Source organism: Marmota monax, unplaced genomic scaffold (assembly GCF_021218885.2).
Source record: "Marmota monax isolate L192 unplaced genomic scaffold, Marmota_monax_Labrador192_F-V1.1 WCK01_AAM20220418_F8-fsc00696, whole genome shotgun sequence".
Classification (NCBI taxonomy): domain Eukaryota; kingdom Metazoa; phylum Chordata; class Mammalia; order Rodentia; family Sciuridae; genus Marmota; species Marmota monax.
This window is the reverse complement of record NW_026692050.1, coordinates 42,115-114,203: the sequence shown is the minus strand read 5'-3', so window position 1 is coordinate 114,203 and position 72,089 is coordinate 42,115. Positions and strand designations below refer to the sequence as shown.

Below are 72,089 nucleotides of genomic sequence, written 5' to 3'. Positions count from 1 at the left end.
TTATCCATTCGTCTATTGAAGGGCATCTAGGTTGGTTCCACAGTCTTGCTATTGTGAACTGTGCTGCTATGAACATCGATGTAGCAGTGTCCCTGTAGCATGCTCTTTTTAGGTCTTTAGGGAATAGACCGAGAAGGGGAATAGCTGGGTCAAATGGTGGCTCCATTCCCAGCTTTCCAAGAAATCTCCATACTGCTTTCCAAATTGGCTGCACCAATCTGCAGTCCCACCAGCAATGTACAAGTGTACCCTTTTCCCCACATCCTCGCCAGTACTTGTTGTTGTTTGACTTCCTAATGGCTGCCAATCTTACTGGAGTGAGATGGTATCTTAGGGTGGTTTTGATTTGAATTTCTCTGACAGCTAGAGATGGTGAGCATTTTTTCATGTACTTGTTGATTGACTGTATGTCCTCCTCTGAGAAGTGTCTGTTCAGGTCCTTGGCCCATTTGTTGATTGGGTTGTTTGTTCTCTTATTGTCTAACTTTTTGAGTTCTTTGTATACTCTGGATATTAGGGCTCTATCTGAAGTGTGAGGAGTAAAGATTTGTTCCCAGGGTGTAGGCTCCCTATTTACCTCTCTTATTGTTTCTTTTGCTGAGAAAAAACTTTTAGTTTGAGTAAGTCCCATTTGTTGATTCTAGTTATTAACTTTTGTGCTATGGGTGTCCTATTGAGGAATTTGGAGCCCAACCCCACCGACTGTAGATCGTAGCCAACTTTTTCTTCTATCAGACGGCGCGTCTCTGATTTGATATCAAGCTCCTTGATCCATTTTGAATTCACTTTTGTGCATGGCGAGAGAAAGGGATTCAGTTTCATTTTGTTGCATATGGATTTCCAGTTTTCCCAGCACCATTTGTTGAAGATGCTATCCTTCCTCCATTGCATGCTTTTAGCCCCTTTATCAAATATAAGATAGTTGTAGTTTTGTGGATTGGTTTCTGTGTCCTCTATTCTGTACCATTGGTCCACCCGCCTGTTTTGGTACCAGTACCATGCTGTTTTTGTTACTATTGCTCTGTAGTATAGTTTGAAGTCTGGTATCGCTATACCGCCTGATTCACACTTCTTGCTTAGCATTGTTTTTGCTATTCTGGGTCTTTTATTTTTCCATATGAATTTCATGATTGCTTTCTCTATTTCTACAAGAAATGCCGTTGGGATTTTGATTGGCATTGCATTAAACCTATAGAGAACTTTGGGTAATATCGCCATTTTGATGATGTTACTTCTGCCTATCCATGAACAGGGTATATTTTTCCATCTTCTAAGATCTTTTTCTATTTCTCTCTTTAGGGTTCTGTAGTTTTCATTGTATAAGTCTTTCACCTCTTTTGTTAGGTTGATTCCCAAGTATTTTATTTTTTTTGAAGATATTGTGAATGGAGTGGTTGTCCTCATTTCCATTTCAGAGGATTTGTCACTGATATACAGGAATGCCTTTGATTTATGCGTGTTGATTTTAAATCCTGCCACTTTGCTGAATTCATTTATTAGCTCTAATAGTTTCTTTGTAGAGCCTTTTGGGTCTGCTAGGTATAGAATCATATCATCTGCAAATAGTGATAATTTAAGTTCTTCTTTTCCTATTTTTATGCCTTTAATTTCTTTCATCTGTCTAATTGCTCTGGCCAGTGTTTCGAGAACTATGTTGAAGAGAAGTGGAGAGAGAGGGCATCCCTGTCTTGTTCCAGATTTTAGAGGGAATGCCTTCAGTTTTTTTCCATTCAGAATTATGCTAGCCTGAGGCTTAGCATAGATTGCTTTTACAATATTGAGGTATGTTCCAGTTATCCCTCGTTTTTCTAGAGTTTTGAACATAAAGGGATGCTGTACTTTGTCGAATGCTTTTTCTGCATCTATCGAGATGATCATATGGTTCTTATTTTTAAGTCTATTGATGTGGTGAATAACATTTATTGATTTCCGTATATTGAACCAGCCTTGCATCCCAGGGATGAATCCTACTTGATCATGGTGTACAATTTTTTTGATATGTTTTTGTATCCGATTCGCCAGAATTTTATTGAGGATTTTTGCATCTAGGTTCATTAGAGATATTGGTCTGTAGTTTTCTTTCTTTGAAGTGTCTTTGTCTGGTTTAGGTATCAGGGTGATGTTGGCCTCATAGAATGAATTTGGAAGTTCTCTTTCCTTTTCTATTTCCTGAAGTAGCTTGAAAAGTATTGGTATTAGTTCTTCTTTAAAGGTTTTGTAAAATTCTGCTGTATACCCACCCAGACCTGGGCTTTTCTTAGTTGGTAGTCTTTTTATGGTTTCTTCTATTTCCTCAATTGATATTGGTCTGTTTAGGTTTTCTATATCCTCCTGACTCAATCTGGGCAGATCATATGACTTAAGAAATTTATCTATGCCTTCACTATCTTCTAATTTATTGGAGTATAAGGATTCAAAATAGTTTTTGATTATCTTCTGTATTTCTGAAGTGTCTGATGTGATATTGCCTTTTTCATCCCGTATGCTAGTAATTTGAGTTCTCTCTCTTCTTCTCTTCGCTAGCATCGCTAAGGGTCTGTCGATTTTGTTTATTTTTTCAAAGAACCAACTTTTAGTTTTGTCAATTTTTTCAATTGTTTCTTTTGTTTCGATTTCATTAATTTCAGCTCTGATTTTAATTATTTCTTGCCTTCTACTTCTTTTGCTGTTGTTTTGCTCTTCTTTTTCAAGGATTTTGAGATGAAGTATGAGATCATTTATTTGTTTGTTTTTTTCTTTTTTTAAGGAATGAACTCCAAGCAATGAATTTTCCTCTTAGAACTGCTTTCAATGTGTCCCATAGATTCCGATATGTTGTGTCTGTGTTTTCCTTTATCTCTAAGAATTTTTTTAATTTCCTCCTTGATGTCTTCTATAACCCATTGATCATTCAGTAACCTATTGTTCATTCTCCAAGTGATGTATGCTTTTTCCTTCCTTCTTTTATCGTTGATTTTCAGTTTCATTCCATTATGATCAGATAAGACGCATGGTATTATCTCTACTCCTTTATATTGTCTAAGAGTTGCCCTGTGACATAATATATGATCTATTTTTGAGAAGGATCCATGTGCTGCTGAGAAAAAAGTGTAACTGCTTGATGTTGGGTGGTATACTCTATATATGTCAATTAGGTCTAGGTTATTAATAGTGTTATTGAGTTCTATAGTTTCCTTATTCAACTTTTGTTTGGAAGATCTGTCCAGTGGCGAGAGAGGTGTGTTGAAGTCTCCCATGATTATGGTGTGGTGGTCTATTAGACTCTTGAACTTGAGAAGCATTTGTTTGACGAACATAGCTGCACCATTGTTTGGGGCATAAATATTTATGATTGTTATGTCTTGTTTGTGTATTGTTCCCTTAAGCAGTATGTAGTGTCCCTCTTTATCTCTTTTGATTAACTTTGGCTTGAAATCTATTTTATTTGATATGAGTATGGACACGCCTGCTTGTTTCCGAAGTCCATATGAGTGATATGATTTTTCCCAACCTTTCACCTTCAGCCTATGTATGTCTTTTCCTATCAAATGCGTCTCCTGTAGGCAGCATATTGTTGGGTCTTGTTTTGTGATCCATTCTACTAGCCTGTGTCTCTTAATTGGTGAGTTTAAGCCATTAACATTTAGGGTTATTATTGAGATATGGGTTGTTCTTCCAGTCATATTTGTTTATTTCTGTTACTAAACATTGTTTGTTTTCCTCTTTGATTATTTCCCCCCCCCCATTTACTGTCCTACCTCCCACTGTTGGTTTTCATTGTTATTTTCCATTTCCTCTTCCTGTAATGCTTTGGCGAGGATGTTTTGAAGAGATGGTTTTCTAGCTGCGAATTCTTTAAACTTTTGTTTATCGTGGAAGGTTTTAATTTCATCTTCCATCCTGAAGCTTAATTTCGCTGGATACACAATTCTTGGTTGGAACCCATTTTCTTTCAGTGTTTGAAATATGTTATTCCAGGATCTTCTAGCTTTCAGAGTCTGTGTTGAAAGATCAGCTGTTATCCTGATTGGCTTACCCCTAAATGTAATCTGCTTCCTTTCTCTTGTAGCTTTTAAAATTCTCTCCTTATTCTGTATGTTGGGCATCTTCATTATAATGTGTCTAGGTGTGGATCTCTTATGATTTTGCACATTCGGCATCCTGTAGGCTTCTAGGATTTGGGATTCTGTCTCATTCTTCAAGTCTGGGAAGTTTTCTTGTATTATTTCATTGAATAGACTGCTCATTCCTTTGGTTTGGAGCTCTGTACCTTCCTGTATCCCAATGACTCTTAAGTTTGGTCTCTTAATGTTATCCCATATTTCTTGGATGTTCTGCTCATGGTTTCTTAACAGTCTTGCTGAGCTGTCTATGTTCTTTTCCAGTTGAAATACTTTGTCTTCATTGTCTGATGTTCTATCTTCTAAGTGTTCTACTCTGCTGGTAGTATTCTCCATTGAGTTTTTAAGTTGGTTTATTGCTTCCTGCATTTCTAGGATTTCTGATTGCTTGTTTTTTATAACCTCTATCTCCCTGTATAGTTGATCCTTTGCTTCCTGGATTTGTTTGCGTAATTCGTTGTCGAAGTGATCTTTCATTGTCTGATTTTGCTGTCTAATGTCTTCCTTGATACTCCAGATCATCTGAAGCATGTACATCCTGAATTCTTTATCTGACATTCCATCTGCTGCAGCTGTTACCTCTTCTAAAGTTGCGTTGACCTGCATTGCTTGTGGTCCTTTCTTTCCTTGTCTTTTCATACTGCTTGCGTATCTTTCCTGCAGGTGCGGGTGGCATCTCTGCTCTCTCCTTATTCCAATTTGGGTATCGTGGCTACCATGCCAGCAGGTCACTGGGCCTGTTCTGGGAGCTGGCGGCGGCTCTGTTCTGCCCCTACTCCAATTGGGGTGACGAGTGTACCACGCAGGCAGGCCACTGGGCCTGATCCACCGGTCGGTTGCAGGTTTGCCTACCCTGCAGGCGCGGGCGGCAGCTCTACTCTGCCCCTACTCCAAATGGGGTGATGTGTCTGTCGTACCGGCAGGCCACTGGGCCTGTCCCGCAGATCTGCCCACCTTTCGGGCACGGGTGGAGGCTCTGCTCTTCCCCTACTCCAATTGGGGTGTCGTGACTACCCCGCCTGCAGGACGCTGGGCCTGTTCCTGGCAAGGGAGGCGACTCTGCTCTGTCACTACTCCAATTAGGGTGGTGTTTGTACCACGCCGGCAGGTTCCTGGGCCTGATCCGCCGGTCTGTTGTAGGTCTGCCTACCTTGAAGGCGCGGGCGGCGGATCTGCCCTGCCCCTCCTACCACGCCTGCGGACCCCTGGGCCTGATCTGCAGGTTGATCACTGGTCTGCTCACCCTGCGGGCACGGGTGATGGTTCCGCTCCGCCCCCACTCCAATTGGGGTCACGTGACCACCACACCGGCAGGGCCTGATCCGGGCGTGGGAGAAGGATCTGCTCTGCCCCTACTCCAGTTGGGGTGACGTGTGTACCACACTGGCAGGCCACTGGGCCTGACCCGCCAGGCTGTCACAGGTCTGTTTACCTTGCAAGCGCGAAGGGCGGCTCTGCCCTGCCCCTCCTACCATGCCCATGTACTACTGGGTCATGGGTCTGCCCACCTGGCGGGTGTGGGTGGCGGCTCCGCTCCGCCCCCTCTCCAATTGGGGTCACGCGGTCACCACGCTGGCGAGCCGCTGGGCCTGCTCCGGGGGCTGGCGGCGGCCCGGCTCCTCCCCTCTGGCTCGAGGACAAATTGAGGAGACTCGGGTGACTGAGCCTCACCCCCCTTACCAGGAGACCAACTGCTTATGTCACCGCTGGTATTGATGAAGATCTCTCCTCCACCGCTTTCTGCTGACATCAGATCTCTGCCATGTTGGTATCCTATGCGAATGGCAGCATTTCGTTCCCCTTGCCGGGCAACCCAAGCAACGGGTGAGTCCTGACCGGCCCTCAGCAGGACCCGGACCGAGACGCAGTTTCCGCGGGCTCCTAGCCCCGGTCCAGGGAAGTTCCGGGAGCCGGAACTCGGCTGCTCCGTGCTCGGTGTAAGCTCCTATTAAGTGTAAGCTCCAAGAAGCAGTCCCCGCGGGCTCAGTTCCGGGAGCCGGAATTCGGCTTCTTAGTGCTTGGTGTTTGCTCTGATAGTAGCAGGGTCCAAGAAGCAGCCTCCACAGGCTCTGCAGCCCTGAGCCCGGGCGGTTCCGGGACGGTTCCGGGAACTCGGCCGCCCCGCGCTCTGTGTTCACTCCGATAAGATCAGATTTTAAGAAGCACCCAGGCGCTGAACCCTAGCAATCTGTCTGCAAGCCGCAGGCGAATTGCAGCCTGAAATTACCTGTTCTATGGCTGAATGAGCTGCGGTCAGTCAAAAACAGGTATGGTGACGTCAGTTTACCAACATGGTGGCTGCTGGCCTCCTCTGTGGTCTGACCGGTGTGGAGAACCGAGATGGACCCCTTCCTTCCCCCGTCTCGAACCCAGAATTCAGCCCTGAGTGTGGTGCTTGCGCGGCTGGCAGAAACTGCAGCACTGTAACCCTGTGTCTCTATCCCAGCACGCGTTGCAGACTCTAGCCGCGGGGCGATTTGCTGAATAAGCAGTTTTACCCTCCGTGCGACAAACCTCTCGCGTTTGAGTCCCCGTAGCCGATCCTCGTGCGATGGAAATCCTTCCTCCAGGTTCCGGCGCACCCCACTATTGCTGGAAATTCCTAACAAGATATCCTTTAGCCGTCCTGACTTGTCATACTCCCACACAGTGAAGCAGCACACAGGGGTAATGCACTCCCCTCGCCGCCATCTTCCCTGATAGTACAATTCTGATGGTTTATTCGATAGAATGATCTTGGTTGGCTGTTATTTTCTTTCAGGATTTTAAATACGTTGTTCCAAGCCCTCTTGGACATTAGGGTTTCTATCAAGAAACTGGATGTTAATCTGATTGGTTTTTCTCTAAATGTGGCCTGGCTTTTAAAATTTTAGTCACTTTTAAAATTCTTTCTTTGAACTGAAATTTTGGCTTTGCAATTATGATAGGATGTGAAGAAGTTTTTTTTTTTTTTTTTTTTTCTGGTCTGGTCTATTTGAGGTTCTAAATGCTTCCAGTGTCAGGATGTTCATCTTATTCCTAAGTCTGCAGGAATTTTTCTGCCATTATGTCACTGCCATGATCCTGTATCCCTGATCCTTCTTTAATGTCTGTGAGCATTGTTTGGTCTCTTAATGTTTTCTCAGTTCTTATTAGATTTGTAGTTTCTTACTTTTTTTCTTTAATACTGTCTGAATGTTCAAGGATGTCCACCTTATATTCAATCTCTAAAATTCTGTCCTCTTCTTAATCTAATGTATTGGAAACATACCCAATTCGATTTTTGATTTGATTATCATTTCCAAGATTTCTGTGGAGTTATTTTTCAATCTCTATCTCTTCATTGAATTTAGCATTTATATCCTGTACTGACTTTCTTAATTTATTTAGTTTTTTTTGTATCATCTGGGAATCCTATAATTTTTAAATGATAATTTTTTAAAAAATTTTGTATCCAATATTTGAATATTTTTGAAGTCTGTTGTTGATGAATTACAGACCTTAAGAGGTGTCTTATTACATTATTTTTCTGTATCACTTATATTCTTATGTTGAGATTTGCATATCTGTTGAGATGGGTTTCTTTTTCAATTTTTAATTTTTTTTTTTTTAGCTGTAGATGTACCTTCACTTTATTTTATATTGGTGCTAAGAATCAAACCCAGGACCTCACACATGCTAGGCAAGTCCTCTAATACTGAGCCACAACTCCAGCCACCTCTTTTCCACTTTTATGTGAGTATTCTTAGGGAACAGCCTTCTCTTGGCAAAGTGTTCTGGTATATCACGTTGTTGTGAATTGTTGAATATATTTCCCAGTGTTTTTTGTAGTATATTTAATATACTAATGTTTTGGGTTGTGATTAGTGATCAAAGCGATCATTCCAAGTTTTGTAGTATATCAGAGCTTGAGGATTCCACTTTCTCTGTAGATTTCACAGGATCTTTCTAGTAGATCGACAGTTGTGTTGCCTATATCACTGTATATACATACCACCCATGATTGATCTTCTAGATATGGCAACCATTCTAAGGGTGTATAAGAGTAACCTATGTTGAGGTCATTGTGTTATTTCTCTCTGCTGTTGCTGTAGGAGCATATGTCCATGGGTAAGTTGAGCCTTCTCTCTAACTTTTACTTAGGCCATGGTTGCCAGTTTGGGGTCCCCAATATTCTTTTTGTTAAATTATTGCTGAAGGTTAAGAATAGTTGTTATGTGTGGAATTAGGTACACAATCTCTTAGCTGGATTGGGGGTATAACTCAGGGGCAGAGCATATTCCCCAACAATTTAAAGTGTCACATTTGGTGCCCAGCCACTATGGAAAAGGGTAAATGAAGAACAGCAACAATAACAGGGAAGAATCTACAATATTCAAGTAAATACTAGGTGTCAATTATGATATCTACAATACTAATAATCAGAAATTAAAACACGAACATAAGCAGCAGTGAACTAGATTTAGAATTAAAGTAAACATTGAATGTCAGCTACATCATCCACAGTACTAGTAACTGCAAAAACATGAATGGTGGGAGCAAGAATTATATAAACTAGTTTTAAAAGATGGCAAAAATACAGTTCATTAAGAAGGAAGAAAATGAGAAAGAAAGTCAAAAGAATGGTTAAAATATTCCAAAGGTGAAACAGATAAAGTAGAAGAGAGGTAGAATAAAGTGAAGGCCATAATGAATGGAGAAAATAACAAAATTTTAAAAATGCAACAAAGTAGATTGACAGGTTGATAGAGAACAAGAGAATTTAACTATTAGAGGGAGAAGCTGAGAAAATTAACAAAAAACCAAAAAAGAAAAAACACCCATAAAACAAAACAAAATAGTAAAAGGTAACAAAAAGAGAAAAATGATAACAAAATATCTTTATATATATGTAACATGAATGAATCAACATATACAACAAAAACAAAAAAAAATATTATTTTTTATTTGAAGATGGACACAATACCTTTAATATTTTTTAAGGTGGTGCTGAGGATTGAACCCAGTGCCTCATACATGCTAGGCAAGTGCTATACCATTGAAGTATAACCCCAACCCCAAAACAAAAAGTTCTTAATGAAAAATGAAAGAATTGTCTCTGCTGAGGTGGTCCAAACTGTGAACAAGGAGAGATATTTACTACCTATGCCACACAATCCTTCTTTCCATTATTTTCTTCCTTCCTTTCAGCAAGCTTGCTTTTGGGCAGAGTTTCCCAGGTAGAATTCACAGGTTGATGAATCTGCATGGTGCTATCTTCTACCTCACCTATCTTGTCCGGGTGGATCAGCTGAGCTCCCACTATATGTGGGAGTGCCTTGGATGGATGAGTTCACCTTGAGACATATCATAATTTCAAGGCCCGAGTATAGATTACACTCTGAAGCCTCTGCTGTTAACCACAAGGATTTTTCCTAAAGTTTTCAGTGTGGTAAGGAGTCAACCGAGGGAGAATTTACATGCAGCGGGGGCAGTACAGCCCACCAGTCCTCTCTGGCTGTGCAGGAGAGAATTCTGTCTTTCAGTGACTGTCCTAGGCCACAGAAGAGTGTCAACTCAGATCCAGCGCTCTCACTTCACCACTCCTGCCTCCATCTCATTACACACACTCAGATTGGAGATGCTGTCTTTTGACAGCCTACGGAAGCACTGCTCTGATTGAAACCACATGGCCTAAGGTGCGGGGGGGCTACAAGTTCTAGGTAAGGCACAGGGGAAAGTGCAAGGCCACCATAGCAGCAACAGCAGAGAAGCCAACAGCAGACAGCGCGCCCATGTAAAGCCCAGGGACACGAACAAGAATAGCCAAGACAAAGAGGCGAGGCAGCAAGCAACAGCGTTACAGGGCCACCGTGGTGGACATGCTACAGCTGGGAGAGAGCCGGGGGAAAGAGCGCAGGGGTGCTCAGGGCAGCAGAAGCAGACCACGGAGGGTTGGAGCACTGACAGCCCAGGGCTTGCTCTGAGCAGGGACTCACCTCCACCCACTCACACAGGGAGCTCCCCTCATTCCATTTTTATTGAAGAATTTTAATTGCAATATGTTCTCTCATTCGTGAATGTGCTGAGAAAATCCAAGCCTATGTCAGTTGTAGCATGGTGGCTACAACTGACAAATTTGTAGTCAGTAAGATGGGGAGAAATTTAGAAAAGCTTTATCTATAAAAAAAAATGTGAACTCAGAAGCTTATGAAGTTTTATATTGAATAAGTTTGAAGAACATATCAAATAAAAGTAAATGAAAATGAAAAGAAAATTTAGATGATTGGATTAGTTTTAAGATTTATGAACATTTTAGAGAAGAGTAATTTATAATGTTAGAGACAAGAGCCTTTTTTAAAGAGTTTTTTTTTTTCAGCTAAAATTCTTTATTTCAGAAAAAGAGAAGAGAACCAATATTTTGTGGCTTTGTTAGACCTCTCTTTCTGTTCTCTTAGAAAATTGTGCTAATGGCAAATATTATGTATTTAAGGACTCCCCTTGGGCCTGGGCATTGGGAAAATCCTTTCAAAGCATCTTCAAGGTGTTGAGCTGGGCATGTAGCCTGGATCCTGCCAGACATTCCTCTGCTGTGCCCTGCCAAGGTCTTAGTACAGCATAGCCTCAGGCTCCTCTTTTTCTCCTTCTTCAGCCTTTTCTCTTCAGCACTGTTTGCATGAAGTGGAACCATTTCCCACACCTGCCAAATTCAGAAATAAACTCATCTATGAAGGGTGGAGAAGACTGTCTGTTCATACATACTCATCTGTTCTCAGAAGTTACATTTTCATGTATTAAATCAGACAAATAAAAAGTTTGGTGAAAAACATGAAATGTTTGGAAGTATTTTAATTTTCTTAAATTTTATACTGTAAAGACTGAGCAATGGAAAATTTAAGATTTTCTCCCCACTTCTCAGAGGTTTAGAAATTATGACTCTAAAAAAAATAGAATGCTGTTATATTCTTTCTGTGCTGGTTTCCTCTTAAGTATCTATATATTTATATATCTGCATCTATATCTGCATCTGTACTTCTTATGTACAATCAATAAATTGAGAAGATTAGCTTCATTTTTTCGGTGTAAATTGAACAGCTTTTTCTTATCTTTCTTCCTTCTTATTGAGTATAAATACTTTCAAAAATCAGATAAAATATTTTGCTAATCTAGCAAACTTTTATTTACAATTCAAAACAACTTTAATTACCTGAATGGCCCCTACTATAAGAATACAAAAACCTTTGTACTAGCTATGTTCCTGATATCTCAGGAACTTCTTTGGCTTATTTCCTGCTTTGTAGATATTTGTAATATAGTGTTCAGGTTAAGGAAATTTACATCTGCTCTGCTTGAAAGAGTAACCAAGACCAGTGAAAACTGGAGGTAATTACAGCACTTCTTCTATATGAAGACTCAATTTTGCAGCAATTTATGTTAACTTGGGAAGAAAATTGCTAGCACATGTACCATCGCTTCACTTAAATGATGGCCACATATCTAGAAAATTAACTCAGAGAAAAATAAAGAGAAATTCCCTTGTTCTCAGGGCTAATTTAGTGTTGTTTTAAAAGATAGTTTAACAAAGTCAATATTCTCTTTTCGTAGTACATAAGTAAAGAGAACAACTTAAAAACAGAGAGCTACATGAGGTAATGCCCAAAGACAACCACAGATAATCTTGTCCCTCAGTGGGCTGGAGAGTGAAATAAAAAAAAAAAAAGTCTTCATAAAATGACACAGAATTCATAAAATCAGCAACTAGGGTGCCAGAATTCAGAAGCCTATAGTAAGTCTAAAGTCGTTCCAGTGTCAAGCTAAGTATAGTACTTGACTTGACTGTTTAGTTTTAGATTCGATAAGCTCTGAGTTTCTTTGGGACATGTATGTTTTGGGAACCCATATCACCATTTCTGCATTACTTAAGACTTGGAGGATTGACCAGAGCTGTCCTTCCTTATCATTGTTGCCTGAGACCTGGGGTGGGAAGGGAAAATGCTTACTGGAAACCTTAAGCATCCTTCATCTGGAAGCTGGGCTTCCAGCTCCCTTGAGAGATGGCCCCTCCTCTTGCATTCTGTTAGTGTCCAGTGAAAAGGTTCATTCTACTGAGTTGAGGGACTATTCTGTTCCTGCATGGATAAGTTCTGGTATTCAGACCATATTTAGTGTAGGACCAGAAAAATGGACAGTCCTGGCAATTTTTCTGCCTCTGCTAAGAACTAGCATTAGTCAGTAAAGCTCTATCCCAAAGTTTTCTCTAGCTCTTCTCTTCTCTCTCTCTCTCTCTCTCTCTCTCTCTCTCTCTCTCTCTCTCTCTCTCTCTCTCGTTTCATGTTCTGTATTTACCCCCTTAGGCTACTTGTCTCTAAACTTGAGCATCAGGGAAATATATTATTAATAACATGTAGGATTTTATGCTGTCAACATTATTTTTAACCCAATGCTGTTTTTTTCTGTTTGGTGGGGCAGGGACAGGAAAAGTTGCTGCACAGACAGTGACTGAATCTTGTTTCTTTCCTTAGCTGTGTCTTAATGTTTACAGCATCCAATTGCACCCACTTTCTTGTTTAGTTGCTGAATATTTTTTTTTGTCTCCCTGCCCCTCTTTTAATTTTTTTGTTTATTTTATTAGGAACTAGAAGAGGGAATATCTTAGTCCATATTTACTTCGCCATTTTTATCAGAATTCTTCCAGATTTACATTTCTAAAATGAAATATGATTAAGTTTCTCCTTTGATTAAAACCTTTCATGTACTCCAGTTGCTTTCAGGATAAACTTTGAATTGCCTCGCATGGCTTCTAATGCCATAGTATCCTCCTTCATCTGTCCTCTGCTTGCTTCTCTGTATTATCTATAGCAGATTTCCCCTTCCATGCCTACCTTCAGTCATATTGGGCTGTTATATTATTGAATTAACCTGACTCTTGGTTAAAGCTCACATGCTCATCTTTTGCTTTGAATTTTCTCTTCCCTTCTTTCATGTTATTTTCCCTCTACTCTTTGGATCTCATTTGTCCTTAAATTTTAGCAGTTTTCTTTCACCAACTGAAGCATGATCTTTGCCTATTCTATGTGTGCCACCACTGTAGCACTAATTGTATCCTCTTCTGATGTATTGTTTCTTCATGTGTGTCTCTCATTAGGCTTAGTTTTTTTGGACAGTGAGAAATTCTTATTCAGTTAAATCTCTAAGACTTTTTGATCCAACAAACATTTTCACATATGTGTGCACATCACAGTGCCTAGCACAGAGTTTGAGAACAGAACAGATATTTAACATGTGCTTATAGAATAATAAATACCTGTTGATTTGCTAACTTGAGCTCTTCAGTTGATTTGCAGGTTTATGTATGGGGAGCTGAATCATAAAGACACAATTGAAAAGGTGTGGCAAACCTTTGAGAAATATGAGATGAATTCCTGTGAAATTCTGATGTACAAGAAAAACAGTGAGTAGTCAAACCATTCTCAATCATACCTTTATGTGCTTGTAATAGCAAAATCTCTCCTGCTCCTCTATTATTGTCTTGTGTTTTCTTTCTCATCAAGTGAATGCAATTACTTAAAGCCATTGTATATATTCGAATAAATATATGATTGATCAGTTATACTTCTCCTCACAGGAACATTTGATCAACTTCTTGTCATTAACCTGTTAAGACTTCTTCATCTATTTTGCTGACAAGAGTTAGTGTTCTTCCTATGGGTTTCCTTATGATGAGATGCTGGCTTAAGGCTCTTGTAGACTTTAAGCTTCTTAAAGGGGGAGGGATGAAGTAGGATAGAAACTGTTCAATTTACCTTTGTTTCTATCTTCCACAGTGCCTGTAGAGCAGCAATAACTTCACTAGGTGCCCAATTAAGTTTTCGAATAAAATTTTGTCCTTCTCATGACCTTAAGAGAGAGTATTAACAATAATGCATTGTTTATTTGTATTTGTTTTGGTTACTCTTATTTCCATAAAGTGTGTTAATGAGATTTTTAGTTCATTCCCCACTTATAAGTATGAAACTTGCTTTTCTCTTAAGAAATTTCTTGTCAATAGAGAGCTATATTAATTTTTATGGAATGTGAATACATGGTCTTAGCAGGCATTCAGAGATGTTAAATAGTGCTTTGTTTCTGTTTTTAAAACACTATTTTGTTTGTAAAGAGTCATGCTTTTATATGTAGGGTTGACTGGTAGGTTTTTGATTCAGTAGAACATTCCAGAATGGCCCAGATGGGCACAAAGATAAGTGTTAATTTGGTGGTGTATTTAGGTATGAGTGATTCTTCACTCTGGAAAGCAAACGGAACTTGTTGCTTTATCTGGAAGGAGCTTGGACTCTTTTGTTCTGTCTGAACTGTTGGAGCAACTGAGAGGACTGTTTGCTTGGTGGCCTGTGCAGATACTGATCTGAGAAATGATCCATGACCTTCAATAAGTTCAAGGGGGCTGTTCCCATAGCTTACATTCTGCTCTAGCTTCCTCGCTCAGCCAGTAGGTCTTGTTTCTGTCCCACTTTTAGCTGTAAAAGGAAAGAGGGAAAAGATGGTGAGAGGCTACATACAAGTCCTTCTCCATGGGTGAGCACAGCTCAAGCAACAGCTCTCACCAGGAGCACCTTGCAGCAGCCCTCTCATGGGCAGAAGTGGTCTACATGTGTGTCCTGAGCTGAGTAAGCTGGTGTTTTTTTTTTGTTTGTTTTTTGTTTTTTGTTTTTTTACACTGCAGCTCCATGTACTGGACAGTGTCACTTTCCCCATGACAGAGAACACTGAATGGTAGGTGTATCTTGCATGCACATTTCCCTTGAGAGTTTCGAGCTTTATTAGACTATGCATTCTAACTATAACTTGTCTAAATTCTCTATATATGTATTTGGCACAAAAAGAGAGGGAAACATAGTTGAAATTGCATTAATGATTTCACTTGCCATTCCTTTCGGTGAGTATGAGTAGGAGATGAGAAAAGGGAACCTTCCATTCCCTGGCTGTCCCTAAAGGTAAAGGCCCTATAAGATGAGTGTCTTACTGTACTGAAAATGAGTGTGATATTGAAAGTTCTGTATTTCAGATAGACATGAACTATCCATGTAAGCCAGGTAGTTCATGAATTATCCAGAGACCCCTCATTAATTGTATCATATATTGACTTCTCCACTGGTGCACCTGGGATTGATCTCCAAATAAGACACTAGCATGTCTAGTACTACTTGGGTCTCGAGTTTCAGGGGAACCCAACCTCAGCCAACATGTAACTAATAAATATTGAGTTACAAATCTAGCCTAGACTCTTAAATGTTTGCCTTTTCCCAATAGCTCAGTTTGTTTTAAATCATTTTCATTATTAATGCCTGGACTTGTAAAACTCTGCAGAAACTCAGTTTGCTCCTATATTATTGATCAATCCATAACATACAGGGGGTACTCTATCTTTCTTGGGAAAAAAATTATCTTTATGTCAAATGAGTTAAAATGATAACTATGGTTTTCTCCACATGTAGAGCTCACTGCTTGTGGCATGAAGGAAGGAAAGCCAAATGAAAGAATCCCCAACAGCTTGCAGATTGAACTGTGCAAAGCTCCATTCCTTTTTGCCCTTTGCCTTAACTTGGATCAAGTTAACCATATTTTTTTCAGATTATAGTGCTGTTTCAATAGAATATAATTTTCATGGTAGATTAAATTGCATTTTTATGAATCCAGGTGAAGGTAAATAAATAACTACAGTATGGGATAACTCAGGCACCCACCTTGGATGACCACAGCTCTGTTTACTCATAAGAAGGTTGCATTTGTACTTTCTAAAAAACTATAACTCTAAAATTTTAATTTCTATGACTCTGTCAAAAATTGTGCAGAGTGATTTTGTTAAATTTATATAAATTATTACTAACAAAACCACAGAGACAGATTTGTGTCTCAATCCTAGAAGCTAAAATATGCAAAGTTATTTGCATATCTTTGCATTTGGAAATTACACATGTTCTAATTTTAGGCTAATGATGTTTTGAAAATAACCAGATTTATGTCAGGATGGATCTTCAGAAAGAGTGTATTTCTATTTTATTTTTTGCTTTAAGCTTAAACATTTGAATTGTGAATTTTATTGCAATGATTCCTAATATTGACATGAGAGAACATAGTAAAGTTTCATTCTGATTTAAAGAATTGCTAATTTTGTTGAATCACTATTTTTTATTGGAGAGTAAACTTTAACAAGTGCTGTCTGCCATTGTCCAAGACAGACTGTGACATTTTACTTTGCAAGCTTCAATCTTCCCTCAGAAAATGAAAGATCAACTTTGAAATTGATGTTTCCCCCATAGTCTGTAAGTAAAAGATGGACTCAAGGTAACATTCAATGACCTGAGAAAAAACTCTTGCAATTAAATTCTAAATGAAGCTCACCCTTGGGCCAGTCTGACACCTGACGGAATGTCCAGGGGCCTTGCTGTGCACTGCTTTCAGTGTTGCTGCAGTCCAGGAAGGCTTTCTGAATACTATTATGTCATGTTTACCCTACTTCTCTCAGCAAGTACCAGATCATTCTATTTTGTTTTCTCAAATATTCAAAGATTTTATCTTTATTTCACTATCTCTCATTAACATTACCTTTGTTCTTCTTTGGAACATCTGCCTGTGTTCCAAGTCCTTTGGGTATATAAAATGCCATTGATAAAGCTATTTTACTGTGTAGATCTGGACACAGAAAATAGAGGATTATGAAAACATACTCAATAATGAACAGCAATTCTAACAGATTTTCTTAATTTTGTTTCAGATAAACATGAGACTCCCATGGCCTATTTCCCTCACTGTTTTGTATGTTATAGAAACATTTCAAAGAAGGACTGAAGGAACAAATTCATATGCTTGGCACCCCTAAATCTCAGATTAAATAGCAGATCATTTTATACAGAATAATTATTATATGTATATTCTTTTTTAGACTATTTCCTGGAAGTTATTCACAATTATCCTGCTAAAATAAGCTTCTCAGTATGTGTTGTATCTTGAATTTTGTCACCAGGTGATCTTCAGAGATGTGTCTTTCTTTGATTGATTTTTACATTTGCTTTACCATTTTATGGTTTAAATGCCTGGATATAGCAAAAATTAGGAGCCTGATAAAAACAAATTGTACTTATGAGCACTTACTATTTGCAGCCATTGTACTAAGTGTTTTTCACATTTTATCTTACCTAATAAGTCTGTATTAGTTAACCACATTTTACAGATTTGAAAATTAAGGCCTCAATTAAGCATCCTTGACCAAGGCTGCATTACTAATACCTGTAGAACTCAAATTCATATCAAATACAAAGATCTAAATAGGGAATTACATCCAGTTTCTCAATTTCTCCTGAGCAAATAATTTTATGGAATATACTTGGAAAATATTAATAAACTAGAAAAAAAACAGCTGTCCAGCCAGACTGCGGCAGTCATGATCATCTCAAAGCTCACAGATGGCACCCTTCCACCATATAAATACACATGAACAACAAACATTTGAATATGCTCCAGTGTCAATTAAAAGAAAATACAGAATGAAGAACCCAACATGAGCGTTTCAAATTTGAAATCATATTTTATCTTGCCCTCCAAATGCCTTTTCTGTCTCCAAACTGGTGCCAACTAGGGTGCTTGTTGACTGTTTTCTTTTTGTTTTTGTTTTACACTGTTGCAGGTCATGTTTGTCAAACTTTTTGTTTGCTTCTTATGTGAGTGAAATGATCCAATGAATCAGTTGCCCTTCACTGGCATGTCGGGCATATGGGGATGCACCACAAATGTTTCCCAGGTGTGCTGCTTTAGTTAGTTGGATTTAACTAAAGATACATATGGTCACTGCAATGTCTGTCAGAAGGGAAATGGAGCAAAAAGGGTTTCTACCGTTTGCACTGGAGCAGGTTAGGACTTGATGAAAGAAAGAGGTAAAAACTGGTTGGTATGTTTCCATGCCAGCTTCAAAGTAACATAGAGGGGTTACTTGGTAAATTCTGATCTTTGACAATTGAGTATTTAAGAAGGTATTTATCTGCTATCATCAGTGATTTGTAAGTAGAGGCCCAGTACTAGAGAGTCACTGCTTGAATTCAGTGATGACTCCTCAGTCATCACTGCTTCTGTAGGCTCTGGGACGTGGTTATACTGCTGATGTTATCATGTGGCAATCACCGTCAGGGGTGGTGATTCTAATCCCAAAAGCCCAAGAACTACTGAAATAGGCTGACTACTTTTTATTTTGTATATAGAGCTGACTCTAGAAAACATTATCTTCCATCCTTTTCCTTCAGGTGACTTTAACATTTTAAAAAAGTCCTCCGAGGCTGCTGCCTCTGTTTCCATGTTCCTATTATCTTGTCACACTTGAGTCTGACCTCTTGAGAAGTAATCCTCTATTGTCATGGTAGTTTCTGATGATATCTCAACAAACAGAACCATTAATTTCTTGGAATAATTGACTATTGGTAGTAATCTTTTAGCATTAGTAACCTAACTATCTGAACTCTATGTGTTTCATAATCTATTCTAATTTGCCACTTAGATAAAGCAGTAAATTTGGTTTTGTGTACACTGATTGAAAGAAGCTTAGCATCCAAGCTAAAAAAATATATATAAAAAATCTGTCCATAAATAAACACACACATTCCACTATAGTAGGAGAAAAAGTTGATCAATTTTTATGCCTTTATGTAGAAAGTATGTTTCTACAAATTATTAAGTGTTGTAATACTGAATAATGTTGTCTCAAATATTGGAAAAGAATATGATAACTTTTTTTTAAAGAGAGAGATAATTTTTTAAATATTTATTTATTTATTTTTAGTTTTAGGTGGACACAACATCTTTATTTTTTTATTTTTATATGGTGCTGAGGATCGAACCCAGCACCCCACACGTGCCAGGCATGTGCATTACTGCTTGAGCCATATCCCCAGCCCAATCACTTTTTGAAACATGAAAAAAATCATGAAGCATATGCTCCCATTCTTTAAAAAAAAGATCACATTTGACACTTCTATATGACTGCCTTTTATATGACTGTCTTCATAGATGCTTTCTCTTTCATTCTTTATCAAATGCAGAACTTCTCTCTAAATGTGAGCCTAAATTTTCCTATAAATGTAATGTTATTCTTAGCCAAAAGCATAGAATTATATTTATATGGCTCATCTCAATATCCTCCTGGTTTTCTTCAGTGAATGCGCTAATTGCATATTTTAGCTACTCATTTTCTTATCTTGGCCTTTGTGGCACATTTTACTAGACATGACATTTTCTTATGTTTAGATTGTATTTGCTTAACACAAAAGTGTGAGTTGGTTGACTCATTGCATTTTGCATACATTGTGCATAATAAATGCTGAAGTGAAGTTTATCATTTCTTGGAGCAAAACAGAAAACATGCTTCTTTGCCAGATCTGCTTTGACAAAAAACAGAGAATCCTAAAATGTTGGGCAGCATATGGTTAGGTAATCTTTCTATAATCCAATTGTCTTAGCAAAGTGAGACTATATTCCTTGCTTTTTTGTTCTACACATCTCATTACTATTCAATGTTGACAAGTGAAATCAAAGAAACCCCCATTTTAATTATCTAATTCAATAAAAGTGTGAAGTGTGATGTTTGTTTGTGTGTGTATTTTATGGTTCCCACATGATTTTGAACTTTGATACAATATGCTATATATGGTATATAATAATAATTCAGATTTATTCTTTTTTTAGGAAAATAAACATTAGGCTTTTAATCCTCTTAAATAAAATTTAAAAATTAAACAAACATTTTAAGTATACCAAGCAAGCAGTCCCCACTGAGAAGGTCTATCTTAATTGGGAATATACCTTGAGGTTATTAGTAACTAACTGAATAGATTTAAACAACTGAGATGGAAAAAAGCATTTACTTTGTCAAATTCACTTGGCAAAGTAAAGTGGTAAGAATGTTCACATTCACATGCTCACTTCCTGTCTCCACAGAAAAGCCAAGGTTGACCATTCCTGACATCTAGATGCTAGCTATAAATGAACTTGTATGTTCTCAAGGTAGGCATCCTTTTTTTTTTTTTTTTTTTTTAAGCAAGAAACATGTTTCCCCTCTGGCCTTTTCTTCTCAGAGTGAACCCAGCAATGGCCAAAGGTGCCAGGACTCAGTGCTGCAGTGAGCTGCAGACGTTGGCACAGATGGGTGGCCAGGCAGCCAGACAGTTCCTGAAAAACTTTTGTTTAAAGTACTTTGCAATCATGAGTTTAAAGCAGATACAGTGTTATTCGCGATACTCCAAATGTCCCATCTGCCCTCTTCTGGAAGTATATGGAGCTACTAAACGTGTGGTACTCCCGGACCAGAGTTCCTAGAAGCAACTGTGTACCCAGCTTGATTCTTTGCAGCCATTTAACCTTTCCATCAAGGCTGGACTCTCAGAGGAGAAAAGATAGACCGCCTTTCAAGAGTTACAGCAAGTGACTTAAAAGCGAAAGACCCTGAAGTAGGCAGTTATGCTTCCTTCACCACCCCACCAGGGCAGGCCTGAGGGTGTGCCCCTGCAGCTTGTAACCCACCTTGCTAACCAGCACCACCGTGCTGGCTCCTCGCCCTCTACTGGTGTGTGGAACAGTGCCTCATGTTCATAGGAGTCGAACTTGGCTCCAATGGGGTCCAGCTTGAGTAAGCCATGCTTGTGAACACCTTCTGGATCTGCACCTCGGTCAGTACCAGCCCCTTATCTAAGCTTTTCAGGTGAGGGTTTTCATCTGTAATCTCTTTGGAACACTCTGCGTTTCCTTCTCCAGAATGTCCACAGCCTCTAGCAAGTCTTTGCAGAAGCCCTGGATGCCATATAATTTTGCCTCTTCCACCAGTTTTTGGCTCCTCTGTCTAAAGTTCTCAATATCTGCCACAGCTCATTTGTATTTTTCCATAGTGTCAGCTGCTATTCAAACTTGACCTTCTCTTCCAAGGATGCTCTAGTCTTCTGCTCATTGTGACCCACGTTCTCTTCCAGGCTTTGGGCATTGTTCTTTTGTTTTGTAGCTGTGCACAACAACCAATCAGAGGGCCTGAGAGACAACGCCAAAGCTGGGATATTGTGCTGCACCAGCCTCACACACCGAGCCACCATGACTGCCGCTGTGGCCTCCATCATGCACATACCGGCCAGATTTATTCTTAAAAATACAGAAAAGATAAACAATCAAAAGAAGGAAACAAAAATACAATCACAAATCTTAAAATATTAGTATATTTTTTTCAAAAATACCACTTTTCTTGTGCTAAATTCTTTTCCATAATATACCATAATATAGATTTCTGTTTATTCTTGCCTCAGTACTTTTGCTATTGCAAGTTTATAATGTGTCAATAACTAAAATTCAGATATCCATGCTACTCTACCTACTTCCCCTCCCCACTGCTCATTGCTTTAAATTGAATTGCATTGTTTCTCTAGAAAACTATTGGAAAGAACTTTGTGCTATCATCCAACACAGGAAAAAATCCTGCCTGTGTGTTTTCTGTTGCTTCAACTTCCCTTTCAAAAACAAAAAAACAGGTTATACAGACCTTCTTCTGGGAGAAGCACACACCATTATGTTTTTTTATCTGTTTAGTCACTTGTTTATTTTGATCTGTGCATTTTGTTCAATGACACTCTCCTATCACATCCTATCAAGGAGTTGTTAGTGTCTTCTCACCTTCTAGTGCAGGCACCCAGCACCTGCACAGAAAGGAGAAATAAGCCTCCTTAACCTAGAAAGAAAGAACAAAAAAGGGAAGGAATTGATAAAGGCAGGAAGGGAGGAAAAAAATTAGGGTGGGAAGGAGGGAGGCAGGAAGAAACAGGGATTTCTTATAATATCCTTTCCAGTTTCAGGTTTTCACCCCCCACCCCACCACCAGCCCATATAACTTAACCAAAGAATCTTTGTGGCCTAGAAAGAGACTTAATCTCACAGATGGAAGCAGAGTGGTCTCTGAAATGGTAGGTTTAATACTGAGAGAAAACAGGAAGGCTTGCACTCTGCATTGTCTGCATGCCGACCCACTCTAGTTTGATCAATAATTACAATGATATTTAAAGTCTTTGTCACCACATTAAAATGGACAAAATTTTGTTTTCTAAGGTTATCAGTGTTGGTAAAATGTGATGCATAAATTGCAAAATCAAATTATTTATCTCTCAAGAGCTTCTGAAGAAATAATCTAGATTTTTTTTGTTTATAATAGAGTTTTGGTTTGGGAAAAAAAGTATTATCCTGATAAAAAAATTTCTAAGATCTAATACTTCCTTTTTTGTTAAAAAAATTATCAAACGCCTTAAAATAAGATAAAGGCCACATGTCTGTTGTTATTGTATTTTTTCCTCATTTTTTAAATTGGTACATTATAGTTGTACATATGTACATGGACATACAACTTTAAATGTCTTACTGAGCATTGTTTGACAGACACATTCAAAAATTCAGTTCTGTCAGGGATGTATTTCTGTCACACTTAGTATTTACTGTTTGATTAGGACCTAATTTTGGGAACAGTTATATATTTTTTTTTTCACTAGAGATGCATATTTTTCTCTCTGGAAAAAAGATTGTTTTATTGCTCTATATTAATCAAATTTGTCTCTAACTTAGCAACTTAATTCAGCATCTTTTTGAGATGGGTGATAAAACTACTGTTTATAAAGTTCTCAAACCATTGTATCATTTTGCCAGTGTTCATTTTTAATGACTAAAAGTCTTTGACATATTTTCAATTTTTTAATATTTATTTTTTAGTTGTAGTTGGACACAATAACTTTATTTTATTTATTTTTATGTGATGCTGAGGATTGAGCCCAGGGCCTCGCATGTGCTAGGCAAGCATTCTACCACTAAGCCACAACCTCAGCACATATTTTCATTTTTTATTTGTGTGAGATTCACGTTTTAAATTTTTGAAATTATATCTTATATTTAAATATATTTTATCTTTCATATATGTCTACATGCCCAAAATGACTAAATGAGGTTATTCAAGCAGTATTAACAAAATAATTCTATGTTGGTTTTAATTCTAAAAGTGTATACATGTATGCATATATGTACATGTATATTTATATGTTAAGAACATTAATACCTTTTAGAAAAAGCCTACACAGCAATTAATGTCTGAAATGAATTTGCTGAAAAAATATTAAAGAAAATAAAACATATAGTTATATATTGTATCTTATTCTGGAATAAATAATGTATAGAAACATTTTTCTGAAAAACTAAAACTTGGAATCTAGCTTTTGAGTTTAAGGCCTGGAAAATTATTTTAAGATTTCATTCCCTCAGAGTATATGCAACAATTCTTTATCAATTTTTAATTCATAATTTAAATACTTAGAAATAAAGTAGTTAACAAAATATTTTATAATAGTAGTCATTCACCATGTAAAAATGTGGTTTCTGATTATTTCTGGCTTTTAAAATGTTACTGTGACATCATTGTATAATCTTAAGGGGTAGTTTAATTCTCTTTAAAAGTATGGACCTCAGTAACAGATCTAATATTTTATATCTAATATTTCAAATATAAATTTATTTTTATGGCCCTCTTAGTTCCATATCAGAGTCTTAGAAAATTTTTTATTTAAAGAAAGTTATTAACAAGTAATCTTAGTTTGAGATTTTTTAACATTAATAGAGAATAAAAATGGTCTTAGGATGTGTATTTCATATTTATTCCATTGTGTCAATTATCATCAAATATCCCAATAATCAAAAGTTCTGTTGGCATGGAAACTGGTAGAAATATACTGGTCAATTGTACTAGCCTTCATCAGTTTTCCCTACACACAATAAAATTCTTCAGCATTTGCTTTGTTCAGAATTTTTCTAGTTTATGGCAGTATGCTATTTAAAATGTAAATTAATCCACATGTGAAATATTAGCCAAATAGATTTTAATAATATGTATTTGAACTTCAAATTTGAAATGCATACTTTATAAAAACAAGAGTTATGTTGATATTGTAGTAGTGGATTATGGCTATGATGACAAGGTTGGAGAACCTGATTCTAGACCAGCACTGTCTAATATGGTAGACACTGGCCACATGTGAATATATGTATGCAAGACAAAATTAATTAAAATTAAATAAAATTCAAAATATAGTTCTCGATGGTACTAGCTACATTTCTAATGCTCAATATCCTTATATTGTTGCTGGGTATGATATTAGACAATGCAGTTATACAAGATTTTATTCACTATGGAAACTTCCATTGGACAGTTCAGGTCTAGACTTCTGACATGTAATATGCTTCTTTCTCTTTTCAAATGTTAAAGATAAATTTGTTCTGATCTATCTTAAACAGTATGAGATTGGACAAATATAAAAATGCAAACTATAGATTCTTAATTTATTGAGCATGGAATTACTGTCTGAGTTACACGTTTATCTCTATATTAAGTACACAAAAATTATCTACTTATTCCTAGATTAAAATGTATAGAATAAAATTCATTCATAAAATTTCTTAAAATTGTTTCAATTTTGAATGCGAACATTTTAATATTAATTAAAATTAATAAATATTCAATAAAAGAGATACCCACAGAAAATACATTGTAGATTAATTCAGAATTCACTTATTACCAACCCCCCAAAATTAGAATATGGATAATTTATCCCATGATATCTTATTTTTTGCAGACTGCACACATTTTTTTCTAATTTCCTTTAATATATGAATAATTTCCATTTCTGGACAAAATGTGGTTGTCCTTACTTAACTAATGACTAAACATACCCATCCCCAGGAATCTAACTGCAAGAATGAAAGTTAAAATCAGCTGTTGCTCCAGGCATCTTTTTACCTATACATTCTAATCATAGTCAGGAGAATTAAACTGATAATAATTGCCATAAAGTAATTTAATTTAAAACATTTCTAATATTTAGAAAAAGGAAAAATAAATTATCTATTATTTCCCATCTAGGCATTTCACATGACACTCCTGAAACTTAATCATGTTTTAATCCTTTTGTAAATCAAGTTATGTTTCATTCATTTTAATGGAAAAAAAGTAGAAACCCCCTAGAATGTGTGAATAAAGCATCTTTTGTATAAATTTATGGACTTAATGTTTGACATTTAATAACAGGGATTTGCATTAAAAGTAATACAACTCTCTGAAAAATTGTTTTTAAGCAGTCAACACAAAGTTCTGTGCCACTTGATTGAAAAACCATGGGAAGACAGAGAAGTTACTGATATGCTTTCATAAAAGAGGTAAGCCTACATTATATGTGAAGGCAAAGTTAACTTGGGTACTGAGCTTGAGACTCTGATTATATAAATGCTGTTTTAGGAAATAAGATACATGATGAAATGACAACAAATCACCTAAATCCCATAGGTATCTCATATACACATGATCTCTCATATTAAGAGAGCTTAACCAAATAATATTAAAGCCAAGTATTTTCAAAAAGGAAAAATAGAAACCAAAATTATAATATATATTTTTCATTAAATTATACCAACTTAAAAAACTGCTTCACATTTCAAATGACAGATGAAATAGGGTAAGTTCATAATATTGTCTAATTACAGTAATCAAAAAATTAAGTTCTAAGTCTGAGAAAATGATTTTATTTCTTTAAAACACATCAACTCCCATCATCTTGTGTTAAATGCACTGTGATTTTTAACCATATGTTTGAAACAAAACAAAAATATATGACCTGGAAAGATTTAGTGCTGGTATAAAAGACTGGTTAACTATCAGAAGTTAATTATCAATATAATTAACTACATTAGATGACTGAAGGAGAAAATAGAAATGTGTTATCATTTCAGAAGATATTTCGAAAAAGCATATGATATAATAGACACTAAATTTAATTTAAAAAATAAAATCTTGGTAAACAAGAAATAGAAGGATATCATTCTATCCTTATGAAATATATTTACAAAAAATCATATGGTAAATATCACATGAATAGTGACATTTTGGATGTAGTACTATCAAAGCAAGAGTAAGATAATTGTGACTATTAGGTCAAACAGTGTACTGGAGATCCTTGTAATAAGACAAGATAAGGAATAAGGGCACAAGAATAAGAACAAAAAAGACAAAAAACAAAAAGGTTTTCTTTAGTAGCAAGAAAGGAGAGAAAATTTCTAGGACAAAAGACCAATACACAAAAATTAATAGCTTCCCAGTACACAGTGGAAACTAATTAGAAAATACTATTGTAACAACAGGAACCAAAAAACAACAACAACATAAAACATCAAGCAGGACTTTTGTTGTTGTGAAGGTTACAAACATTGTTGAAGGACATATAAGAAAACCTGATTAAATGTTAACATGCCCTAAATTCACCAATGGGGGGACTCAATATTATAATTATCCATTAACTGTTGTGGAAATTTAATGCAATTCAAATTAAAATCCCACAGGATTTTATATGCAACCAGAAAGCACTTGACCAAATTAATAACTGTCACTTGGAAGAAAAGAAAATGTAACACCTACCTCATAACAAAATTAAATTTCCAGTGCTTTAAGAATCGAAAATGTGAAAATTCTTAGAATATCTCATGAAAAGAAAAAAAAAATCTTAAACTTCAGATATCATAATCATAACAGAAATATTAATACATGTCTTCACCTATACTTCTCAATAACTTGTAGACAGGCATTTACAATTACAGAATCAGTTGGAAAAGTCAAAAAATACATTGATGGTGAGTAGTATCTCTAATCAGAAGATTTCTATTCATTGAGAATTAGTTTAATAGGATATTCAAGCACCTAGTATCTTTATTAGTATCTATATTTTCTACACAGAGCCTGGCATGAAAAGCATAATATATGTCCTCTGAATGAATATAGAATCTCATTTCTGTGGATCATTCCAAAGACATTTCTTTATCATGCTGTGCTTAAATGACTATCAATTATCATTTTTATAAAACTATAGATGTGAAAGGTATAGGGGTAAAGCAAAAACAACATTGCCCTTATGACACACCCTGGAAATAGCTTTTATGAATAAATTACAGATAACAACTTGTTTACTTGTCATTTGTCTCTTTCTCTTAAAATTGAAAAGCAGAATGTGAAAATGCAGCCCTTTCTTGGCAATATAAGGTATCTGGCTTTCTAATTAATTACTTCAAAAGCTGAAGAAGCCTTCAGTAAATTCATCTTCTTTATGACTTTGTGTCAGTATGTATTGATCTTTTAACATTCAAAACACTCCCTATAATTTCTGTGTCAGTAACAGTACATGACATGTCATTGTTCTTAGCAGAATCAATATTCCCTCCCATCTCCTTTTCATTAAGTTTATTGACTAGATGTGAAGAGCATTGTTCCTCAACATTGCAAGGAGGTGACACCTCTCTGCAACCCCAGGCCACAATTATATCAGACTACCCTTAAGGAATGATTATCTGAGTAATTTTATGAACCAAAACAACAAAAAAAAATCTTTTTAAAAAAATCTTATTTGTCTTTCAATTCATATGATTAAAAACAACATACAGGCCAGTGGTTCTCAAAGAATGAGGGAGGAGTGAAAGACATTTTTCTGGCCTCCACACACATGCATTCAGCTATGTCTAGAGGCATTTTTATTATAGCAGTTGGGGAGGGGCACACAATTACTGTCATCTCTGGGATGCTACTAATATTTTATAACTCACAGGACAGTTCTGTACATCAAAGATATTCTTGGGAAAAAATGTCAATAGTGCTAAAGTTGAGATGCCTTGATATAGAGATACTGAGTGCTTCATGAAATGTTTCTCAATCAATTTCGTATTTTAAACAATTCCCTGGTCCTCTCTGCTTGATTCCATGTAGTGATGTTACCAATACAAAAACACAATAAAGTTATTAATTACCACTAACTCTTCCATAGCTACTAAATAGATTTCCTGTGCTGTCCTCACATCCATCAATTTAAAGATCAAGTATTTATAGCAGATAAGCAGATAATGGCTTTTAAGTTTGTAAGACAATTATGTAGAAAAGCTTTCATTTTATATTAGCTCATGTAAAAACTATGATTTATTAATTCTGAATTGCTGAATATTGATTCTATATTGACTATGCAATCAAAAAAACAAACAAAAAAACCAAATCTCAAAGCTTTTCTTGTCCTTAAGAAGCCACATAAAATAAGGAAGTGTACAAGCGACAGTGTTTTGTTTTAAAAATATTGGGTGTTGTATCTGTTGTATTAAAAACATATGGCTGATTTGATAGTGAAGTTTTTTGATATTCATTGAAATTAGAGATGCCTCTGTGTGGGAAGATGGTGATATGATGTAGGTTGAGAGAAAGCATGTGCTTCCATTGTTGTCAACAGACCCTCTCACAATGCACAGAGGAAATGGTTACAATCCTCTGGCTGCACATAAACCCTCTACCACAATCCTCCACCCTACTGCTAACAGCATGTTTGCCCATTGAGAATTGTGACTATACCTACAGCAATAGCTTGCCTTCTTCAATCCCAGAATGAAGAAACTGGAACAGGCATTTAAATCCCTCCAACACCCAGGCCAACTTTTTCTAAAGGAGTTCTGCTTCCAGATGATATGTTAATCAATGTGTCATTTTACTCCCATTATCTGTAGCTTACCAATTCTGAAATGTCACTATTGTGCCATGGTGTGTTTAAATTGAAAGTCATGTTATAAACAAATTGGGTTTCACCTGCCTAAAATTTCAGTTTTTTAAATATTCAAACATCCAGGTTATCCAATTTTAATGTTTATCATAAAGGCAGATTTCATACACCCAAAACCAATTAGAAATCACTGGGACAAATCCATTTGGGAAAAGTAAAAGCATTAATAAAGTACTTTCAAAAAGATAAAGAAAATCCTGTCCTTTTCTGAATTTCCCAGTTATATTCAACTTCACAAAGTCAATAATTCATGACCAGGTCTTAAGGGAATGTTTATTTCTCAAAGTAAACATACATCCTCATAAACAAAAAAGTAAGTCTTACAACATAATAACCATTGATTCCATGTTTTAATAAACATAATTTGCAGCTCTAAGAGTCCCACTGAATTTATGTATTCAAAGCCCACAATAAATATCAGAAATCACAGCCTTCAAACTTAGCAGCATCTCTAATTATATCAATGAATATAAAAATTTCAGTATCAAATCAATCATATGCTTTTAATACAACTGCCAGGATTGTTTAAAACAAGGATGAATAATATAAAAAATGGAAGACAGGCTCTCAACCTCATAAGTTTGGGAATTCCACTTAGGATAGTTCTCTCAAGTTCATCTCACATATGGGGCTTATGGAAGCAAAGATTCTAAGTTGTCATTTTTCTCCTTTTTTTATATCTGTCTTACAATTTAAGGTACATTACATTACATTACATTAAAGGGTATTTTTTTCTTAAAACCTTTGTTATAAATGTGAAATTATCCTTCTGTACTATTCTCTCCAGAAAGAAACATATGTATTGCTGGCCTTAAGCTATTTGTTAGGAAATACAAAAATCCATACTATCACTTATAGTCCACTCATCTATTCAAAAACAATGATCATATTTCAATTTTATAAATGCAGTTTTTAATCCTAGAAATGGTATTGGATTTTTCTCCTAAAATGCCTTCCAGACCATTTTACTACACTCCTTAGAAACTATTTTAATGAAGATTACTACAGTGCTAACTTCTAGATCACGAGTAATTTCATATTCTAGCCACAGTAAATTGTGTTAATGTGAATAATGAAAACTGTTCTTTAAAAACTCTTTTATAAGTCTTTGTCCATAGTGCATTAATTCTAAGGAAGGAGTCAGTTGGGCAAATTATTTTTGTGCCATGCATTAAAACAATTAAAATTTCTTAATAAAATGTTTTATGTTTCCCTGGAAGCCAGACTGGTGTATGGGGTGGAAGAGAGATGCAAATTATAAATCACTGGGGAGTTTATTTGTTTGAGAGTAAGATTTTTTTAAGAAATACCATGGGCTCTGGTTTATTAGGTAGAAATGACATCATTTATACAGACCATATCATTTGATGAGATATTACCATATGTATCAAACATTCAAATTCTTGATTTAAGTGGAAATTTTAAATAAAAGATAATTGGAGCATTTTGGGTTGTATGAGTATGTGTTTTGAAAAAGCATCCTATTAATTGTGAAATAATTAAGTATAACCTTAATTTGTCTGAGATAGAAGCATTTGTTTCTTCCTTCAATATAGACATTTAAACAATTGTTTCACACCTAAATTATAATTTCTGACTCTCAGATTGGAGATAAGAAGCAGACAAAGGAAGTCAAGAGTCAACCAGAAAGCGAGAATATCAGGGAGTTGAGGTGTTAAAAGTCTGCCCAGCTAGTTGGAAGATGTTATTCCAAAGTCTACTGCACTCGTCTCCATGAGCTATTTCTTGAAGTTATAATCATTTTTAAATCTTCAAAATCCAGTCTTTTCATAGACTCAAGATACTGTACAGGGGAATGCATTTCACTACATATTTCTTAATGGTCATTGTGGAAGCTTGGTTCGTCAAAAGAAATTTTAGGAATCTCAAATGTATCTGATGTCATACATTCAAGAGAGACATACAAAGAATATTTTGGATTTTTTAAAAATAATTTTAGTTGTAAATGGACATAATATTTATTTATTTATTTTTATGTGTTGCTGAGCATCAAACCCAGTCTCTCATGCTGTGAAGCAAGCATTTCACCACTGAGCTGCAACTCCAGACCAAATATTTTGGATTCTAAAAGAAAATTGCTATCATCAAAATACTTGTCATCTTTGACCACTGCTTCTTCCCCATCTCTCATGTCTAATCAACTTTTTTTTTTAATTGCAAATTGAACTCGGGGGCACTTAACCACTGAGCCACATCCCCAGGCCATTTTTTTGTATTTTGTTTAGAGACAGAGTCTCACTGAGGTGCTTAGGGCCTCAATAAGTTGCTGAGGCTGGCTTTGAACCTGCAACCCTCCTACCTCAGCCTCCAAAGCCACTGGAATTACAGGAGTAAACCACTGCAGATGGCTTCAACTTTTAAGTACTACATCTCTCTAGAATGTTTTTACCCTTCACCTCCTCTTCACTGCCTCTACCATACTTCTAGTCTCTACTAAAAGTTACTTGGATTTGGTTATGATTACAAATTTCATAAACATTATGGCATAGCTTTACATATTATGATTATATTTATAGCTTTGACTATAAAATGATTGATTGTAAATCATTCCCTTTCTTAAAACTATGCAATGACTCACTACTCTCTAAAAAACAATCAAATCCTACACTCTTATATTTAAAGTTTCCCTCACCTACTCGACTAGTAAACAACTGCCTAGTGTCATTCCAACAATGACTAATCCAACTTGTATTAAAACAAATAATGGCTATGCATAACCCAAAAGGACGTACCTGATCCCTAATATTAATCTCGTTAATTATATTTATTGGCTCAACTAACCTTCTAGGTTTATTACCTCACTCTTTTACACCAACAACCCAACTATCAATAAATTTAGGAATAGCTATCCCTCTATGAGCAGGAGCAGCAATTACCGGATTTCGTCACAAGACTAAAGCATCATTAGCCCACTTTCTCCCACAAGGAACCCCAATCCTACTTATTCCCATACTTATTATTATCGAAACAATCAGACTTTTCATTCAACCTATAGCATTAGCTGTACGACTAACAGCTAATATTACAGCCGGTCATCTTCTTATACATTTAATTGGAGGAGCAACCCTTGTATTAACATCTATTAGCCCTCCTACAGCTATTTTAACTTTCATCATTCTTGTGTTATTAACAATGCTCGAATTTGCAGTTGCACTAATTCAAGCTTATGTCTTTACTCTCCTAGTAAGCTTATATTTACACGATAATACTTAATGACCCACCAAACCCACGCCTACAATATAGTCAACCCCAGCCCCTGACCCTTAACAGGAGCCCTCTCTGCCTTACTTCTAACATCTGGCTTAGTAATATGATTTCACTTCAATTCCTCTTTTATCCTCACACTAGGCCTAACAGCTAATACCCTTACAATATATCAATGGTGACAAGACATTGTACGAGAAGGCACATTTCAAGGTCACCATACATCAATTGTCCAAAAAGGCTTACGATATGGTATAGTACTATTTATTATCTCAGAAGTATTCTTCTTTGCCAGGTTCTTCTGAGCATTCTACCATTCTAGTCTGGCCCCAACTCCCAAACTGGGCAGCTGCTGACCTCCAGTAGGGATCAACCCACTTAACCCCTTAGAAGTACCACTATTAAATACCTCTGTTCTTTTAGCTTCAGGAGTCTCAATTACCTGAGCTCATCACAGCCTGATAGAAGGAGACCGAAAACATATAGTTCAAGCATTATCAATTACAATTGCTTTAGGACTTCACTTTACCCTTCTCCAAGCCTCTGAATATCTAGAGACATCCTTTACAATTTCAGATGGCGTATACGGCTCAACATTTTTTATAGCTACAGGTTTCCATGGTCTCCATGTCATTATTGGATCAAATTTCCTCCTAGTATGTCTCATTTGTCAACTAAACTTTCACTTTACATCAAATCACCATTTTGGATTTGAAGCAGCCGCATGATACTGACATTTCGTAGATGTCGTATGACTCTTCCTCTATGTATCTATTTATTGATGAGGCTCATATTCTCTTAGTATTAATTAGTACAATTGACTTCCAATCATTTAGTTCTGGAACTAATCCAGAAGAGAATAATAAACCTTATAGTAACCCTCTTTGTAAACTCTTCTATTGCTCTACTACTAATCTCCGTAGCATTTTGATTGCCTCAACTAAATGTATATGCTGAAAAGGCAAGCCCTTACGAATGTGATTTTGATCCCATAGGATCTGCTCTCTTACCATTTTCAATAAATTTTTTCCTTGTTGCAATCACATTTCTTCTATTTGACTTAGAAATTGCTCTTCTTCTCCCCCTCCCCTGAGCTTCCCAAACAAATAATCTTAGCCTTATATTAACTATGGCCTTACTCTTAATCTTAATTCTTACCCTTGGACTAGCCTCTTCACCAAGCTCTCTTTGACTGATTCCACATTCCAACAAATGATTCAAAAGAAATTATATATATATATATATATATATATATATATATATATATATATATATATATATATAAACACACATACATACATATATATGTATAAAATTAGAGAATAAACAAAAATATAAATTAATATTTCAACGTAATAATTTTTCCTTTAAAGTACATTGCTTATACATATTCACAGCTATGACTTTTTGTCTATTACTAACCAAGTAATGTGGAAAAAACATTTTATTTAAACATTTTTAGTAGAAAATTCATTTCATGTAAATCTAATATCTGCTAATCTTATAATTTAACTGCATTGAAGCACTTTAAGTATAAAAATTTCAAACATAAGTAAATGTGGATGATTTTTTGAGTACTAATTTTAAATATATTTCTTCTAAACCCTAGTCAGGTTTCTTTTTCTCCTAGTAAGCCATTCTTTTTATCAAATTCCTCACATCAAACACACTATCCTTTAAGTGCAAGCATACTAGCTTCAAGATATAAATTTGTCTCAAATAGTTTTCTCTGTTTTGATAAAATATGTGAAAATAACTCAAATAACTCTAAATTTTAAGAGTAATTGCAACCTTCCAGCAGATTATAACATTATTTTCTTTATCAACTTACATTTTGGTGCACCATAACTAAGTATTTTTGTGACTGCCAAACTATTTCTAATGAAACTACTTCCAGTCTGTGCTTGTATCTGAATATTTATCATCAACAATGAATAGAATCTAAATTTTGTATCCATTCTTTAATAGGAGAGATACCCTAAATTATTACTCTTCAGTAAGATTGTGATTTTATATATATATATATATATATATATATATATATATATATATATATAAAAACTTTAAAACTAGCCTCTCTAAATTCACTCATACATTCAACATTCATTCAGTAGCTGCTATATGCCAGGAATTGCATTAGGAAACAACAACAAAAAAAAAACCGCAGTCAATCCAGGATACTTGCTAAGAGATCAGCATCAAATAAATAATTACTTTCCAAAAGATTAACTGATATAATAAGATAACATTATCTACCAACAAATATCATGTTGTATAATTCATATAAACAATAATAACAATTAATTGCAAATTTTGTTCCCAAGTCCATAAGGGTATCAGTTCATATTTAGCATATAAACACTAAATTTTTTAAAAGTCACATATTTTTTCTTACTATAATATTAAAGGATTATTTTCTTCTGGATCAGGCTATATGTAAGTCTGTCTCAGCAATCAAATAATATCCACTATTCAAAAAATAAACTGCTGATCTGGCCAGCGGCGTGGGCGGGTGGCGCAGGCAAGTGGGCAGACCGGTGGAGCAATGCCGCGGGCCCCAGGCGGCCCCACTGGCATAGCGAATACTCATGGCCTGGCACCCCTGGCCCCTCCGCCTGGCCCCGCAGCTCCGCAAACCCGAGCATTGCCCAGAGGATCCGCGGCCCCATTAAGAATGACTGAGGAAGCATGCCGAACACTAAATCAGAAATGAGCCCTTGAACCGGACCCTAGAGAGGATGATGTGGAGAGTAAGAAAATGTAACTGGAGAGATGATCCTCAGCTTCAGACTTAAACTCTGATGGAGATACAAGAGTGACACCTGAGCCAGGATCAGGTCCATCCCAAGGATTGCTGAGGGCAGCAGAGGCCACCACAATAGGCAGAGGTGATAGACTGGTGAGAGATGGGCCAGTGGATATGCGAACCTCACACAGTGACATGAAGTCTAAAAGGACACACTACACTGCCCTCTGCAAGCAAGTGATGGCCATGCTGCTACTGAAGCAAGATCTCAGTCCTTTCTTGCAGAGCCTCATCGCAGCTGGGGAGAGTGGTGCTGTCATGGTGGACAAGGATCATAACTGAGGGACCTTTCCGTGGGCTTTCTTCCTTTCTTTCTTTGCCTTTAGTTTACCAACACCAGCAGAAAAGTGGACCTCGGGGGGCTGGCTGTGCTTCTGGCCCCCTCCCTCCGCCCCCGGAAGGCACACACAGTGGGTTCATCTTGGATACTGTGACACACTCAGGCGAGGCTGGCTCCCAGAGCTTCTGAAGTCGAGCGAGGCATTTCATTTTCTTTTTTGCTTTTCCCCATCTTAGGTTCCCAGTCTTCCACTGCCTCCTATGATGGCAACCTATAGGTTGAAGTGTGTGTGTGTGTGTGCGCGTGCGCGCTTTCCTAATCACCTCATGATGATAGGAATTTAAAGTAAACCGCGCAGGTCCAGGGGTCCATGCCATGCATAGTGTAGTCCCACCAGGCCCATACCCTGGAATATGGTTCACTGATGGTGCCGCAGTCCCCCAGCAGAGATGGCTGGCCCAACCCAGATGACTGATGGATACAGAGACAGCCAACATGGCTCTTGCTTCAGCTGAAAGCCTCCATTGCTGCTCGAGACCCCCAGACTTCCCACACGTAGCAGAAGAACTAATGCAGCCAGACCCAGTCAGAGACCCAGGGATTCCCGAAGTGGTGCGCTGCCCTCAAATCAGGGAGGAGAGAATCAACTGGCAGCCGCATCCAGGAACCTGAGCAGGAAGTTGGGAGGGAGGGCTGCTGTGGGGTTTTTGTTGTTATTGTTGTTGTGGTTTATTTTATTATTTTTTTCCTTTTCTTTTCCTATATTTTTGATGGACACAATCTCAAGCCACCCTGGCATGTGCACCTGTCAGTGAGCAAGCACAAGTGTGTCCAGATGTGTGGCCAGCTGCTTTTCCCCAGACTTAAGGATTTCCACTTGGGTTTAGTTAGCCTTTCCTTAAAGCTGGGGGTTGCTGTCAGGGTCTGCTTTTAGACTTCTTTTCTCTCACTATTCCCCTTTATAATCTACAGAATGTTTTTTTAAAAGGATCAGGTCTGCTTTTAGTTTTATTTTATTTTTATTTCTTGCCCTTCTCCTTAAAAATTGATTCTGTGAGGAAAGGTATAAGCCATTCTGCGTATACCACACACTGAGCCACCCCTGTACCCATGTGAGGGAATCCTACTTACATGCACATCTGTGTGCCTACAAGAAGACTGGGCACCGCTATTCTTAGTTGTTCTCCAGCCCATTTTCCTACTGATGCATTTAGGGACTTTAATTTAAAATCCTTATTCTGTAGGACCACCTTCTCCAAACACAACTGCTACAACATTCTAATAAAGGCTGATTTAACCTCCCTCCCCCAAAATAAACTGCAACTATACTTATATGAAAGAAAGACAAAATTTATGATAATTCAAAAAATGGCAGCATTTAATTGCATCTATTTATATACTTCAGCAAAATATCTATGAAAAATATGTTAATGAGACAGGTCTCTGATCTATTGAAGACCAAAATTTTGGTTCCAGTTCCCCATATTTCTGTTTAGCTGTGAATCATTCAGAAATGATTAGGCATACATCCCTTGAAGGAAAAATGTTCATAATAAATGAAAAATTGATTCATCCCGGTGATGCTAAGGAATTATCTACTGTATCATCTATTAGCAACCGATTCCATCCATAGAATTTTAAAATTTCCATTTTCAATATTTTTATCTTTAGCTACATCAAACTATTAATTTGGAACATGTTTCACCATAGAACACAAGAAAGTTCTGATGTGATCATATCTATAAAGAGAGACATATTTGAATCTTACAGTAAACTGATCTTTAACATTAACTTGTAATACAGTTGATGAAATGGTATTTTTAAAAAAATGAAATATAAACTAAGATTGGGTTGAATCATCAAATAAAAATGTACCTAGGTGGAGGAAAAGTGATTAGGCATTTCAAAGTACAACCAAAAGAGTGATTTCTAAGGTGCCCTTGAGCTCTTGGATTCAAAGAGCTCTTAACAAGATAATTGTGCTCTTTTTAAGATTTCAAGGTCTCATCTCATTGATTGGTGAAACACTCTATATTTTTGAAACCAGAAAAATGAAAAATTAAAATAGAAAATGATACAAGGAACCTTGAAAATCATGAATAAGAATCATTTAAAATTTTTGAAACACCTGCAGTGAGAGATTTAAATGTGGGAAGGAAGAAGCAAGGGAAGATTCAGAGGGATAGCATAAGCATTAGTTTAGCACAACTATCCACATACCCCAGACTCAGTTTGCCACTTCATCCATCATTCTCCTCACGTTTGGTTCTTAAACTTTTGGTACTCAAAAATACAGTATTTGAACTTTTTGCAATTGTAATCAAGCCCTTGCAATTCCCATGATAAGAAACAGTGTCTAGAGAGGTAGACAAATCGATCTGAGTTAAGAACTTTCCTACATTCAACTCCAAGTTGAGAAATGCCACTTTTCAGGCTAGAGTCACTTCCTGGTGAATCAGGTTTAAAAGCTCAGAAACAGTATCATACTTGCCCATCATTTGTTATTTTACAGCTCCTATTTCATTCAACATTAACTGAGTAACAACCCAAATTTTAATATTGTCCCCACTCATCTGCCAAAGACCAAGTATTGAAGGGCCAATAACCATATAATTGTTTGCCACTGTTATAGAATTAGGTAAATATTTTTAAGGTTATTGAATTTCTTTCCTTTTCAAATTAAAATAAATCTATTTTTAAACTGACACATATGAAGATTTTTAAAGTGTTTGCAACAATCTGTGCCATTTCCAGAGATGTGAGGGAACACTCAGGTTGTAAACTATTATTTTATAGTGGCCTTTGTTTCTTTTAAATTATTTATTGGTGCATTATAGTTAGGCATAATAGTAGGATTCATTATGCCACATTCAAACTTTCATAATTTTATCACTCTCATTCCAAAGTACCCCTGATTTGCTTGCTTTCCCCTATTGATGTCCCTTCTATAATTATTATTTAAATGCAATATATATGTATATATATGTGTGTGTGTGTATATATATATATATATATATATAAAATGCACATATAATGTATTAACTTTATATGTACATGCAGGATTCACTGTGGTACATTTACATAAATCAAGCATAATTTGGTAGATTTTGTTCACTAGTATGCCCCCATACATTCTCCTTCTCCCTCCCTCTCAAGCAACTTCATCTATTGGTTTCCCTTCTATTTTTCTTTTTGAAATCCTTTTTCCCTATCTCTAGCTTTTTCATAAAAGAAAATATTCACCACTTGACTTTCTGAGTCTGGCTTATTTTGCTTAGCATGATGTTCTCCAGTTCCATTAATTTGCCAACAGATGCCATAATTTCATTATTCTTTATGGCTGAGTAGAATTCTACTGTTTATATATACCACGTATTTTTATCCATTCTTAGGTTGATGGGCACCTGTGCTGGTTCCATAACTTGGCTATTGTAATGTACATAGCAGCCTAAATATTTTATCTGATTTTGAACCATTTTAAACAAACTGAAAATGTTTTAAGATAGAAACATAGATTCCTTCAATTTTTCTTTTTTCAGTAATGGAGAGTGAACTGAGGGGCACTCTATCATTGAGCTACATTCCTATCACCACCATCCATCTTTATTTTGACACAGGGACTCACTAAGTTGCTGAGGTAGGCCTTAAACTTCTGATCCGCCTGTGACAGCCTCCTGAGTAACTAGGATAATGTGTGTGCCACAACACTCAGCTGAGTCCTTCAGTTGTTCAATACAATTAACACTGACCAACTTATATTATGCACTCACTTTTGTACTTTTGAAAGTTCTGATGTCAATGGAGTAATTTTGAATACTTCTATTTTTTACATCAAATTTTATTAAGAAAAAGAATTCTATGATTTTATTAAAAATGTGGCACTACTACTTATTAACTTAAAAAAGATTTGGATCATACAAATTATCACAAAGCAACCTACATCTGAAGAAAGCAAAGAAATACCAAAGTTTTAATGCCTAGCATCTTAGTTTTTACTCATTTCTGTATTTATGTGATTATGCAAAAATAAATGTACTTCCTGGAAAGAGTGGTGCATGCCTTTATTCCCAGCAGCTCAGGAGCTGAGGCAAGACATAAGTTCAAAGCCAGCCTCAGCCGCTTAGCGAGTCCCAAGGCAACTCAGCAAGACACTGTCTCAAAGTAAAAAATAGAAAGGTCTGAGGATGTTGCTCAAGGTTTAAGTGCCTCTGGCTTCAATCCCTGATACTCCCCCCCCCAAAAAAAAAGTAAAAGTGTTGGGGGAGTACCATTAAAATAGAAGAGACATCAGTAGAGTAAAGGGATTGTACTTATATGTAAACAGGGAGAAGACTTACTTTAAAAAGTTTTGGGATAACATCATGCAAGTTGCTTAGCACTTTTACAGCTGCACTCAATAAAGAGTATTATATTTAACTAAGCTAAACCAGCACATTTTTACATTGGGAATAAATATGTCTCATATGAAATTGAGAATATCTGTTATACAAGTTAAATTAATGTTTTAAACTGGTTTTGTTTATATTTCCCTTATTGAGGGATTTTTTTTTTTAACTTCTCAATCAATAGTTTAAGAAGCACTCTCAAAACAAATTGGGTATTTTCTTGTCTTACCATATGATAAATGTGAAAAAAATGGATAAAAATAATAGGAAACTTCATCATAGCAAGTTATTCCAGCAAAAAAATTTCAGTGTAAGTGGAAACAAAATCATTTTATTTTAAACTAAGATTTCATCCTGTATTCTCGGACCAAATTATTGCTTTTTGGAAAGCAATATGTGTACCCTTATATGATATAAAAAACATCTAAACAATAAATTTTTCCCTGCCCAACATGAAGGATGGCATTCTATCCTTCTTGTTCAAAAGAATACCATTAAGTTTAGGCATAAACTTCATTTTCTATGCTGTACGATAGGCACTTTGAAATTAGGTACCTATCTCCTACTTATTTCTCCTCATTTATTACAGACATGATTTGCTTCTATAATGTTTTCATTGCCCTTGCATCCATCATCAATACTAAAATTGCAGTAAACAAAATTTTATTTAAACAATTTGTCTTGGTTCTGAGTTTTAACAACAGTAAAATAAATAATTTAATTCTTTATAAATAAAGATAGTACAGGAGATGAAGTGGTGTCTTTCTGAATGGATGCAAATCTATATTCCTAATACTCACAAGAGTTATGCCTGACATATAATAGTGAGTAACTGCTAAACATTTTGAACTTAATATAAGCTGAGTGCAGTGGCATGCACTTCTAATTCCTGCAGTTCCAGAGGCTGAGGCAGAAAGATCTTGAGTTCAAACCAGCCTCAACAATAGTAAGATGCTAAGCAATTCTGTCTCTAAATAAAATAAAAGATAGGACTGGGGATGTGGGTCAGTGGTCAAGTGCCCCTGATTTCATTCCCTGGTGCTAAAAAAAAAAAAAATCATGTCTCTCTTTCTCTCTCTCCTCTCTCTCTCTCTCTCTCTCTCTAGAGAGAGAGGGGGGGGGGAGAGGCACGGACATAATGATAGTTTGACTTGTTTTTAAACTTTACATTAGTGTAAAAGTGATATACATTGAGTATAAAACACACTTCTGATTCTGAATATTTTCCTTTTCCATAATTAATCATATGTGGTATGATAATCTTTTAGGATGCCGGGCAGCGACAGCAAAGATGCAGATCCCAGTCAACCACACCATCTTAAGGATAAATAACCAACATTCTGCATTGTACTGTATTGGTAGGCTGGACTGTTGAGTAGATTAGGTGTACTAAATGCATTTTGACTTATGATATTTTCAACTTTCAGGGTAATTGAAAATGAACTCAGTACTAGTGAAATTGGATTATTCATGCACCTTTTTATGTATGGATTCCGCAAGAATATCAGGTTTATACCACCTATTTCTCAGTCTTTCTTATTCATCCCGCTCCCCCAAATTTGGCTCCACAGAGGTCTCACCTATATATGCTAAATGTCAAGTTGAATGTTTGGAATTCTCAGTAACTCTGGATTTCCCATGATGGTGTGAAAATTTGCAATTATGCCTTTCTTCGCTCTGGGAGAATGATGTGGTGTTTGGGAAAGTGGAAGGTTATGTAAAAGCAAGACACATATAACCACAAAAATAATGAATCTACATAAATTATTGCCAAACAAAATTCTTTGAAATATCTAAAAGCAACAAGAACACTAGCTATCTTTAAGATTTAATAGTGTTTTGTTGTTGTTGTTTGATAGTGTTTTTCAGTTACATTAAATGGTGTCAAGAGGTCTTTAAAATATATGCAGGCTGGGGTTGTTGTTCAGTGATAGATCACTTCCCTCTCATGTATGTGGCACTGGGTTTGATCCTCAGTACCACATATAAATAAATAAATAAATAAATAAATAAATAAATAAATAAAATGAAGGTTTAAAAAATATATGCAATAGGGCTGAAGACAAAAATTTTAACTTGAACTTGCACATGCCTAAGCAACTGAAAGAATAAACACTGACAACAAGGAGCAAGCAATCCAATCATAAACCTCCAAAACAGAAGTGTGCAAACTCTAAATTCATGAGGGACAAGTATAAATTCCAGTTAAAAACTAGCATAATCTCAGATATTTTAGACAAGCAGAACATCTGTTTTAAAGAGAGAGATGGGGCTGGGGATGTGGCTCAAACGGTAGCGCGCTCGCCTGGCATGCGTGTGGCCCGGGTTCGATCCTCAGCACCACATACAGAGATGTCATGTCCGCCAATAACTAAAAAAATAAATATTAAAAATTCTCTCTCTCTCTCTCTCATCTCTCTTTAAAAAAAAATAAAATAAAGAGAGGGATGCCTTTTCCTAGTGGGACCATACAGTGGATCCCTTTTAAATGCATATTACACATAAAGATTAATAGGTGAGGATAACTGGGAGAGTATAGGATCTGGAAACCATGGCACATGAGATTTTCAAGCTCAAATGTAATAGAGAAAAAAATTCTATATAGCTATGTTGGGATCAGGAGATTTAAAGATAGGAGGAACTGATTTTGCTCAACAAAATAAGAGCTGTCCTTGAATGAAAATTGCTGCCTTAGTGAGGCAGTAAGCTCTTTGTCACTGACCATATTCAAGCAGGACATGTATTGCCATCTTTGAGAGGTATCACAAAGTAACTCGTGCATTAATTAAAGGGAGTGTAAATTCTCCAAATGATCTAAAAGATCACTTGTGTCTCTATGATTTTTTCCATTAATAAATGACAAGTTAGCTCTTCTGCAAGTGCAGACAAGGCATATTCCCAAAGAACATGCTACAAAAGTTACAGACTGACCAAAAATAGTTCATAGGTGTTAGCTATGTTATTTCTTGACACAATTTTATGAGAGTGTGCATATATAGTACAAACAGATTAAGCAGACTCACAAGTAAAAGTTTGTGGTGACTCTGAGAGGAACTAAATATTCTTTCTAATTTGAGATTATCAATTTAAAAAGTTTATTCTACTAGATAAGATTTCTTAAATCTTGATATATTCAATGAATTAGAAAAAAGACAGTCTTATTGGAATAAAATGTCAAAATTAGAAAGCACATTTTTATGATGTCTATCTTTTGAATCACCTACAAACAAGGAAAATTTATAAAGTATGCATAATTTTTCACAGGAAATCTAGGGACTTCGCTTTATTGATGAAATAATTGAAAGCAATTGCTATAAAATATTGTGCTATTGGCATTTATTATAAAATATAGTTTACTTATTAAACAAAATAATTGAATACAGGAAGCTCACTGAATACAAGTGCAGAGACTAAAGGAGTCCAAAGCTAGTTCACTAACACTGATTGTCTTTTAGCTTAAGAAACAAAATTCTAACAAAAACATCTCACATCATCTTTCTTGCTAAAATTCACTGTGATACTGCACTGGCTAATTCTTACCTAACAGATAGTCATACTATTATTGTCAAAATTTGGTGCTTGTGAAGAAAAGATAAAAAGATTGCTAGTGCTAATCTTGTTTATTTCAATGAGTCTTTAGAATCTAACAATGCATTAACCCCATAAAATTGGCCTAAAGGAACCATTTGCTGTTTAAAACAGTGAATATCGAAACACCAGAAAACAACTTAGATATGATTGGCCTTTAAGCTTTATTAATTTAGGCAAAATGACAGGGTAGCTTGTATGGTTTGTAGCTGTCAAGAACAGAGTCTTTACTAATGCAGTTTACAATGATAAGGAGATTCTTCCTCAGGCTACCCATTGTTGAAAAGATTGTAACACAAACACATGTCACCAAGGACTTGATTTCTAGTTAGACAATCCCCTAAGAAATTTATGATATACCATCCGGCAAGTGTTCAAATCTGAAGTTGAAAGAAGATTATATCTACATAATAAGGGCCGTATTATCCCAAGTCTTTTGTCTTTAATATACTCTATTTCTCCTGTATCACAAATTGTACTAGAGACACAATTTTAAAAGAATTTTATGCTAGAGAATCTATTTTCCTTAAAATCGCCACAAATAGTTGATCATCAAGAAGTCTGAAAATTGTTGAAACATTTCAAGTATCACCCGTGTTTTTAAAAAGAGAAAACAAACTGGTCTTTAAATGCACAAAGAAAAAAATAGCCTTTCTCTTCATGGTGTGCAGTAAGTGAAATGTTTTGTATTTTAACTTTCACTAGCATAGCAGAACCACCTTATCTATAGCATCAATAAAGAGCTACAGCTAAGCATCACCTACACTAGGTTTAGAAAAAGACCATAAAGAGTCTATATTTTTCTTCGTTTGCTCAATTAATGCAACACATTTTTGCAACTTTCAAGCACACCTCATATATATATTTCAGTCTTGGAGAAAGTACCCAATACTTCAATGAAAATCTCATAATGTGTTTTAGACAGGTTACAGAAGATAATGATAAACATTAAAAATCAACACTGATGCCATACAATGTACATACAAAATTATTTATATCAACTGTGATGAATCCTATATTCAAAATATTTAATGTTTAAAAATGATTTTACAGGTACATTTCTAGTAGATCACAATTTTTCAAGCAGTCAGAATTTATTCCATTACAATGCAAAGAGTTTAGGCAAAGAAATTGATTTAACCTATGTTTGGCAGCCAATCAGTTGTGAGAGCAAATACACTACTTGAGTAAGTAATCTAACTTAGTTTTCATATTTAAATTTTATGTTAATCTTAATATCAATTTTGCATGTAGGAGGTTTATGTAATATAAAGAAATACTGATGAGAACATGTTAAATAGGATGTTTTTATTTCATGCTAAATGAGGCAATGAACTATGATCTAAAATAGTCAAAAACTACACGATTTTTTTAAAAAAGACCTGATTTAAACTCCCTAAGCAAGTGTTCCCTATATGTAATATTTTCTCTTGGTGTATATGTACTTAACAATAAATATTAATTCTTTTGTAAAGAAAACTAAGTTAGGCAAACTTAAATATATATAGATTGATTTGAGTCAAAATAGTTTAGCCTCCCATCAGGTCTTCTAACATATTTTTCCATTCTACCTATGTGTACCACCAATGATCAATATTTTACATTGTAAAACCTGTGGTATTTTCTGGATTCTATCTTCTAAATCAGTTCACTCATATCATTAGGTCAAAGAGGTAAATAATTAAAAGGAAGAAAGTGATTCACTGAAAATATTTTATTAAGTTGTATATGGGCTTGTGGCTAGTATGAATTAATAAAATATGGGCATATACTCAACCATCCCTAAAAACTGACAAATCAGCTGCAATTGGAGCTATGATTGGAATCTTTTGAACAGTATGAATACTAGAAACATTTATAACCTTTATGAATTGGAATCTGCTGATTTTAATGAAGTTTGTTTATGATAAAGTTGCTTCTGGTAAATCTTGGTGATTTCTCACCAGCCATGATTCATAAAGTCCTCAAGCATATGCTATTTTCTCAAATAATGTGAGACAGCTCAACTAACTTGTCCACCTCCATTAACTTGTCACCTCTTTTAATTTATGCTTTTGATAAAACAGCTTTTAAAAATCAGATATAGCTGGGTATTTTTTTCCAAATATAGTCTAAATTTTTACTTCATAAAAAAGTGCTTAACACCTATAACAGATAAAATAATTTATAGCATCAAAAAGGAATGTAAAAAATAATCTGAAAATGATTCTGAAATATCCTTATTTTTTCAGTGCTTCCCAGGGAATCATTTCTTTTGGACTGAAAGCATAAACACACTTCCTCAGCAGCTGAAAGCCTTTCAAAGAACCTGACAGATGTCACTGTGTTTCTGAATCTAACATAAAACAAAAACTAAGTTAATAATGGCAACTCACCAGACTTTTACAACACAATTAACCTAAAGCAGGAAAAAAATCCTGCGTCTTTCTTACTGGAAAATATTTTAAAGTTAACACTTACAGTTAAATATATATATATTCATTTTTTTTACTCTAAAGATTTTCTTGCACTAATTTTGTTTTTTAAAAATGTCCAGCTTTTCTTGACTCCTTCTTCCACCAAAAGAAAAGGATTGTGAATACTACTTTAAAAGAATGTTTTGTTTTATCTCCTAAAATTTGTTTTTAAAACTACATTTTATGAAATTAACAAGATTTTGGAAAATTCTAAAAAATCTTGGATAGACTTCTCAATGCATTTCAGTATTTTTTACTTAATGTACATTTCTAAAATAATAACAAATAGAATATTTTTCCATCCTCTCAGATAAGTAACTGCTCAAAGTATAATCTGCAAGAATTTGAACTTATACTTCAGAACTCAAATGACAGAAGTGAAAAGATACAACATCAAACATTAATATTGACATACAACTACAGTATAAAAGTCTTGATTGAAAGATTCATTTTCTGACCAATATGTTAATTCCAAATGTTTCAAATTCATCAAAAATACCGTAGAAGACAATTCCATATACAACCCATCACCACCATCAATCATCAGATTTTAAGCTATTACACAAAAGAAATCAGGTTTTAGATAAGTAGAATTTTTAAAAATCCCATGTTAAACATTAAAGTTTCCTAATGCAATGTCTTAGCTATACCTTTATGCTTTCACATCAGTAATTACTTAAGCATTAATCACTTTAAGTGAACATAAAATAAACTCTAACAAAAAACAAAACACAGGTAAAATGTGGGCATGCCAATTTCTTTAATGTTAGAAGCATGAGAATTTTCTAACCTTGTAGGTTTGGGGACATTGCTATTTAGGGGTTTCCCTGTTTTGTCACAAGATAGGTTCATGAATTAAATCCCATCTTGATATGATACCTACCTCAGTGCCTATCACATAATAACCCAATAGGAGGCAATTTTGGTGAAATCAAGGCAGCAGAGAGAGGTTCTTTCTTCCTCCATGCCTATGCTCACTTTTCTGATGAAAATTTAAAAGAAATTCTTAATTTATAAAACTAAGATATGAATCATTAAAAATAAATAAAATATTAAAATTACAAACAGTATTCTTAAATGGATCCACTTGATGTTTGCATGATAGAGCCTGTGTGTGCCTGGCAGGGTGCCCAGCATAACAGATATACAACAACTTTATGATCAATGGATGCAGGGTGTGTGTGGCTTGTTCAATAAGTGACTGCTGAACTGAACTGAGCAAGGGAAATACTTAGCTCAGACAAGAAAGGGAAATGTCAGTAATTAGTTTTCTAAGTCAAAATAGTATTGTTAATGCTAGAAAGTAAAAAATGCATTTCATTGGTTTTTCACCAGCTAGACCAGTGAATAATACACAATAAAATAGTATCTCCTAAAACTAGTCATTTATACAGACTGGAAATTGAAAAAGATGAAAGTGTACTGTTTGGATTATTAGGTCTCATTGAATTATGGCTGAAACCTGTGATGATTAAAGACTAAACCACAAAATCCAATTTTGACAATAACTGCTCCATTAGATGGAACAAGAAAACAAAATAGCAAATTCCACCAAGCAAGTCACTGCCCATCACCAATAGCCAGTATCACAAATGGTATGGCAAGCTGTCAAGAGTAAAGTATGCAAATGTGATGCCCCAGCGTCTAATATTAACAAGACTCTTTAACTTTCAATATGTAGGAAAATATATACATTTGATTAAAGCCTATGAATCCTGTTCCAATTACAGCATTATAATTTAGGCTTAAGAAAGTGTCTGAAATGTCTATCTCCCCCACTACCTTGCCTCTTCCTTTCTGCAGACTGGGAGGGTAGAAACATCAAAGGTATTAAAATAATGAACATTATAAAGAAGAAAACAACAGGGGGAAAAGTCTATTTGCAATATGGTTTACCATGCATAGGTTGGGGAGGAGGGCAGAATCTCCTGCAGCTGTGTGGGCTAACAGACGCAGATAATTAACTTCTATCTCTGTTGTGTTCTGGGGGACAGTTGGAAGGGCTGGAGACTTTTACTAAAAAGAAAAATGTTGTCTTATAAAGTAGTCTTGGTGTTTTGCTAACATTGGAATTGAATTTTGAAATATAGAAACAATGTATAAGATCTTTGGGCTACCTGGGAATACAAGAACACAAAAGCCTCAAAGAGCCTTAATCTTAAAGGAAGTCTGTTCAGGAGCCACAGAGAAAAGTCAGATGACTAGGGAACTAGACATTAACAGTTTTAATAAAAAAGTAAAATAAAAAACAGCAGTTACAAATAAGATTTTGTATTAATCATTACAAGTCAAGATTCATCATTTATAATCCAAAATTTAGAATTAATTGTGCTTTATTGCTTTCATCATCTCAATATTCTACTCAAAAACCTTCTCTACTTATTTGTGTAGATGTATTTTGTAGGCTCCACTTTCAAGGGCCCCTTAACCATATCTCTTGCCTTTGTAATGAACCCTATTTTCCATTACAGGCTGTCCCAGATTTGTGCACAAATGAATAACAATACTTACCAAGAACTGCCATGAAGATATGAAAAAAAAAAAAAACTACACAACTTGCAACTCTGTGGAAAAGAATACACAAGAACAACTTGGGAGAGGGAGGTGAAGAAGAAATGGAACTATGAAAATCTTTTAGCCAAGGTTTCCCTTATGAAAATATCTTACGCAGTGGAACTCTCTTTCTTCAACCCTTATCCCACCCCATTATTGGTCTGTACTACTGTCAAAAATTCCAGCAATTACAAGTTCATTTGAGCTAAGCTAAAGAGTAGGCTGTTAAAATTATAGTAAGTACAGCTGCCAGAATGAGGTAGCTATCAGTCATTCACACATTGTCCTGAATTAATTCAATCAAGTCTCTTTAAATAGCAAAGAGCTGTTACCCTGAGGGAGTGGGGAAGGCTGGAGATGAGACCCAGCACCCTCAACTCTACTGCTTTTTTCAAGGTAGTTAGCAGCACAGAGGTCTTGGGATATGATAGAGAAACTGAGCTGTAGAACCAAGAAACTGACATGTAAAAAGTGGTGTAGAGAGGGCCATAGGCTAAAGACAAAGCTTGACTTCCTCTATCACTTTATCTTCTTGTCCCAAATCCACCACAACTTTTCTGACCCTCTGCTTCTACAGGCCCCAGAGCTCAGACCAGTGCTGTCCTAGGCCACTTTGACTACTTAAGTAGGTTGATTACAGTATCTTGGGCTGGCTCAGAAATCTTATTATCATGTATATAATCTCTAAAGTCCTAATAATTTGAAAACATATCCTTAGAACACACACTGTTTATGGGAACTACTTGTCATTTTCAACATATAACTCCTACCCAAACACCCTAGTTAGACTGATGTCTTCTGTTTTGCAAATGTTACATGTTTTTTTATGTCACCATCCATTGAACTCATAAAATATCTCCCTTGCACAGATTGTGGTTGCCCTTCTTTTCACACAAGTTTTAATTTTTCTTCAATTCCAAATCAAGCTCTACCTTTTTGAGGCCTAATTAGATTACTCCAACACTCACCAAATACTCCTTTTTCCCTGAACTCTTACAGCACTTACCACATAATGTTCATAGTTATTTATTCTTCAGTGTGTTCACCTTAACTTTCTGAGTATAGACTGTGAGCCAGCAGTCCACAGGCAGAAATCATCCATTCATCTACTTAAGCATTCAATAAGTATATACTTTGTACCAGCAGCTTTCAAGGTTTCATAGCCTAAGGATCATCAAGTAGTCACAGGACCATGAGATGTGCTATAATTGGGGTATTCTCAAGGTGACATAAATGCAGGTGGATGGCTCTAACTGGACTAGGGTAGTACAGGATTGGGGAAAGTTTCAAAAGATGTCACCTGAGTTGAATATATGAGACTAAGCAAAAGTGTATCAAGAAGTTGTTAGCCCTCTGAATTTGGATGGGATGAAGCAAGTAGTTAGGGTAAAATTGCAACTGTGACTACATAAGGTCTTAAACTAAGGCAGTGGGATTGGGGGACATTCAAAAATATTTTTAGGAGGTAGACTGTACAGGACTAATAGACCAAAAATAATGATAATGGCTATCATTTATTCATCACTTACTAAGTTCAAATCAATGTTAAAAGCACTTTGTCAAGGCTGGGGTGTAGCTCAGTGGTGAAGCATTTACCTGTTATACACCAGGACTTGGATCTGATTCCCAGCACCATAATAAAAAAATGCTTTATCCACTTAATCATTTGACTTAATCCTTACTGCAAATTTGTAATGTAGATAATAATAGTATTCTCATTTTACAAGTTGGAAAACTAAGATAGTAAAAGCAAGTGATGTTACTAACTTTACATGACATATAACTAATGGAACTGAAATTTGAACCAAGGCAATTGAGCTTCAGAGCCCACATTCTTAAGTGCTTTAGCATACTATCATCAAGGACAGGGAACCCAGATAACTGTCAGGTTACTGAGAGAGAAAAAGTACAGACAGAAAGTAATACAGTGCATAGAAATTAAATACACTGCTTGTGCATTTGTTAATTACTGCAGCTCCTCATCTCTAACTTTGAAGGCAAATTGTTCTCTAAAATAGTGTCCCAACAATACCCCTTCTACCAACCAACAATGCCTAAACTAAGTTGCTATCTTTGGCTTTAGTTCATTTCTCTCTCTCTCTCTCTCTCTCTCTCTCTCTCTCTCTCTCTCTCTCTCTCTCTCTCTCTCTCCATTCATTTTCTTGAATGGTACTGGTAACCAAACAGGTTCCTGATCTTGATCTCAGTCTGTCTGAGCACTTGGCACATTTAGCCTCTGCCTAAAATTATCTATGAATATGGTTTATCATCTTTATTAGATGAAATTCCTGATGGCAAGAAACAAATTTTGTTCAACTTTGATGAACAACAATTAGTACTCAATATTTTCTCATTAAAAATTAATTGGCTTGGACATAAAATACAGTATTTCTTGAAGTTTCTACTGTTTTCACTCATCTCTTAATTGTCTTCATTTGTCATCTGTAGTACTTTTATTATTTCTTTCTTTTATATTAATCCTTTTAAACTTAAAATTTATCTTAAAAGGAAAATTTATATTCCTAAAAGTAGAAAATTAATATAATTTACCATAAAGAGAAAACCATGAAATAGATATGTAATTCCTAAATCAAGTAATGCTTATACATACCCTAACATCATTCTATTTATTAAACATACCACACTACAGGATAGATAGATCTTTGCATTTTTTTAATTGAGGTAAAATTCTCATGACATAAAATTTATGGTTTTAAAATGAATAATTCAAATTCAGGGCATCTAGTGCATTCAGAATGTTATGGAATCATGCCTTCTATCTTTTTTTTTTTTTAGCAATAACATTCTATTATAAAAGCACTTTACAACTCCATCTCATCTTTGAGTATAAGTTACAGGTATGTGGGCTAATTATCACCTGAAAACATTTCTCTATTCAGATCCATAATCCAAGTTCTCTCTGAATATTACAAGGTGACACTTCTCAAAAAAATGAGAAGTGAAGGAGGAAGAGGAATAGAGGGGAGCAAGGTTTTCTGAATTAAGGGTTTTGTAGCAATGAGGAGACAAGGAAGTATGAAGTTATTTTGTTGTCTTTTCTTCTTTATACTGTGTTAAGTAATGCTTACAACATAAATTCAGCAGGCTTTTCATGAGCTTTAGCTCAGAAATTTTCTCCCTGCAAACAATGTATTTACATATGTGTTTATTAACTTACACAGCAATCTCACAGTAACTAGTAAAGATTAAAAGGGTGCACTCCTAGTATATTTGTTTGCAGTGTTTTAAGAAAAATGCATATTGCCATGGTGATGAAGCTCTAAATGACTCACCAAAATATCTAAAAATTCAAATCTAAAAAAAGTCAAAGAAATAAATATCACCAAAGAAAAAAAGATTAATTGTAGCTTAAATATAAAACTAAATCACTAGTTAATTAACCAAACAATACGGATCTAATAAAAAGCAAAACCAGCTTGAAAGACCCAACATTTTTAAAAAACGATAAAAAATAAAGCATAAATCTGCATAATACTGACTTTTATTTCCATTCTCTCCTTTCCCTTTTCAATGTTCTTATCTACCTCTAGGAGCTTACAAAAAATTATTTCCATTTTAATTTTGACTTAAAATGTTCAGAGTAGGGTATTTGCTATTCTGTGAGGGTTTTGTGGGTAAGCTTTAGATATCATTATCTCTATTTGTCATAGTTTTGATCAAGTCATCAAATTTAAATACTTCCACTGTTTCTTAAAGGAATTTGATTTTCACAATGCCTTGCCTGCATAGCATTTTTTAAAAGAAAGAAAATATAAGCAAAATCTGTTGCTTAAAAGGGTGGTGGTATAGTTTTTTGTTTTAAAACAAACAATAGCTATATCAACAATTTTAAAAACTTGGGAGAAAGAGTTAATTGGAACTGATTTTATGATGAATAATTAAACATTAAAAACCTGTTCTGAAGCACTAGGTTATTTTTTTTCTCCCAGAGTCTAATAAAGTACATGTGAAAAAGTCATTTGTCTTGGTCAGAAATAAATTTTATGCTCATCTACTTATAAGTACTCAGTATGTTCATTAGGATTAATTTTGAGGATATACCAGAACCCTTTCCTCATTTAAGCATTGTCCACCATGTTTTGACCTCAAAGAAGGTCTAAGTAATTTATATCAGTGCTCAAGAATAATTTTGGACATCTTGGCCTAAAGCAAGTGGCTATCTGTAAAACTGAAGGATAATTCCAATGGGTTTGCTGCATTGCCACCTCCTGTTTGTTTTGTGAGAGGATGAGAATAGGGAATGCAGATAAGAGAAAGGTAAGAAAAGCAGGGAAAGATCAAGTAGGTAGGGTAAATGCTGCCGAGAACATATTGCTCCTTAACCAAGCCATGCTCATATTGTTGAGATTTCCATCATTTTAAAGTACATTATCATAACATTAAAAAAAGAAAAATGTTAAGAAAATGTATCTGATATTTAAGGTTATCACTGGAATATGCTGGAATCTTTTGGTTCTTTGTAAAATATAAACAATGAAGACACTGACTTTTTTGTGCATGTGAAGCTAATGGATCATGTCCACGATATAGGCAGCAATGATGAATTGCAATACGTTATTACTAAAGGGAAAAGGTTCAAGCCAATATTCACACTGCAATCAAAGAGAGTAAAGAAGCCAAAGCAGTGAGCTTCTGGAGAAGGGTTGAAGATGCCATGAGGGATTAGCAGGAACAGCTTCCTTCACTGACTGGATGCTCCTGAGGCTTTTCCAGTTTAATATCAATCATATCTTCTCGGCTTCTGTCCTGTGTGCTTTCCATCCCAGGCAAAGCCGCTGCTACACATCAGAAGAGCTGCTTTACATCGTATCCTGCTTTTGCTCTGGTTTCAATGAACATAACATTCAGCTCTTTGGCTTTCCTCTCTCCTTCCTCAATTGAAACTTGCCTCTTGTCAGCAAGATCTGTTTTATTTCCTACTAGCATGGTGATAACATCACTTCCTCTTTCTGCTCTGACATCATCAATCCATTTTGTATTTGCTGGAATGAGTTAACTTTTGTCATATCATAAACAACAACTGCCACAGTGGAGTCACGAATGTAGCTAGGAATCAAGCTCCTGAACCGCTCTTGACCTGCTGTGTCCCATAATTGCAATCATACTGTTGGATCCTCCAAGTACATGATTTTTGATAAAAAGTCAATGCCAATTGTTGCCTGATAAGTGTTGTAAAAACTGTCATTCATGAATCTGGTGATCAGGGACGTTTTTCCAACGCTCTGCTCTCCTAGGAACACCAGCTTGAATTTCCTTAGCAGATTCCCGAAGTCTCCACCCACGGACACGATGGAGCCTGAGGAGCTGCCACCTCCTCAGCCCAAAGACCTCCCAGATCCACGCTGCTCCAACCAGCTGATGAAGAAGGCGAGCAGAAGGGCGGGCCCCTGCAGGGCCGGGCAAAGGAGCAAGGCTGGAGGGCAGCAGGATCTCCATAGCACACAGCCGCCTTCCCGCAGAGTAGCCTAGCCCCGAGGAGGCCAGCCTCAGTGAAGGGAAGGAAGGCGGTGTCGTCGGAGGCTGCCAGGGGTGTCCACGGGGCTCCAGAGGCTAGCGCCTTCTCTTTCCCTCAGAACCCAGCCCGGAGACTAGGATGGGAGAGGCTGAGGGTGGAGGGGCTGGAACCGCAGATGCATCTGGGACCTTTCACACGCAGCGCCCCGACTCCCACAGCTGCAGCTGCAGCAGCCCAACCTGCCCATGCCTTCTATCTTGTTACAAAAAATTTTCACCACCCCAAGAGGAAACTGATCCCCATTCTCCCCTGTCTACCCTTTGGCTATTGTGAATAGTGCTACCCTGTACACAGTTCTACATAGGTGTAGATTTGTTTCGTTATCAATTTTCAATTCTTTTGGTATGTATCTAGGAGTGGAATATCCAGATTATATGATTAATTCTATGTTGAAATTTTTGAGGAACCTTTTTTATATATTTTTTGTGTGCAGCATTTTTTGTGTGTTTGTTTCAAAATAACACTTGTGGTTAAAAAAGAATCACACCAGAATGCATGTCCCTAAACCTATGGCATACAAGGTAATAGGTTCATTCTCAATATGCTTATGAAAAAAACAAACTTCAAATATGTTTTTATCATATTTGTGGGATAATAGTTTTCTTTACAGCTGGTCACTCTATAACAGTAGTAGATGATCCAAGCAATTACTAAATTTGGTCTCAATATCTAAAGATACATAATTGATTTCATCACAATCATCCCCTTGTATTAACATTTCGCTCACAGATTATACCTTTATATTTTAAAAATTCCATTTTTACCTATTGACCCATGTTGACTTGAACAATAAAATAGGAAGAAAAAACAGAGCACAGGTTTGATTCCAGTTCACAATTGTGTGTAAATGTTGTATATTTAATTATTACCATTTTATGAAAATAAGATTTTACTATATCCCTATAAAAATGCAGTAACAGGGCTTGGGTTGTATCTCAGTGGCTTAGTGGTTTCCTGGCATGTGTGAGGCACCACTCCATACTCATAGAAATAATTACATGAAATATTGAAAGTTTGATGAGGAATGTTCCAAAAATACTCCTCATTGACCCATAAATAATGCTAACTAGAAAGAGAAGAAAAAAATAGCATTAGAGAAATCTGACCAATACCACCATAATCAAGTTTTTGTCAGTATGAGACAAATAAAAATCAGGTGCCAACTGATAGGATGCATTGAAAAGATCAGATAACCTGTGCAATTCCTGAAGAAACAAAATCCAAATATGATCATGATGGACCATTAAGACTAACAAAAGCGCTGGGCATATAGCTCAGTTGATAGAGTGCTTGCCTCACATGCACAAGGCCCTGGGTTCAATCCCCAATAAGACAACAACAACAACAAAAGACTAACATAAAGTGAAGAGACATTCTACAAAATAATGGCCCACAGCTTTCAAAAGTGTCAAGGTCATGAAAGTTAAGGAAATATTGGGAAGTGTCCCAAATGGAAGATAATAAAGAGACATTGCAATTAAATATAATACAGGATTCTAAACTGGAACTTTTTGTTGTCAAGAATACTTTGGGGATAATTGGGAAAAATATGAAATTAGCTTTGATCAGAGTTTAGTGATGTATTAATGTTAATTTCCTGAATTTGATGGGTGAATTCAGGTAATCTAAGGAGAATGTTCTCATTTATAGGCACTAGAGAATTTTAGGCTGAAAGGCACTGTACTATCAACTTATTCAAAATGACTTAAGCAAAAGAAATATTCTGTGTACTAATCTTACATTTTTTTGTATATTTGAGATTGTTTCAAAGTAAAGTTTTACAAATAGGAAAACAGCAACACAAATTTCACATTTATGATAAGGCGATTACAAAGAACAAATGACATTTGATTGCTTATTATGTTCCAGACAGTGTTTGTAATATTTTATAAACACACTTCCTATATTATCACATAGAATGGTACCTAAGTGAAATGAGGACTCAGAAAGATATTACACAAAAAATCCAAATACAAAATAATATGTATAGGGCTGGGGATGTGGCTCAAGCGGTAGCGTGCTTGCCTGGCATGCGTGCGGCCCGGGTTCAATCCTCAGCACCACATACAAAGATGTTGTGTCCACTGAAAACTAAAAAATAAATATTAAAAATAAATAAATAAATAAAAGAAACTTTGTAATTAGTGAACATGAGAAGTATGTAGAGATAACATCACATCATCTGGTGAACTCATAACGGAAGTCCATTTTTAAAAAAAAAAATAATAATAATAATATGTATAATATAAGTATTGTGTTTTTTTTTTGTAAAAACAACTTTATACAGAAGCATTTTATATAAATATAGATAAAAATGTTAATTGTAATATTAAGATATTCTTCACTGTTTAGATTTTGTATAATTTGTATTGTATTTCTTATATGTATTTTCTAAATTAAAAAAAAAATCTATAAATAAATAGGAAGAAAAACCTACTGTAGAGTAGAGGAAAGGAAATGGTAAGGGAAGAGGAGAAGGGGGAAGTACTAGGGACTGAATTGAAACAAATTATAATCTATGCTTGTAAAATTATGTAAAAATCAACCCTTATATCATGTATAATTATAATGCATTAATAAAAAATAAAATAGCCATGTACTTACAATTTACTTTTTAAATTTACTGTTTAAATTTTTGTTAGAAGGGGAAATGTTAAGATTATACTATTCTTTTTTAAAAACACTTATTTTTTACTTGTAGTTGGACACAATACCTTTATCTATATTTATTTTTATGTGATGCTGAAGATCCAACCCAGGGCCTCACATATGCTAGGTGAGCACTCTACCACTGAGCTACAACCCCAGCCCTGTAAGATTATACTATTCTTAAGAGAACAGCATCATACAAAAACACCTGAGTCAAATTTTACATTATTAAAAATTAGGAAGAAAACAATGACTGAATGAAATATGCTTATATTTTTAAAGTAGTTAAATTCTAATGGTGTTATTAAATTTTATCTGAGATTAGCCACTGTCTAAAGTTGGCAAACCTTTCAGGATGGACTTAAGTCCTGCATTTAAATTGTCATAACTAATCACCAATGACAGGCACAGAAACTAAAGTCCAATTCAGGTGTAGAGCTTATAGGAAAAAGAGAAGGGGATCACTTTTTCCATTCATTTCAATCTGAAGGGAATAGTAGAAGGAAAATGAAGTGCTATGGAAAGTAAAATTGTTGAAATATCAGACAACATGGACAAGAAGACAGAGGAAAACTTTGTTGTCTGGTCATATACCTTTAAAAAGCATGCATATTAATTAAGGGCCTGAATTACTTTGTGAAACCATACTCCTGTTCATATTTACAGTAACCATTCTTTGTCCACAGTTCCATTTTCAGCAGTTTAAGTTACCATAGTCAATGGAGATCCAAAATTATAAAACAGAAAATTCTAGAAATAAATGTTTATAAATTTTAAATCAAGCTATTCTGAATCATGATGAAATCTTGCACCATCCTATCCCATTCCACTTGGAATGTGAATCATCACTTTGTCTAGAGTTTCCACACTGTATATGTTACCTGCCCAATAACCACCTTAGTTATCAGATAAGCTATTGAGGAATTATAGTGCTTGTATTCAAGTAATCCTTATTTCACTTAATAATCTCCCTAAAGCACAAGCATAGTAATGTTATCAATTTTGTCACAGTATACTGTTATAATTGTTCTGTTTTATTTTTAAGAGATTGTTCTTTTTATTTTTATTGATTTTTAGCCATATATAACATTAAGATACATTTTTACATAATCACAAAAGCATGGAATATAATTTGTTCTAATTCAGTCCCCAGCATTTCTCCATTCCCCCCTCCTCCCTCCCCCTGCACCCCTCCAACTACTCCACTGGTGTTCCGGCAGTTTATTTATAGTTTTGTTGTTATTGTTGTTTTAAATTAGTGTCTTGCAGATATACTTGATGTTGGGATTCACTGTCATATATTCCTGTATGTACCAAAAAAAAGTACAATCAGATTTATACACTGTTTTCCTTTTCCTTCTTTCTCCACCTCAATCTCCTTCAACTTCTCTACTGATATTTCCGCTATTTTAATGAAATTCCCTTTCTCATTTTTTCTTTCTTTCTCCCTTTTACTTCCTGATGCATTTTAGAATAGCCTCTGCAAATCAGAGAAAATATTTCACTTTGATAATTTGGGACTGGCTTATTTCATTTAGCATAATTGTTCTATTTTATTATGAGTTAATATTAGTCTCCTGCCACACCTAATTTATAAATTAAACTTTTTCATGGGTGTGTGTGGATATGAAAAAATATACTACAGGGCTGAAGTTGTAGCACAGTGGTAAAACACTGGCCTAGCATGTGTGAGGCACTCGGTTCAATCCTAAGAACCATATAAATAAATAAATAAATAAATAAATAAACAAACAAACAAACAAATAAAATTATTGTGTCCATCTACAGCTGATTTTTTTAAAAAGAAGAAATATATTACAACTCCTATATGGTACAACTTCTATATGGTTCAACCTCTTATTATCTGTGCATTCCACATCCATGGATTCAATCAACTATGAATCAATAATATTTAAAAATTCCTTTCTCATATACAGTACAGTTTTTCTTGTCATTATCCCATAAACAATACAGCATAACAATTTACATAATGTGTATATTGTATGAGGTATTATACATAATTAGAGATGATTTGAAATGTACAGGAGTATGTGCATTATATATAAATACTAGGTATTATTTATATAAGGGATACCTTATAATAATATATATAAATATAAATTATTTTATATAAGGGATTTACATTTATATAAGGGATATTTTATATAAATATATATTATAAATATATATAAATATCAATACCTCATAGATACTGATGGACTATTATTTATACAGGGTTCAGAACTATCAGCAGTTTCAGTTATCCACTGGGTGTCACTGGACATATCTAGATAGAATGCTTTCACACTGAGAGACAGATGCAAGCCCTCCATCCAGATTTTGAAATTGCTTTCCTGAGGCTTTACAAATGAGAGTCCTGAGGGAAAGAATTTCCTTACATTTATGGGAACAGAACAATATGGAAGAACAAACCCTGAAAAGAGTTTTAAACAGGACCAAGACTCTGGTAATTACTTCTACTGCTTGCCCAACTTGGATTGCCATCTATCCAGGCAGAATTCTCCCCTGAAAACCTTACCTGTCAGTGATTTCTAAATTTCACAGTGCTGCTTAGCACTCCTTTCACCAAGTCATTTCAGAGGGTTTGGAGGTGGTACACATCTTTTATGAACACTTTCTGGGTAGCAGCCAGATTTCAGGAGGAATATAGGATCTAAAGAATATATTAGGTGTTTCCCATTTGCAAGGCAAGCAGCAGTTCATTCATACACTTGCCAGGAGGAGTGCTGGAAATGTTTTCACTACACAAAACATATATACTGATGCACTTTTTCCTTCTCCCTAGGATGACAGATTAATAGGGCATATCAACATAGAAACAATAGCCTTCAGCAAAATGACTCACCACTATACAGTCAATTAAATACCAAATAAATGATTTTTCCCTCCATATTCTCAGGGAATATGAGACAAAAACCACAAATTCAAACATATTTACAAAAACATACCAAGACATACCCCTGAACTTCTGCATCTATCCAAAATGTCATCTGATGGTGGGTTAAACTATGATCACCTGCAATGGCCTGTCCTGTCTCACCTCTGGTCTCCTTGGGAAAACTCACTGAAGTTGCCATGACCCAGTGATGATCAAGTACTTTCATTCTCAGGAAAGGGCCCTTCCTGGTGCTTTTCTGGAATTTGCCAATCCACAGATCAGTAGATATCAAGAAAGTATAACTCTGCACTTGTTGAGTCCAAACAAGTGGGCAGACTGGGACTGTGTGTGGCTCTGGGTGCCTAGCTACCTGGATTCCAAGTTCAGAGAGTTCCATCAACAATGAAGTTAGGTGGGGTCACGACCTTCAAAGAAGTGAAGTGAGGTCACTTCCTTGGCAACCACTTTCTCCTACCAGGTGTTTCCAAGGGCCTCATGGGATGGAGGCTGCACCCATCTTCCTATGGCATTTTCACAAGTGGACAGTTATACCAACGTACCTGGCATCAAGTATCCTGACAGGCCTGGTTTTGTCCATCTTTCCTGGATTGCTTCAGACACATCCCCTCATTCTGACCATGTTTTGGTTTTTTTTTTTTTTTTTTTTTGTTCTGGAAGATGACATTAGGCATCTCAGAGCCTACAGAGCAACCTTAATATTCCCCAGGGATCATTCTGGCATCTACCTTTGAGGTTCTCAGCAGGTGTATAGTCCCCTACATACCAGTACAGGAAAAACAACTCTATTCATGAAATTAGATTTAGGTAAGGGAGTAAGGTTAGGATTAACATGCCATTTTTGTTTGGGTTAGGAGTCACTCTAGTGGAAGAATATTGGTATGGGGAAACATGAATACTCATAAGAATGTATAGGTGGGGCTGGGGATGTGGCTCAAGTGGTAGCGTGCTCGCCTGGCATGCGTGCAGCCCGGGTTCGAGCCTCAGCACCACATACAAACAAAGATGTTGTGTCCGCCAAAAACTAAAAAAAAAAAAAAAATATTAAAATTCTCTCTCTCTCTCTCTCTCAAAAAAAAAAAAAAAGAATGTATAGGTGAAAATATGTATGAAAACATAAAAATATGTAAGATCTGAAACATAGAAGGGCATTAGGTATGTAATTTAGACACTTATTTTTTAAGTTAGGGGCTGCATGGATGTCCCATAGAAGTCAATATATGATAATATATGAAAGTGTACTGAATGTGCATGTCAAAACCCACTGAAACATTCAGTTTGTAGGTTTGAAATGTAGATTTAGGAAGAAGAATGAGTTTAAGATTAGTATTGATTTTCATTTTCAGTAGGGTTTGTGTTAGATTCTGAATGTGAATGTCAGCATACAGGACTCAAAAGGATGTACAGGAGAAAATATGTTTGAGAACAGATATACATCTTTAAGTTCTGAGATAGGGAAAAGTATCATGTGAGTTATATGATCATGAATGTTTTTAAATTGGGAATAGCAGAATATATATAATATTACAAAGACACAAAATATATATGCAAAAATATCATTGAAATTTCAATATATTTATGAACATAACCATGTATGTTTATAGCCATACATGCTTTTATTTAAGATTAGGTTTTGGTATAAACATCAGTTCAGGGTTAGTTTTGAATATTGTGTCAGTAATTAACTATTATTAAATAAATGTGTGCATTAGGTAACATGAGTATTTATTCTACTATACATGTGAAAATGTTTTGAAATCCTATAAATTAGTGTTTTTAGATAGAAAAAGGTGTACTGTGAGTTCTATGAATACCAATTTTTAACTAGATGATGCATAATATATCATATAATGAATATATAAAATATTTGATGGAAATTCAACATGGATGAATGAAATTACATTTTAAAATATATATGGAATCTGATATTCATGAAAATTAATTAATTCAAACTATGTATAGGTATAGTGGTAATATCAGGGTTACTATTACATATTGAGTTTGTTTGAATTTTTCGTAGAAAATGAATATGTAGGGTTGTGGTTGTGGTTCGGTGGTAGAGTGTTCGCCTAGCATGTGTGAGGCCCTGGTTTGATCCTCAGCACCACCTAAAAATAAACAAATAAAATATTTTTTAAAAAGAAAATAAATATATATTTTGAAAACCATGTATAATTATAAGAATATTCATGTCAAACAGAGTAGGAAAATATGGATGACTAGATGTGTATTAAAACAAGAAATGTTTTAATGTGAACTTTTTAAAGTGACTCATACGAATACAAAGTTTTGAACTTGGAATGAATGGATATATCATATGATGAATATATACTAATTTAACCATTTATAATTAAAATTATAAGTCAAAATACACATCACATCTCATATGAATATATATGGATTTGTGCTAAATTAGGTATAGTTACAGTGGTAATATTAAGGTTAGTATTTAATATTATAAAGGTTACTGCAAGCATGAAGGAATGAATAAGAATATCAGGAAATATGAATATTCCTGAAATTGAACTATTGAAAATTTGCATGAAAATCCATTTAAATGTACATGTAATAACTCAGGTTAGTGTATAATGTTACTCATATTTGTAGACTGTACGTATATCACATACATGAGTATATAATAATAGATATGAAATATGCCTTTGATAATTGAGTATACATCATTCAAAGTCCACATAAATATTGATTTTATACTACATGCTCTTATGTAAAAAATTGTTTAAATATGGTTATCACATTAGGTTAATTTTCAGTTCAGCCAACTTTTATGGTTTGTGTTCTGATAAGGGAATTTGTATCTTCCAACATTAGAGTACTCATAAGAATGTTCATGTGATAATATATATGAATATATATATATATATATATATATATATATATATATATATATATATATATATATATCACATTCTGACCCTGGGTAGATTGTAATGAGAGTCATGATATTATGCATTTCTTAAATTTGAGGATACATGGATACATATTATAATGAATATGTGACTAGATATATAACTATACCATTGATAATGGAAAGGGAAAGACAAAAGATACATAAAACCTCATATGATCTAACTGTATTCCCATTATATTAGACTTAGTTTTAACATAATATTAGGATTAGTAGTCAATATTTAATAGAGTTAATGTTAGAGAATACATAGACCATAAAATTTGAATATTCATAGAATGTGCATGTGAACCAGGTGATAACACAAAAATACTTTCAAAAGCCATTGCAAATAATGACATAAAATTGTCATTATCAAAAATTAGACAATTATAGCTAGAAGGAGGAGGATATCTGCAATGGAATATCTGGAATGGGTAATGCTCAGGAGCTTACCATGATGAAGGAGGCGGAGAAGAGTGCTAAACTAGGGTAGAGGGCAAACCTTCCACAAACGTGGAGGTGTGCTGGCCTAATAGTTTCTTGAGAGCCAGCCTCTAAGCTTTGGTAGTTGAAATGGGTGTTGCTGTGAGAAGCGTGGGCTCCCTTGGATGGATCTCCTTCAGTGTGAACTTTAGACATTCTTTCCTATTTTCCAATGTGCATGAGGAAGCACAGCCACTGGTGGCTGAATGGTCTTGGGTAAATATATTATCTAGGCCTTATCCAAATATACAAATAAATATGTTGGCCTAGAAGCCACTGAAGTGCTATGAAAAACTCCCTCCAAAGAAGAGAGTATCATGGCACTAAATTCAGGATTAATTTTTCAAGCCCCTAGACCTCTATCAATTTTGAATTCCAATAACAGTATTAATGAATTAAAAGTTTTTCTGATTAACATTTTTATTTGAATAACAAGTAAATATAAAACTAATGAAATTTGCTTCAAATGTTCTTAATGGTGATAGTATATCCAAATCCCTTCAGCTTTTTTTTTAATTTTTTTATTCTTATCTGTTATATATGACAACAGAATGCATTATAATTGATATTACATATGTACAGCACAATTTTTCATCTCTCTGCTTGCATATAAAGTATATTCACACTATTCATGTCTTTTTCATACATGCACTTAGGGTAGTGATGTTCATCTCATTCCAGCCCAGCTTCTTTTATAGAAATGAAAAAAATGAGATTATTTGTGTATCTTCACAATTATTAACACAGGTTTTTATAGAAGCCCTACATCTAAAGAAATATTTTGCCCACATAACAAATTTACTTTTCTCTATATAACATTAACTTTCAATTTCCATACATTTTAAATTTCAAAAACCTTTTATGACATCTTCTAGCTTTGGGGAAGCAGCTGATGGCAATTGCTATATTAACAGGGAGAAAGAGAACTGTGGCCAAAAACACAAGGGCAACTTACTTTCATAAAAAGTATCCCATAAAGCTGAAAATAAATAATTCATTTAACCACAGAACTTTTAAACCCACAATCTTAAATAAAAGTATTTTCTAAACTGTGGGAAATTAAAATAGCAACATTAGTATGTTGATTTTAACAATATAAATCAAATGTTAATGTGCATTTAAAAGTATCTACTGAAGATTTAAAACTGCATTAGACCTTACTTAGGTGAAATTATGCTAAATTTTGTGTAGAGCTCATTACAGAGGGTTGTTTATATATAATAGAGAGCTAAGAACAGAGGCCATCCCTTTATGGTACATCTAGGAACACAGTACTTCCTTTGTCTCTGTCCCATTTTTATACAGGAGTATAATGCCAAGAATGTTTTCCAGATAAGGTGACATTCAAGGTGAGACCTGAGGGATAAGTATGGAAGGTCAGGAAAAGCCATTCCAGTAGGAAGTCATGACTGTTTCAAAAGTAATTTATTATTATTTGTTAGCCATTCATTCAACAAGTATGTATTGAATAACAGCCATTTTAGCATAGATATGTCTTAAAAAACTCCTCAAAATCTGGGTTCAACAGTTCATTGTTTGAGTTGTTCTGAAACTATGTGCAACAAAGTTCTCTCATCTTTACAATTCTTTCCTCTTTGCCTCATAGTGAGAATTTTCCTTTTTTTGTCTTTTTTTAGGCCCTATATTAATATATTTTATAATTATATGTAAAATTGTTAAATATATTATATAAAATACATTACAAATGAATTTGATGTTTGTTCCATCTAAAAACATGTTTATTCATAATAACATTGTAAGATAAATAATCTAAAACAAAAATAATGAATTCATGAAGTTTCCTTATGAAGTTCAGAGCTGTGAATAAGGAATCATAAAGATTCATTTATCCCTTAACTATTATGATCAATAAAAACAATCAGTAAGATAACAGTATAAGAAAATATGAGAAAACAGGTCTTTTCATGTTATATAAATTTTAAAATTGAAAACAACCACCTTTTATCAATAAGCTTTTCATTTAAAAATAAAAATAATACCATGCCACTAAAACTTTCAGGAATCTAATCTGAATATATGGGAATGCATTTCAGGGCAGTGATGAAAAGTTGCAACAAAAGCAAAGGATGAGTGTAAGCTCAGGGAAAGAGTGAAGTGGGAAAATGTGCTCTTTACGTCACATGCTCCCATATAGAGAGATAAGGTTATATTTCAGCCTCCTGTCCACCTTTATTCAGTTGGGTCCAGAAGAGTAAGAGAGGCTCACTGATGAGGGATTTGAGGAGACCCGAGACAAAAATGACTTAGTCTATGGCTTATTTTCTAAGCAGCTTTCCTGAACAGAGAGTCCCTTCTGGACTATTAAGAAGCCCATAATCTCACTGATTAATGTTACTCTAATGTGAATGTTAGGAAACTACAAATACATCTATATCTACCCTCTGATATTTTACAACTAATAGTTGATATTTGACCTCCATGTTTTTGATCTTTGAATTTGCCTCTCCATTACTTTCATACCATTACTGAGTTTGCAACTTTGCACAGGACACTAAACCCACCCTATCTCAATGCACAGAACAACTCATATGTGAAATGAAGATAATTTTTCAGGGTCAAGTTAGTATTATTAATATTTAGAAGTTCTTAGCCTAATTCAGTATATAGCAAGCACTATTTAAGTGTTATTAAATAAATAAATATAATTTATTCTTTTACAACTCCAGCATATCCATGGTTTATCTCATTATGTCTTTGTTATATAAAGACAGAAATTTGGAATGTGTTCAAAGCGTAACAGTGAGTATAGTGTGAGATCTGTATTATGGGGAAATAGGAGGAGGAGTTAGACAGCTGTTGCTGCAGGCTGGAAGAGATAAGATGCAGATAGGAGCTAAATGAGCAATTCTACAAAGATACAATGAATATGGCAGAAAGATTGCTTTGGGAAATCTTTCCTATTGTTTACAACACTTCCACATAAGCCTTTCATAAACTTACCATTAGGTACAGGTTTTCATTGTGGTCAGTTTACTTTATCAACAACCTATAGGCAGCTTCCATGTCCTCTCACACAGGCATGTTTCAAATGGAGTGGATGAAATGGTGGCTTTCAACGTGAAGTCTCCATGTCCAAATTCTGAAACCCATACAGATTACACTGTTAAGGAAAATATTATCTTTGTATTTTTAACAAAGTAAAGGGTCTTGAGATAAAGAGATGACCCAGAATTATCTGAGTGCCATAGCAAATGACTTGTTACTATAAGAGATAGGAAGAGGAAAATTTGGGACAGACAGAAGAACCAATGTCACCCAATGTTATCAGCCATAAAACAAATACACTGATACTGAAGGGCCAGAAATTATTAATGAGACTTTAGAATTGGATAAAAGTTGAAGACTGGAAGAATTTGGAGAATCATGACTAAAAAAAAAACATCTAAAGGGACTGTTGGTAGACAGGAATTTCAAAACTGGTCAGGTATCTTACATTTGGCACCAAATGTATGAAACAAAGAAAAGAAAGATTTGAAAAGAAAGACTTTGTAGCTATTATTGATGATCCACTAGTAGTCTATACATTAATTTTCACTTACTCCCTCATTCTTTTTTATCACGGAATCATTTTATTACAGAGTTGGGTGCAAGTATACACATTTGTTGACACATACCCCTGTATTTCCTACTACAAAGATATGGTACTGTGATGGTAAGTATGTATTCAATGTGATGTATCAAATCTGAATCAAGTTTATAACAGTATTTCTGACTGGTATGTTTTCAGCTACACTGAATCATCTAACTGGAAATCTCTACTTTTTTGTCCTTCTTCTCTACCTGTATGTGAGATTTTCCAGTGCATCTCAATAACATCCACAGATTTTTCTGCTACTCAATCAAGGAATAAAATTTCCTCCTCATACTTTATGTATTCACTAAAGGATTAAATTACCAAGAAATTGGCCAACATAAGACAGAATAATGACTTGGAAGAATTAAAATTTGAACATTCTAAACATAATGAAGATGGAGTATAACAATATATAATTATTTCTCTTTATTTGTAGACTTTTCCATACTGTACTATTTGCAGTCTCACAGGTGTTAATGAGACAAAAAGGAGAAGCAAGTTATTAGCATCTTAATATGAAAACATCCATAAAATGTACATGTTATATTTTATCCAAACTCTATTCCTTTATTGGAATAATCAACCTCTGTAAATAGAAGACAAAATGAATATAGAGGAACATTTGTCACACTTTACATCCTGGCAGATTGAAATGTGACACCTTCAAACAAAAGTAAGTTTTAGAACTAGAACAAGACAAGATGCCCTCTTTCACTACTTCTATTCAATATAGTTTTTGAAACACTGACCAGAGCAATTAGACAGATGAAAAAAAATTAAAGGCATATGTATATGAAATGAAGAACTTAAATTAGCACTATTTGCTGATGATATGATTCTATACCTAGAAGACCCAAAAAGCTCCACCAGAAAACTTCTACAACTAGTAAATAAATTCAGCACAGGAGCAGGATACAAAATCAACACCCATAAATCAAAGGCATTTCTGTATGTCAGCGACAAATCCTCTGAGAAAGAAATGAGAAAAACTACCCCATTTACAATAACCTCAAAAAGTACTTGGGAATCAACGAAAGAGGTGAAAAATCTATACAATGAAAACTAAAGAACCCTAGAGAAAGAAATCAAAGAAGAACTCAAATGATGGAATAATCTACCTTGCACTTGGATAGGCAGAATTAATATTATCAAAATGGCCATACTACCGAAAGCACTATACAAATTTAATGCAATTCTGATGAAAATCCCAATGCTATTCCTCATAGAAATAGAAAAAGCAATCAAGAAATTCATGTGGAAAAATAAGAGATCCAGAATAGCTAAAGCAATCTTTAACAGGAAGAGTGACAAGTGGCATCACTATACCAGACCTTAAACTATACTACAGAGCAATAGTAACAAAAAAATAGCATGGTATTGGCACCAAATCAGACTGGTAGACCAATGGTACAGAATAGAGGAAACAGAGACTAACCCACTAAATTACAATTATCTTATACTAGACAAAGGTGCCAAAAACATTCATTGGCAAAAAGATAGCCTCTTCCGCAAATGATGCTGGGAAACCTGGAAATCCATATGCAACAAAATGAAAATAAAACCCTTTCTCTCAGCATGCACAACACTCAATTTAAAGTGGACCAAGGACCTAGGAATTAAACCAGAGACTCTATGTCTAATAGAAGAAAAAGTAGGCCCTGATCTTCATCATGTGGGATTAGGCCCCAACTTCCTTAATAAGACTCCTATAGAATAAGAATTAAAACCAAGAATTAATAAATGGGATGAATTCAAACTAAAAAGTTTCTTCTCAGCAAAAGAGACAATCTGTAAGGTGAACAGTAAGCCTACATCCTGGGAGCAAACTTCTACCCCTCACACATCAGTTAGAGCACTAATCTCTAGAGGATACAGAGAATTCAAAAAGCTAAGCACCAAAAATCAAATAACTCAATCAATAAATGGACCAAGGACCTGAACAGACACTTCTCAGAAGAAGATATACAATAAATCAACAAATGTATGAAAAATTGTTCAATCTCCCTAGCAATCAGAGAAATGCAAATCAAAACTATTGTAAGATATCAACTCACTCCAATCAGAATGGCAGCTATTATGAATACAAACAACAAGTGTTGGTGAGGATGCAGGGAAAAGGTACACTCATACATTGCTGATGGGACTGCAAATTGGTGCAACCAATATGGAAAGTAGTATGGAGATTCCTTGAAAATCTGAGAATGGAACCACCATTTGACCCAGCTATCCCTCTCTTCTATCTGTACTCAAAGGACACAAAATCAGCATACTGCAGGGACACAGCCACATCATTGTTTATACCAGCACACTTCACAATAGCTAAACTGTGGAACCAAGCTAGGTGCCCTTCAGTGGATGAGTGGATTAAAAATGTGGCATATATACACAATGGAATTTTACTCAGCAATAAAGGAGAATAAAATCATGGCATTTGCAAGTAAATGGATGGCATGAGAGAAGATATCGCTAATTGAAGTTAGCCAATCCCAAAAATACAAATGCCAAATGTTTTCTCTGATATAAGGAGGCTGATTCATAATGGGGTAGGGAGGGCATGGGAGGAATAGAGGAACTCTAGATAGGGCAGAGGAGTGGGAGGGAAAGAGAGAGGGAAGGGAGTTAGCAAGGATGGTAGAATGTGAGGAACATCATTATCCAAAGTACATGTATGAAGACACAAATTTGTGTCATCATACATTATATACAACCAGAGATATGAAAAACTGTGCTGTGTATGTGTAATAAGAATTGTAATGCATTCTGCTATCATTGATTTTTTTAAAAAATCAATAAGAAAGTAAATTTTGGTTAAGTTTCAATTTAAAACATTAGAGAGGTGAATTATAATACTACTTAAATGTACTGAATGAAAATATTGATGTTAACTTCACTGTATCCTTATTGAATCTTATGTGTAAAAATGTAAGAGAGTTTAATTTTTACATCATTTTAATAATATACAACCATATAGCAAGCATACAGCATAGGCTTTTGTAGCTACATTGAAAATAAAAATTCTCAACTGCCCTGACAAGGTTTTGATGAATTATGATGCACAATTCTATTTATATACATAGTAAATAAACCAGTGCTTTTACCTACATGTTTAAAAATGTTCAGTATAGACATGCAATTGTCAAAACATCTTCTGCATGCTGCTTCCAAAGTGTTGAATATGTATTTATTCATGTCCTAGCTTGTTCCAGAAAGGACTGCATGTAATAGAAATGCACATATGACAAAGTAAAACATAACTCACAAAGATGAGTGTGAACAATGCTAAATGATATAGAGGAAATTTTTTTTAATTAAGGGTAGATAAATATTCTGGCTTAATGCGGTCTTTCAAATCACTGGGAGTCACACATGTATCAAAGTGAATAAAATTACAAGATGTTGCAATATACCTAAGAAACTGTTAAGTTAAACATATTTTGTTAGATTTTTTTTTACATTTTTAATTTTAGAAGAAATGAATTTCCTGATTTCAAGAAATCTGTAAAAGAAGTGTGCAGAGTTCAGAGTCTCACATCTCTCCTGATTTGCTTTCCACATGTTTTGCTGAGTACAGCTTTCTCATTTTAAAGATATAAAATGTATTTGTAAAGTATATGTACTCTTATAAAATGCAAAATGCATGGTAGGAGTTGACATAGAAACTCTTTGAAGAAAGACCAGGTTTGGTTTCACAGATATATTCAGTGTACATTTGTTACAAGTTTCTAATACACCAGGAATCTTCCAAGGTTCTTATGCCACAGTGAAGCGGAAAGAGGTTAACATACTCTGCCCTCTGAGAACTGATAGGTAGGAGGGACAGAAGTTCTTGATAAAAATGCAAAAGCAGCTTCATACATGCAGCTTTGGGTATATGCCTTGCAGGAGAACTGCAAGGGATTGGTCCAGTTTGGAGACTGAACTAAGAGAGGGAGCAGAAAAGCATTCTCTATTTGAAAGTTATCTTGACCTGATCCATCATAGATGAGAGACCAAGGTGGGTGAAGAAGACTGTGGGAAAAGAGGCTATTTCTCATTCTGAAAAGGGAAAAGAAATGCAGTTATAAATACACTGTAGTTGGAAAGAGACAAGTTTATTTATGGAAATGTTACTGGAAAGACACTGGTATGTCTTGGGAAATCAAGTCAGCATGTTTTAAGTGTGGCAGGAAGTTTTCTGAAATGAAGTTGACAGAAGTGTAGGAAAATCCAGATCTTATAACAGGAGATGTTCTGTAGGTGATTCTGATGTACATGGCCCCTTTCTCAAATAATTTATTATGGAATTTGATTCAGATAAAATATGAAACCAAAATTCTAATCATGTGTCAAAAAATAGAGTTACAGTATTCCATATCTTCATTCTTTTTTTGATTACATCCTAACATTAAAGTCTTCATGTGTCTCAAATGAACAAATCACATGTTATTTAAACTATAATTACTCACTGAAAACCCTATGTTGTTTTTCTTTCATGTTCAGCTCAGATGAGATGTTTTATGGCAGCTAAATTGTTCTATATCTATTTATAGAACATAATTACTTGTGTACAAAATTGTCAACATTTTTCTCACTTATATATTTGGAAAAATTAGGAAAACAGTGTTTTATAGTTCATGGGAAATGTTAAGTATTGACAGGGTTATGAATTTCTTTATTATCAAACAAATATATATTCATATCATTAAGCTGCTCACTGAAAACCCTGTTACACTAAAGTTTTATCTTTTTAAGAATTTTAAAGGGAAATGGACAGCCAGTTAAATAAATAAAAACAAAGGAAAGCTAAAAATTACCTTAATACTTTTATATATTTTACTCATTTCCTTAATCTACAAATTTGTAAATTGTAATAATTAATCTAGGATTTATCCTTCTTTTCTAGTAAAAACTACATTGCCATTTAATCTAATAACATGATAATATAAAGTTCTCTTTTCAAAATAGTTTTTAGTTATATATGGATATAATGCCTTTATTTATTTTTATGTGGTGCTGAGGATTGAACCTAGTGCCGCACACATGCTACATGCTCTATCACTGAACTACAACTCCAGCCACCCTCCTTTTTTTCTTTTTTCAATAGAAGCTAGCATATAATGAATTCATGCTGAATGGTAGGTTTGGAAATAATATTTTTAGCCAATGAGCAGCTATATAATCCATACATAGTGAAAACTTTGGATGCAATATTAATGGACAACTAAATATAAGTATGCTAACTACAGTCATATAGATTGTATTTGAGAATTGGTGATCTAGTGGTCCCTGCATTGACCTAATGCTTAGTCTTGGCAGCTCAGTAAGTGGCATGTCCAGAAGTCGAGGGGCTTGTGATTTGAAATCATATGTACATACAGAACCACCTGTGAAGTAAGATTGCCACAAGTATTTCAGCCGTATTGAGTCAAGCAACTCCAGGTGAACTGGGCACCTCTGTTCAATAACAAAGCTTATAGGAATAAAAAGAGATATAGAATTAGGATACAAAGAAAGAAAGTTTACACTAATTTGGGGCTGTGGATTTTTAGAACAGAGATCATATGAAAGATATATTAGAATAAAAAGAGACTGGTGAATACTGACTATGAATTATGTTCTTAGTAAAAACAGAGTATTAAAGTGTAACTATAACATGCAGAAAATCATGTGTATGCTTGAGAAATTGAGGATGTAATATTAGGATGTTTGTTATTGTATTAAAATTTTTTTAGCAAATGTTGATGAAAATAACAACTAATACTCTTCATGCATAATTAATGTTGTTGATACTAGTATGAGTGCAAGGGATAGATTATGCATATTTTTTTCATATATATGTACACATATACGTATATACAGTTTATATTTTTTCTATACATTTACATGTTTTGAGTTTTTGAAAATTAAATATATATTCAGAGTTACTAATTTTAGAATGTATATGTTCTTTGTTATCAATCAATAAATATAAATACATATATATATATATATATA

At 35.0% G+C, this 72,089-nt stretch overlaps 2 pseudogenes; both read right to left on the bottom strand.

The window, feature by feature from the left end:
- Positions 1 to 19,033: 19,033 nt before the first annotated feature.
- On the bottom strand, positions 19,034 to 59,449 carry LOC124099260 (grpE protein homolog 1, mitochondrial-like; annotated as a pseudogene).
- Positions 52,668 to 53,344, bottom strand: LOC124099271 (ras-related protein Rab-6A-like; annotated as a pseudogene).
- Positions 59,450 to 72,089: the final 12,640 nt, after the last annotated feature.